Genomic DNA, 72,089 nt, shown 5'->3' on the forward strand with positions numbered 1-72,089 from the left:
CCTAGTAGAGCACCTTTTGTGTTCAAGCAGAGCTACCTTCGACTTCCAATTACGCATGGCTCGAATGATTACAATCTAATTCCTAACAACAGTGACTCGCTATGGAAGTTCTCAAGCCAGCCCACCCACATAAAGCCACAGTCATGCCTCATCGATGGCCAATTTCTGAGTTTCCTCATCGCTGATTGTTCTGGTCCAGAGCTCGGGTCGGTTGGGGCCAGTCCCACTTGGTAGGTAATAAGTCAAATTGATGTTGTGGTAGTGCTTGGTTTGACCCCCTGAAGCCGGTGCTCACGTCGGTTTGTCCAGGGCACTCGTCGACAGCGTGATGACGCGTCGTGTCTACCTTAGGGCGCCACCGCCGGGCTCGGGCACACATGGCTAGGCCGTCTCGATCATCCCCTACATCAACCCTTCACATAACGCGCACCAAGGTGAGCCTCTAGTCCTTCTCCGTCATCGCTTCCTGATCGTTAGGGCATAGCCTCGCTAGAGCACGCACGCCGGTGTGCGGATCCTCCGTCGATGTGGATAGGTGGAACTAAAGCATCGCTGCATGTGTCGCTGCCATCTGCGGGTGTGCGTAGGGCCCCAGGTCCCGGTCGGTCTTTCCTATGTTGTGTTGTGGGCCGCTGCTGGCCGGCGTGACCAGGTGTTGCCGTCCTGTGCCACGTCGTCGCGCATGGTCATGGCCAGGGGGTTGCCATTGTGAAGGTAGTAGGTTTGCATGCATCCCCATGCAAAGCTTAGGTCTATAGAAATAGTGCTTCACTGTGCTGTGAGATTTCTAGAGAACGCGGAGACTCTTTTACATAAACATAGGCACACACGCGGGCTTCTACTGTGGGCCGATGCTGGGCCAGCCGCTGCGCACGTAGCTGCTTCCGCGTGGGCCGTGGGGCTGCTGGGCCAGTTTAGTTGCCGCCGGCCCTTTTTCATTTTTGAGGTATTTTCTAATTTAATGCTGAAGCAAACTTGTAAAATCAATATAAATTTCTGTAGTTGTCCAAAAATTGTGAAACTAATTTTGGTAAGTTTATAAAATCATGATTTACCTGATAGGGTATTTCGTTTGCATAGGTTATGTATATTTTAGGATTGCTCTAACTATTTTAACATACCTAAAATCATTAAGACATGAACTTGTGGGAATTTTTGTGAGAAAATGGTGATAGTGTTGACTCTAAAAATTTTACAGTAAATTACTAATATTATTAGCTGCTCACTGTAATTTTTGTAGCTCCAGAATAATTAGTTTGCTAGATAGATAATGATGCCCTATTTCGAATAATGATTAAATCGACAGAATAAAATAAAGAAACACCTCGAAATTATATAACTAAAACACTTGTTGAGAAATGACACCTTTCTCAATGATGTTGATACGTAGATTAGTACGTTAGTCCTTAGAGCTAGCTTGTTAGTTCGTAGTATGTACTCAGTTTAAGAGTTGTTGTTGCTTGGTTAATTAACTGTTGCATCATCTCTGCATCGCATTGCATACCATAATAGGGACGATGATGGATTGTGGAGTCATCTGGAGTATAAAAAAGATGGTGTCTCAATGATCGTGTCACCAAGATAGAATGCTAACTTTTGATTAAATTTTACACAGGCAAGCCCTGGTGCATAACCCCTAGTTTCTACACTTTAAATTATATTTGTACATTAAGTTTTAAGGAGTTGAATGAAACCCACTTGCATATATATATATATATATATATATATATATTTATCCTATGAGTCTTACTAGTATGGCAAAATCGTGTAGATTGCTATGCTACAGGACTCCGATAGAAGTCGAGTGATTGCCTGTCACTCGCGAGAGATAGGAAATATATTACTGTATTATTATCACTGGGAATATAGAAAATGGTGGAAAAAATGGTGACCGGGCAGGGATATGGTTTGGGTATTGGTGGGTGTAAGAGGTTGTGTCATGCGGCCAACGGGACATAGCTTGGTTACACTGTTTTCCCTGTCTATGTTGGTTAAGGACCGGCCGTTGCATTGGGTTCTAGGCAGGTCACAGACTTATTAACCCGAGCATATACTTAGGTATGGGCGCAGAAAAGACTTGTTACTCTCTTGTCATGGGTTCTGGCTCTTTCCGAACCAACTGTCAGGGTGATTTTTGGGTGGAGGTCCTTGCATCGCACTGAGTCCGAGACTCAGGGGCGGGGGCTTGGAGTCTCAGTTTGGACGGGGTCCTAGACCCCTTGACAGGAGGATAGTGGGTTGGTCCTACTTGTGCTGGGGGTACAAACGGGGCGTGTGTTTTCAGGGTACCCAGCTGGGCAGATTTATTCGTGAATCGTTGGACAAATCCGATACGGCTTGTCTATAGTCTAGCAACGTAGTAAGAACTGGAAGATGAAAGATAGTAAAAGAAAATCTAATTGCTTACCACCTGCTTGAAAGTAGCATAGGTGCTTAAATAGAATGGTTATTAATGAACTAATGCGACTGCTAATAAAAATTGAATATAAGAACGCATGCTTAGTAATGCTTCCTATAGATGCAATAAACCCACAAGCCAGACAACCTTGCATATCCTTGAAGTCTTTTTTCTCCTATCAGGTAAGTCTCGCTGAGTATAATTGAGTACTCAGTGTTTTATTTCCCCTGTTGCAGGTGACAGGCGGATGCTAGAGCTGACTCTTGTGTGTGGATTCCTCCTGGTGGGCTCAGATGGGATTCCTTTACGCTGCGATCATAGTTTTTATTTATAACTCTCACTAAATATTTTTATAAATGGAAGTTTATAACCTGTTGTTATAGTTTATGTATCAATGCTTCATCATTTCATATAGATATTTATTTCCGCTGTAATTCTGATCACGTGTTTATATTTCGCTGTTAACTTAAAGTGTTCATAACTCTGATAACACGTTCATATTCTGCTATTATAAATAATAAATAATATACTATGATGTTACATGGAATGTGATGTAAGAAATGACAATAATGATGTAAGCTTTATTCTCTCATTTGTGATCCTGATGGAAAATGTGGATTTTTGGGTTCTTCCATGGGGTGTGCCCGATGGAACAACGTCATTTGGTATTCTCCTTGGGTACTTAGTGTCTAATGAAGATACTCCTATTAGACATTAGATTAGGTGGTTCTACACATAGTAGCGCGCTGCATTGGGTCGAGCGAGTTCTGGATTGGGGGTGGGGAGATGAATCGTCAAAACAGAAAAGTAAGGGGCTCCCTCCAAACCTCCGTGGAACGAGGGCTCGAGAGGGAGATTTAAGGGCCTTTTACTATTGAGGGCCGGAGTTAGGGTCTTGTTGGAGTGAGTTTTTTAACCTCAAGCCCTTAAAAGTAGGACATGAGCTTGCGTAGAGACCTTCCTGGTGTTGCTCTTACAACTTGTACAATCCGGTGAGGAACTAAAACTTTCTCTCACTACCCCATAAGAGGATAATCTTAGCAAAAGCTGATGTATTGGAATAACGCCTCTACCCAACTATCCCCACATATTGGACCACTGTCAAATAAAATGCAGAGAAATATGCACTCGTTGTGGTTTGAGTTAGGATCAATGGAAAGAGAAGCACAATATGACAACCATTTTGTCGTTCTAGTACCTAATCTATCTAAACCCTTAGACTTGCTCTCATCCTAGAATCCTTTTTAAGGTCCAATACCTAGAGGTCTATTTGGAATGCAGGAAATTTTTCTTATTCTGCGTTTTTCCTGTGAAATTAAACTGATTCTTTGTGAAATTCCTGCATTATTCTTTTGAAATTCCTACATTCCGAACACAGCCCTTAGGACTATTTTGTTGACTATCGCAGTTTACCACACCATGCCACACTTCCTGTGCCTAACTTGTTGTGGCAGTTTTGCCGCATTTATGGTACAAGTACTCTCATAGTTTAATAAGAACAAAATACTTAAGGCTCTTTGGATGTAGATATTCAGACTGAGGAATTGAATTGGCCCAGAATACCAAAGCTGAGGGGAATTAGAAATGGCCTCGAATACCAATGCTATTGTTTGATGTGCAAGTAGTTAATAGCTGGAATCAACCAATTCCAATTCCTGTTTGGATGTATAAATGTTGAATTGTAGTATGGGTTGTCTACACTGATGTAAATGCATTGTAATATGTATTTCACAACTTGCATATTTATTGGATAATCATTATCACTTTACACAAAAAACATGAAAATATTCAGAAAATAGTAGAAACTGAAATAATATCATTAAAAACATGAAAAATAATCGATGACAACAGCACATAAAATGTTGATCACAAGCATCTATTATAGAGTCAATACTTATGATCAATAATCCAACTCTCTTGCAAGTGCCACAACATTTCACAACACCTAATTTCAAAGGGGCAAACAACAAGCGTACATAGGCAATTCCATATTACATAACAGCAAGCGTACATTACATCTCTTAATCAGCCACCATTGCTCTAATTCAACGTAAGGAGTTATTCTTTCTGAATTCCATAGGCAGTTCCATAAGCGCTTGGAATAAACGCTCATTAAGGATAAGCTTCCATAAGCCCGCAAAAGGTCACATCTAGCTAAATCTGGTATTTGTTCAAGTGCAGCAAGTATTTTAGCAGGAGAAGTGACCTGAGGCAATGGTAATGGCTCGGATTTTAGAGCATCTCGAAATGAAGTCTTCATATCTTCAAGCATGCAAAGAATTGTTTACCAGTTCGCTGCTTTTTTTTGGTAAATCTGGGGATGCTTCGCTATATTCTTCATGTGAATCTTGAGCACTCTCAGCAGCTGTCTTGGCACCATCACCATTGGCATGATCTGTAGAATAAATAGTGCGGATTGCATCCCAATTCTTCACCACCTTGTTCTTGTAACAAGGTGCAGCCTTATTATTCTACAAAACAAAGACACAGTACAAGTGACTTGTCTTATTATAAAAGTAAAACAGTGAGAAACCAAATATCCATGTACTTACCGCCACATATCTAGACCAGACATCCTCACTATCAATTGATAACTTATTATTTTTCCAATCCTAACCAAAACCACTCTGTGACAGTATCTTACTAATGAACCTTATAGTGCTTTGTCAAAAGTTTTGCACCTAGATGATAGTTTTTCTTTTGTGATGTCCATATGGCATCTGGCACATATATTCTTGATAGCAGCACTGTAGACATGTAGCTTCCATCCATTTTGGGAGGTGGTCACCATTGTTGTGATGCTCAACAAGTACAACCAACAAGGTAGCGTCCATCTCATCTGTCCCAAGTGAGGTAAACTCTCTTTGCCTTTGCTACAACCAACAATGCAACATGATTGCACATGTCATGAAAGTTTCTTTAGTTAAACGTAGCTCATCATAGCATGTAACTTCAGAACTATCATACATTTCCTTAGCAAATACTTCCTAAGAGTATGCCTGCGCTCATCATCATTAAAGCACCCTAAATCCCTTGCCCCGCTTGTGAACTAAGAATTGCAAGCCCAAGAACAACTGCAATCAAAGTATAGTTTCTGTGAATATAATCCTCCTCCTCTTTCTCCTTTTGTTTTCTTCATTAATGAATGAAACCAACTCAAGATCTGACATAATGCAGCTACAATGCACACAGGCAGGCACACACATGATTTTCAAAGAGCACGACATGAAAAAAAATCATTTAGGAACACCAACAACATATCAATTTTAGGCACTACATACCTTCAATTGGAATGAGGAAACAACGAACACTTGACAGATGTAACCTGCTAAATCGAGAGAAAAGGGGTTAGGGTTTTGAAAAGAGTGAATCGATGGAGGGAGAAGAAAAGAAACCTCAATCGATCTGGATTGCCGACAGGTGATTGGGAAAGAGAAACAAGGATGAATCCGCGAGGGAGGCGCAGATTAAAGATGGAGGATTCAGCAGGAAAGGGGAAGTAGATGAGAGTAGCAAGAAGACGTACCTGTAGAGAGGAAGAACGACGGAGGATGGTCGGAGATGCACGGAGAACGAGGACACCAGGGGAGGATGCTGGGAGATAACGCTTTCACCATGGGGGTCAACCTCCCGTCGCCTCCGCCATCGCCGCCACATCTCTCTTGCGAGTCGCTCACTCTTCTTTTTCCCCGAGTGCGCAGAGCCGTGGGTTGTGAAGGGGTACGCGCGGGGGTCGGGGAAGTGAGCGGAAGCGATTTCGGGCCAATATAGAGCGGGAGACCTCAGAATTGTGGGCGAGCTCTTTCCTTTGTGCGGGAAAGGTCCGCGATATTGGGCGCCAATGCCTCGGACCGATTCTAGTATCATCCAAACAATGGAATTTGAGGATACCAAATGCCAAAGCCAAAGCCAAATCCAAGGTCCAAATATCTACTTCCAAACATGACCTAAAATAGGATAGAGAAACCTTTAGCACAATCTATTAAGACCTCTTTGGTAGGTAGAAAAATTTTCTGTTTCTTGTGTTTTTCTCATATAAAATGATGTTTTTTTTCAAAAATCCAGAAAGCTAGCCAAATAGTTTCATAAAGTAAATCTAATTCAGCTGTTCTACAAAATACTGAATCTAAATATTTGCAGGGGAATCCCGGTCTCTACTAAACGCACACAAACGGATGATGCTCATATGCACTGCAGTAGTTATTTGTGTGCGCGGCGATTGGGCGGCGGATGAGGCGCGTGTGAGCCACACCGCGCCAGGCTGCCCCTCCCTCCGCCGCACAACCTCAGCGACCTCTCCACTCTTAAGCCACCCCTGCCCCTCACCCCCATCATCTCCTCGCGTCCGCCTCCCGCTGGCCCGCCACCTTGCCCTTGCTGTCCTCGCCGTTGGAATGGCAGCGGACACCTCGCCGGCAGCGTGCGCACGAGCGTCTGCATCCGGCCTCCACACGGGCCGCCTCGCCGTCCGCGCCGCCGCCCTCCCGGCGGATGGGCGCGGCGGTGATGGCGCTGCCTCCTATAAGAAACTCGGTACGTCCGCCACTCGCAGCTTTATGCGCATCCCTGGGAGGTTGCGGAAGAAGTCGTTGAAATTAGTGATGCCTAGTGTACAATGCGGGGTCAATTGGACGAACTGAGAAAGGAGAAGGTAGCAAAATAGCTAATTTCATAGGCGGACCGACCTATACGGCGAGGTAGGCGGCCGCTCTGGCCGGAACCCCTTACCTCCGGTGGCATCGCCATGGAGCCCCGACTGGCGAAGTGGCGTTTCCGAGCGGCCGCGCGGAGGTGGAAGATGACTTGCGTGCAGGGGAGACTTCGCGATAGGGAGTTGGGGCGTCTATGGGCCGGAGGCCCACCAATTATGTAGGCCCTTTTGGCAAGCAGAGCACACCACCGTAGCCGGCAGCCAGCAGTCGTGCAGCGCACCTCAGTACCCACACTCGGCGGCGGCGCTCCAAGGCGTGTACGCTCCGGCGCTCGGCGGCCACGGCTCGCCCTCGCCGGTCGCCGTGCCAGCGTACCAGCTCTGACGTCGGCCTCCTGGTGCTTCCCCTCCCGGATCCCTCTGCTGCCCTCCCTCTCCTACGTGGTGGCTGCCTGCGTGGTGCGCGCCGCCAGCGGGCAGCGGCAGCCGGCCAGCAGCGGCTCCCCTCCGACTGCGCCCCACTCCCAGGCCCGCCGCGGTGCAGCGGCTGTGCGCAGTTTAATAATGCTCAAATTTGTGTATGATAACGCAAGGGCAACAAGGAAGAAAGTTTGCTACTGATTGAGCTTGCTGTAACTGTAAGTCGAGCGTATTTAATTTGTTTGGCTTGTTTAGCAGATATCGTGCAGACATGAAGCAGTGTACCTGCAAATCGCAGCTACCTTTTCCCTTATACTTGATGATTTTGATTGAAAGCCCACAATTGCTAGTCCAGCAATCTTTCAAATTCTTGTTCCGAATGTTTTGCTGAATGCCAATTTAGTCGTGAACATGCTATTCTTGATACACATTTGAAGTTATTGTTAGTCCTAATTGCAAATCCAAAACCATTGCTGTGTATCAAACTCCACCTCAGTTTGTCAATATTGGTTTTACGAATACAAGTTTAACTCCTATTGTTGAATTACTGACTAAATTAGAATTGTTATATGATATAGCAATATAAATATGGTATACATTCATGGCTAAACCGAAATATCGGTGACATTTGGTAGATATAAGTGGCAGCCCGCCCTACCTGAATTTTTCGGCTGGGTCCACCACTGGCTAATTTGGTTGGTCAAGAGATTGTCTGACACGGTTCTTGCTTGACCAAAAGTAGCTCTTGGCCACTTAACTCACAGACAATCCAAAAGTTTGATTTCGTGGCACAAAGTTTATTTGTTCATCTTCATCTGATTCCATAATAAATAGCAGTCTGAATATAGAACGCAAAATTGTCTTTTTGCATCAAAGTACAGTGGTTGGGAAACACTGCACTGAGCCAAGCTTAACAAAGTACTGTTCCTTGTATTTAAACCCAAAAGCACAAATTCCTAAATAAACTGTTTGCTTGTTGTTTGAAGGTCTGTACTACTTGAAAAAGAGGATTGAAGATGCAGTTGTGCGGGTTGAAACAACCGCTTCCAGTGCTTTGGAGTTGGAGGAAGCACAGAGAATTAAACAGGAAGAAGTATTGCGGAAGCGTAACTTGTGGGATAATCCAGCTAAGTCACATGAGACGCTCTCTGCTCTGGCAGATGCTATCAGGGTGGTCGACCATCTAAAAGATCTTCGCTTCAAGGTGCTTAGTAATATGAGTTCAACAAACAGTTTTTGTTCTCAGGATTTCCAGAAACAAATATGCTTTTTATAGTGTGATGCTTCATGCATGTGAACAGGCTTCAGAAGATAAGCTAAACCATGTGTACTCTGTCACTTCCCTTCACTAAAATATGCAAATATACAGTTTTGACTTTCTTTTTGTCTTTATTTTGTCCACAGAAACTACAATTTGAATTGGCACTTGTGTTTTCTGGCTGGTGACCATTAGATATACTGTGCAGGCTGAAGAGGCGAAGTTGATTAGTCAACTATCAGAGATGGATGCCATAATGGTGAGCTATTTAAGCAAGCTTACAAATCTTCAGTAGATGCTAGTGAGTATCTAGATCGCTACCAGATGTACAAGCTTCTTAAGGGTCCATATGACAAGGAGGGAGCGTGCATTATTGTTACTGCAGTATCTAACGGTGTTACTTCTGAGGGTAAGTTAACTGTAGTTGCATTCTATATGTGTATGGCTAAAGGTAATGATAATAGAATAATAGTATAAGAAATACTGATGTAGCTTTAGTTACAATTTCACCTTTCTATTTGAATAGATAACCTTACTGCCCTTTTTGCCTTTATGAATTTGTCATTAACTAGTATTCTGCTCAAGTCCATGTAAAAAATAAAGGTACTGAATGGTCAGTTAATTCATGAAATTTCTTTCAAATATGCTAATAGCCTATAGTGGAATCCTAAGCCAGGATAGTAACGGTTGAGATGGTTTGGACATGTCCAACGGAGACCTCCAGAGGCACCGGTGCGTAGTGGAATCCTAAGCCAGGATAATAACGTGAAGAGAGGCAGAGGAAGACCGAAGTTGACTTGGGTAGAGGCAATAACAGGAGACTTGAAAGGATGGAATATACCCAAAGACTTAGCCTTAGATAGGAGTGCTTGGAAAACAGCTATTCATGTGCCTGAACCTTGATCGCTTCTGCTGGGTTTCAACTCTAGCCTACCCCAACTTGTTTGGGACTTAAAGCTTTGTTGTTGTTGTTGTTGTGATGCTAATAGCCTATAGTGATTCATACTCTCATACTGCTAGATGGGAGTTGGTATTTTACTCTGAATGTGGTCATATCAACTTTTTGAAGTTTTGATATATACGGTTGAAATGGCTAACTATGATATTTTTTTACTCACAAAAATGTTGATATTTGTTCGCTGCAGCTGTGGGCAGAGAAGGTCTTTGGCATGTATACAAGTTGGGCACGGAAGCAAGGTTACAAGGTTGGATTGATTGAGAAGATATTTTCAACGAGTGGCCATATCCAATCTGCAGCAATGGAGATTGAATCAGAGTACATGTTTGGCACCCTTTCTGGAGAAAAAGGAATGCATCAAATGATATACTCCTCCCTTGAAAATTCTGACATTGATCAGGTGATTATGCTTTCTGTCGTAATTTGTTAATTTTTATCAGAATTCATCAGGAATTGTTTAGTGCCAAATTTAGATTAATATACATGACAAACTATACATGTAATGTCATACAGCAGTAAGCTGCTGCTGCTCTACAAGATATATTAGCCAATAAAACTCGACCTGCGGGGGGTATGACGGCCCCCGGGTTTTTCCCTTTAAGAAGAAGATCTTCTCACACAGATCGAGAAAACCCCCGAACCCCCGCCCCTAGCCTGACGCAATGGTACCGTAACCCTGTGAGAACCGGGCCGGGGCCAAACTGCGCTTTGGCACCTGGGGACGGGCGAGGGGATTTTTTTAACCTCAGCCTGAAATTCGCTCCGAAGGGGAGTCGAACTCAGGACCTGAGGAGTGCCGCCGAGCCACCTAACCGCTTGGACTAGGCACCCTTTGGCGATATAAATAGATTGCTCAAGTCAAAGAAAGTAATGCTTGAGCCTCACATGTTCAGAGTTTAAGCTCAAAAGTGTTGACTAATATGCATAGACCAACCGCAAATAGAACTACTTTGGATAGAGTAGATTGTGAGGTAATGCTTTCTGATTTAGTATTTCAATGCTAAACCTCATACGTTACTTTTGATTCTATCAATGATCTTTTTCCATATGCTGCTATGTGTATCAGGTTGGCTAACCCGATATGTACCAAAGCTTGCAGGCCTTATCAGCTAGAGTCGACATAATTCCCCTGTTCTTGGATAGACCAGTTGATCTTCACTTGGATGACGGTGATATAGAGAGCTCTCCCTCACCTTCTGTACATAAGAAGCGAGACAGAAGAAACGGAGCTGCTGTTAGGGTTCAACACTTACCAAGTGGAGTCACTGCTGAAAGTTCAGGTACTGAACAAACATTGCTTACGCAAATGTGAACTGGTATGCTACTGTGATTGTGACTGGAATTTAACGAGGCATCCTATCAACAGGTGAGAGAAGCTACTTTGCAAACAAGCTAAAAGCCACAAGTAGGTTGAAAGCAAAGCTCCTTCTAGTAGCTAGAGAATTGAGAGTATCGGACATAAAACTGATCAACAGACAAGCTATAGAGGATAAGTGCAACTCTGAAACACGAAGATACACATTTGGACCTCAGAAATTGGTCCATGATCTCAATACAGGTATCCAGTTATCAGATTTGAACTCAGTCCTGGAAGGCGACATCGAACCATTCATCAGAGGCCGTGTTACTTCCAGACAATTGTGATGCACACAGCTCTCACCAACTGATTGATCTGTTTGCTCATTGTGATTCTGTACATTTATTTCCTTTCTTCTAAAGACCACCACATCATAAGATAACCTCTGTAAATATATCACATTTCAAGCCAAAAAGGTATACAAAACATTAATTTCTTGCACTATCTTCATTCCAGTGGGACTCAAGATCGTTCCTGATGCAAATTAATCAGCCTCTTCCATTGTCAAGCTTGAACCTCTTTTGTTCTTTCACTATCTCCATTGTCAGAGAAACCAAAGAAGAGTTAGTTCATGCAGATACACCATTGGAAAGCCGTAACATTTCATGTTTTTTATGTAACTAGTGGCCATGGTGCTGCATGTGGAGGTCAAAATTACATCTGTTAGGGAAATAACAACTTTTACAGTGATAGAAATAATTTGATGCAGCAACCATGTCAGTACAAGAGACATAAGGTCAAGAAATAGATACTCAGAATGTACGCTATAGTAGCTGAACTACTGCTACTTAACTGTGATCATTCTTATTAGTTTACATTGTCACTAAGCACTTTGAATTACATGTCATCAAACAGGAGACCATGGAGTAGAATTGAAATGGCTGATGGTGGAAATGAACGCATTATTTTATCATGTCTATGTAGCACCACCAAGAAATGAACGCATTATTTTATCATGTCTATGTAGCACCACCAATGACAAACATACAATGAAAGTGACAATTGATTCCTATTTGCAACCTTGATGGTTAGTGTGCTAAACAAACTGACAATTGATTCCTATTTGCATGGTAATTAATCTTTGTTATAATTGTTATAAAAATGAAAGTGCAGAAGGGGACTATATGTGTTATAATAGTAATAGAGATATCCAAACATGCCAAACTGTTATGAACAAAAATAACTCAAACCTTGTTGGAACTGAAGCATACTCACCATGAAAAATTGAGACATGCTAAGATGATGCAGATGTGCTGTTATGTTTTCCTCTACTGAAAAAAATAACCAGGCATTCAGTTTTGGGTTTTAAGACAGTTGTTCAAGTAGTAGTCTCAGACATGTGAGACGCACATGTTAACGCAGAATGCTTAGTCCAATTTCAGCAGATTGGAAATACAAAATGCTGTCCAATTACAGCAAATGGAAATTTTCATACAAAATTTAGGTTGAAATATTTTTTTCACATGAAATACAAGATGGTAGTCCAAGTAGCAGTTTCAGAGTCATGCGATAGAGATGAAAAATAAAGAAACTGCAGCGATTTCAATCCTGTACCTCTGGTAGAGGTGAGGCCTTGACACGATCTACAGAAACTGCAGTCCTGCACCTTCAATCAGGCAGCTGTTGCCGCTTCTAGCTACTGGTGCTCCCAACATCGGCGCGAAAGGGACCCACGCGCCGGGCTGCCTGATCTACAGCCTGGGGACAGCACTATCCTTGAGCAGCAGCGTGAGCGTGAGTCGGACTCCTTCCAAGTGTCCGGACCATTGATCAGTCCCTACATGCAACAAGGTACAACAAAAGAAGAATATTCAGACCAATGCCCACTGAAGCAAAACCACAGGCACTTGGACCACGAGGGCAGAGAGACTCGTTCGTGTATCAGTGACCTTCCAACAACTGTAGAGCACAATGTTGATCCACAAACACATATCAAAGACCAATCTGAGGTGTTCTTCCACTCCATAGGTTAAATTTTGGAACAATGTGTTTGTTGAATGTTGGTTTCAAAATTTTATGAAAGTGGCCACAGAGCATCTCCAAGAGTTCCAACAATTTCTTCTCAAAACTATAGAGTTTTCCAACTCGCCAAAAATTATTGAAAGAAATAAATAAGACTATCTCAAACAGTTTCTAATAATTCAACTTCTAAAATATAGAAGACAATTTTACATCAGGAATCCTATACTATTTGTAAATTATTCTAACCACTTCTATATATTCTTTTTCTCTTATACATTTGAATCAATAACTCTTTCCTACTCTTTATTCTTTCTCACGTCCTTACACCTTTAGATTGGCCGGTGGATATGCGCGTCTGACACGCACGGATATATCCATGCGATCCGTATATTTTTCCAAACACGAAAAGATTGGGAGGTGGGATTGGGAACAGTTAAAAATGGATTTTTTTTTCTATTTTTACTAAAAATCCTTGAGTGGGAAGCTTTATTGGGAACTCTTGGAGATGCTCATACAACAAACTCTTTGAATGAAAGTTTTTTTCTCAAATTTGGTGTAGTTGGATCCAAACCTTCGTCCAAGGAGGAAATGTGGGGGTCAAGGTAAATGACCATTTAGGTCCTTATATTCAAACAAAGAAAGGTCTTAGGCAAGATGATCCACCTTCTCCCATACTATTTAATATAGTTGCAAATATGTTGGCCATTATTATTGCCTAAGTGAAAGAGGATGGACAAATAAAAGGGGTAATACTTAATTTGGTACAGGATGGGTTATCTATCTTGCAATACGCGGATGACATAGTGTTATTTTTAGATCATGATATTGAACAAGCAAAGAACATGAAGATGCTTCTATACTCTTTTAGACAATATAATTATCAGGTCTAAAAATTAACATCCATAAGAGTGAAATCTTTTGCTTCGGAGATGCAAAAAATAGTATATATATATATTTACTCAAATATTTTTGGTTGCAAGCTAGGCTCTTATCCTTTCGTTACCCTTGGCGTTCCAATAATTTATTGCAAGTTAAATAACAAAGATTGGGAAAGAAGGTGGAGGAATGTATAGAAAAAAAGCTTAGCAGTTGGAAGAAGAGGGCGGCCGTGGCGGGCTACCGGGGACGGAGGAAAAAGATTGTGGCGGCGGCTAGGGTACTAGATCTCCTCACCAGCGGGCATTACAAGGGGGTTCGGGGGGGGGGTGGGGGGGGGGGGGGGGGAGGCAGGCCTGGACCAGACAGTGGGGACGACGACGAGAGGCTTAGAGGCCCCTGGCGGCCGATCTATGAAGGGCGGGATCGCCATGGCCAGAGGAAGGTCACCATCGCGAGAGGAGGGCAGGGAAAGAAGGCGGGCACTACGGAGCTCCACCGAACTCCCACCCGCACCATGGCGGGGGGCTGAGGACGACGAGGAGGGTGGGACATAATGGCGAGGGAGGGGTCGGGGGAGGGATAAAGGGGCGGGGGAGGAGTTCGGGCGCGAGCTGAGGTAGATGACGCTTGACACGTCGCGGGTTAACAGCCTCCATTGAACTACGATTCATTAAAAAACATATTATGCCAATAAAATCAGAACCGTTATCACCTTGGTAGTGCATGTTACTAGATATCCTGTATATAATGTTGGAAACAATTCAGAACAATTCAAGAGGGGTTCATTGTTGCTTGCTACAGTCTGAAGGTGAGACCTGGTTCCACACCGTACCCTGCGATGATTGATGACGACGACGGTCTGTCAACAATTCAAGAGGATGCATGATGAACAAAAGAAAGAAAAATCTACCTAATGCAAATTACGTCCGGCACGATAGTATATATATATGCATGCAAGGAGCACGATAGTATATATGCATTGCTAGCCATTCAAGCTAAAAATAGAGAAGAGGGAGAGATGGATTGACTAGAGAGTTCTTGAAATTAGGTTTTTGAATTTTGATATTTAGGTTCAAAGTTTCAGGATGTTATGCACAGCTAGCTGTCAAGCCGTGATCCTCTTGCCGTTGACTGTTAATTCTTGAATGGTAGGCTTTTCTGATTTCCAAATTCAATTTCAATGAAAACACTAAAAAATCGAAGAAAATTATTAATCACACTTCACACGTCGTTGACCATGCGTGGTCTCTCGACGTATAAGAATCTTCATGCATGGCATACTCATCTGAGAGTAGCATTCGGACACCTCCCAGTGGTCGCGAAGCAATCCCTTTGTAGGAGTACAATACATAATCACCTGCTGGGAGCCTGGGACGCATACGGTTAATACTTATTGACGTACGGATATACGATACGGTGGCCGGTCGGTAGAGTACGTGGACGTGGACGAGCTAGCTTCAGTTGAAGCTGAGGGGTAGACGCGTTGCATGTTGGGGTAGAAGAGCCCCCAGTTCTGCTCCACGCCGCTGTCCTTTGAGGTTCTCGTTGAACATGGAGAAGAGGATCGTCTCGATGGCGCCCGGGTGGCGCGGGTGTTCCCCGGCCGACGTGGTTGATGAGATTCTGGTTGTAGATGGCCGAATTCTCGGGCGACGCCGCGACCGCCCGCCGGCGGACGGCCACCCGCTCTCCGACACCACAAAGGGTCACGCCGGAGCCACCGTGGTTGCCCATCGCCACGTAGAAGGAGTGCGACGGTGGGCGTCGAAAGAGGTTCTTGGTACTCGTAGTTGCGCGTCCTTGAGGACGGTGCCCGGGCGCGGTGAAGAGCGCGTAGCTGAGGTCCATGGCCTGACAGGGTTTGGTGGCGTAGGTGAAGTAGGGGTATACGCTCGCACTGAGAGGCGCAGCCGGTGCGCGCCAGGAAGTCCGAGGGACGGGGCCCATGAACCCCCTGCGCCTCGTCGGTGAACTCGGCCGCGGAGGGGGGCGGCTTGTACCCGCCGAGGATGGCCTGCGACCACGGAGTGGTGACCTGATGCCGTCCAGCCCGGCGGCGGCCAGCGCGGCGCGGGACGTTCTCCATGGCCGGGACCAGGTTCTGCGCCGCGCCACCGGCCACCTCGTTGCCCACGCAGACGCAGCGGAAGGAGACTTCGGGTACGCCTGGATGTTTTGCGGACCCACGACGCGGCCGCGGCGGGCTGGCGGGAGGAGGGACAGCACGTCGTTGGGCGCACCGACCACGACGCGGATGCCCGTGCCGCCCAAGGCCTGGAGCGCGCCTGGTCTGGGCGTAGATCCGCATCAGCGGATGATGCCTTGTCCTTGTACATGCCAATGACGCTGCTCGCCGGCGGCAGGTTGTCGGCCGCTCATACCGTAGGACACCCCGATGGACTCCACCACGCTGCACACATACGTACGTACGCACTCCTTCAGTCAAATTATTAATAACCACAGTAAAAATTGTGAAGAAATTAATGGAAAAGGAAACCTGTGCATGAAACAACAGAGGCAGCGAGTATCGCTGTCCGCTGTGTGTAACTGAAATTTAACTTCCCCGGCTATCTCGCAATCTATCTTTCCCATCTCGCTTCTTATCTCTACATCGAGAAGACATTTAACTTCCCTATCTCTCTCTCAATCTATCTATCTATCTATCTATCTATCTATCTATCTATCTATCTATCTATCTATCTGCAATCTTCGCAACAGTCGACGTTACAAGCAACTGATTATATTTTACTGTCAGCTGCTGCACGAGCAGAGAGTGAGAGAGGGGCCACATGCGAGAGGCCCAAACAGAGGAAACGTCCCCGACCGTCGGCTAGTCCATCTATGATCGATATGGATGGCCAAAGCCGTTAGCTAGAGCACGAATAAGGCTAACGGCCAATAGCTAGCTTTTTTCTCATCATAGCTGAAAAACCAATATACCTAGCTAGCTCGCGTGTCTAAGATCCTCTTTAGCATGGTTTTTTTATAGCTTCTTCTTTGATACTATATTACTAACATTACTCTAACATTATACTAAACATTACTCTAACACTATTTAGCATGGTTTTTTATAGCTTCTTCTTTAGCATGACATACTCTAACACCACTAAATAGTACAACCAAAAAGACACTAACATTACTCTAATACTATTGTGGCTCCTTCACCGACTTAATCAAAAGCTTTACTAAACAAGCACATACGAGAACGGCTTTGGAAGCCAAAACCAAGGTAAAATTAGTGAAACCCAAGCCGTTGTGTTTGGCAAGATGTTGAAGCCATAAAAAAATATGATTTCTTCTAGCTTTATTGTTTTTAAGAAGCCAAAACCCTGCCAAAAGGCGCTAACATTACTTTAACATGACATTACTCTAACAGTAATAATCTTATTTTTGTATTAAAGTTACTGTCAAGCTTTTACATTCCCCAAAAATCCGTTTTCGACTTTCTAGCTGCAAGCACAAACATATCCTGAAACACAGTTAATACAGTAAGGAAAGGGGGAAAATATATATACTTGGAGCGATGTTGGCGAAGACCCCGAGAAGCAATGCCGCCGTAGCCAACATGGAGGCTGCACTCTGCCTTGCCATTCTCTCTGTTCTCGAACCCTCCCCGTGCGTGTTCAAGAGGCTACTGTTCCTTGTGGCTATGCTTACACGTCTCTCCAAAAACTCTGCTTGTAATTGCTTCGATGAAACAAACCACTGCCAACAGCCATCTTATATAGAACTATAGATATCAGGGTCCAATATATCACTTGGCCCAACGTCACCAGCACCGACAAGCTTTTCTTTTCGAATATCCAGCACCACCGACATTAGTTTACATCTCTTTCATTTTTTTTCTGAAAATCTTTTTCGTTTTCTTTGTGGGCCTGAAGCCTTTTTAAAAAAAAAGGAAACTACTCTTCATCGGTGCTTCCGGAATCGAATTGAAGCGTAGCTATTAGTTCCCGTTTGGTCGCACGCTTCTGATGGGCTTAAACTTTGTTGCTTTTTAATTCCCTGCTTGCTTTTTTAATTCCCCGCATGTTTTGTGGTTGACGCCTAGCTGTGTATCATCTCCGGATGGTAGAGGCTAAAAATTTGTTTCATTATCTTAAAAAAATCTATCTACCGTGAGGAGCCAATATAGAACCTCTACATTAGGTTAAAACTATTCGAGTGTCGTGCCCATCATTATGATTGTTTAGAGACTCATAAGGGCAGTCACAATGATATATTTACGGTAGTTTCTATCTTCATTAATTACTTGGACAAATCAGCATTTTGCTGATGTGGCATGAAAATTAATGAAGAGAGAGAGAAAAATGAAGAAACCATTTCTTCAGTAGGGAACGACTTCGACGCTAGCAACGATGCACCTAGAAACTACGAAAACCCCGTTGGGAAGAAACGACTAGCGTCGAGCGCCCTGCACCCGGATCCCATGCGCCGCCGCCCCCTCGCGCCGATGGCGCGTGCGCTCGCCCTCCCCTCGCTCCGGCCTTCGATTTCCCGCGCGCGCTCGCCCTTCCCTCCCTTCCCCGCGCTTCTCCCGCCACTGCGTCGCCCTTTCCCCCGCGCGCTCGCCTGGATCTCCCCCGCGCGCTCCCCTGGCCTCAAATAGCCTGGCCTCCAAGACCTAGAATCATCCAGCCCCCAATCTACAAGCATGAATCTTCTCCGGCTGCCATCGTCAAGCTCCAGGCAAGGCAGGGCAGGGGAAGGCAGGACAGGGCAGGGCAGGGGTGCTCCTGCCGCCCTCGCTACCCGATCTGATTCGGTAGTCGGTGCTCCCGTCGCCCCTGATGATGGATCCAGTTCGGCCGCCGGTAATCCCTCTCGCGTGACTGCAGCAGCATCTCCACCACTTCCAAGCCTTCAAGCAGCCGGATTTCCAACGTGGTGGACAAATTCCTCTCCGATGGGCTCCAATGAAGGGTATGTGTTCTTATCAGTTTTAGTGTTCCAATTTTGATCGAGGCAATTGTGCTGGTTCATACTGTTACTACAAGTATTTATGGTAGAAAATGCTTTTTCTATATGATCCGATGAATGCTCATTGAACATCTTTTTTATTTTTTAGGATGTACCCACCAGGTGGGTTTACCAATTTTCTCCAGTCAAATGGTAGTCCAGAGAATTTCCATTTAGTTGGAAATACAACAAGTAGAACTACAATTTCTCCAACTGCTCCAAGTTTGAAAAGAACCCTAGAAAGCAATGCACAAGACAAAGAAACAATCAATATTGATGCGAATGAAACCAACGAAGACGAGAGGACTGAGAGGCGATTGAACTGGACGAAACCTGAAGACGTTAGATTGGTAAGCATCCTTTCTTAGTTTGTGAACAACTTGAACAATCTGCTTGGTTATAAACTTTGAGGTGTTGTTTTGTGAATGTAGGCTTCTGCTTGGCTGCGTAACTCAAAGGACCCAGTTGATGTAACCGATAGGAAGGCAGATCAATATTGGGCGGATGTTACTGAAGAATACAATAAAAACATAGAGGTTTGCCGTAGGAGAAACCGGAATCAACTGAAGATCCGCTGGGACCGTGTTAAGAAACCAGTAATGGATTTCCATGGTTGCTGGAATAGAACCACCAAAGTCTACAGAAGTGGTGTGAGCGATGATCAATTGATGGAAATTGCTGAGAAGATGTATGCTGGTGAACATAATGATAAAGATTTTACACTGAAGCACTTTTGGAAGGTTGTGCGGAATGAAAGGAAGTGGTCTGCATATGTGAAAAAGGAACAGGAAAAAGAGAAGAACAAGAGTGCAGCTGATTCGCCGTCTGAAGTGGTGAATTTGGAAGATAATCCTAAGATTCGTCCTATTGGACATAAGAAGGCTAAGGCCGAGCTCTATGGGAAAAAGAAGACACCTGAAGCTTTTTCTGCTATTAGTGACAAGCTACACAAGTTCATTGAAGTAAGCACATTGGCTAGAAAGGACCATGAAAAGATGGCAGAGACGCAGCAAATTATGGCAAAAAGTAAGGTAGAAGCTGCTAGGTTGACTGATAAGGCAGCAAAGAAGCAACTCAAGTGTAAAATGCTAGACACTTACAGAGAGCTTCTGTTAGCACCAACAACTAATATGAATGCTCATGCTTTGGCTGAGAGGGAGAAAGCACTAGAGAGTATGAGGTTGGCCTTATTTGCTACAGATAATTAAGGTATTTGCTAAATGCTTGTAGTGACAATTACTTGAGCATTATTAGTGTGAAAACTGACCATTATTTGTGTGAAACTGAAACCCATCATGCCATGCTGAACGTCCTGCACGTCCAGTACTACCCTCTTGGTGTGAAAGCTGAAAATTATTAGTGTGAACACTGCCCACTGCCTCTTGGTGTGAACACTGCCTGCTTCCCTGCATATATATGTGCATCTAGCGGGTATACATACTCCTCTTTCTGTAGTTCTTCTCTCTTCGTACTCCTAATGTCTAACCAACCACCGAGTGATGCTGAACCTCAAGAAGAGTTGTACACATTTGAAGAATTTGAAGCCGAGCAAGAAGTATTAGAAGACCTGCAAGATGAGATGGTTGTAGAATTGAAGAATGATATTGAAGCACTAGAAGAAGGGAGGAGACGCAGTAGTGGTCCAAGGAGGTATGTGGCAAGGCCTCGAGAAGAAGCCAATCAACGGCTTATGGATGACTATTTCATGGAGAATCCTATCTACAATTCTACTATCTTTTGTAGAAGGTTTAGGATGAGAAGGTTCTTGTTTCTGCGCATTGTCCATGCCCTAGGTGAGTGGTCTCCCTTTTTCACCTTAAGAGTAGATGCTGCTAATCGCCCTGGGCTATCTCCAATTCAAAAGTTCACTGCTGCAATAAGGCAGTTAGCAAATGGAAGCCTAGCAGACCAGCTTGATGAGTATATTAAGATTGGTGAAAGCACTGCAGTAGAGTGTTTGAAGTTATTTGTGGAGGGAGTGATGGCAAAATTTGGGACGGAGTATTTGAGGCGACCAACAGTACAAGATGTTGAGCGCTTAATGGAGATTGGTGAGCGTCGTGGGTTCCCTGGCATGCTAGGGAGTGTTGACTGTATGCATTGGCACTGGGAAAAATGTCCTTATGCACGGAAGGGTATGTATACCCGCGGTGATCACGGTGTTCCTACAATCATTCTAGAGGCAGTTGCTTCGCACGATCGTTGGATATGGCACGCCTTCTTTGGTGTTGCCGGATTGAACAACGATATCAACGTGCTTAACCAATCACATTTGTTTGTCGAGCAGCTGAGAGGAGAAGCTCCTCAGGTGCAGTACTCTATCAATGATAGATAACATAATATTGGTTATTACTTAGTAGACGGCATATATCTAGAGTGGCCTGTTTTCGTGAAGTCTGTACGTAAACCACAATATGATAAACATAAACTTTTTGCTGAGAAGAAGGGGCAATGAAGGATGTTGAATGCGCCTTTGGCATTTTGTAGTCTCGCTTTTGTATTTTGCGTCGACCAGCTCGTCTATATGACCAAGGAGATCTGGAGAATATCATGCTTACTTGTATAATTCTCCACAACATGATAATTGAAGATGAGAAGGATATAGAGCAGGGTCCAATTGATTTGAATGAGGAAGCCATCACATATACTGTTCAAGAAGCTACAATCTCTCATGGAGAAAACCCTGAGATGGAAGATGTACTTAACAGAAATACTACCTTACATGATCGCCAAGCGTATAGACAACTTCAATCTGATTTGATTGATCATATTTGGCAAAACTTTGGGAATACATATAGGCAAAATAATTAGGTACATATCTTCAATCTGATTTGGTTTAGTGTGCAAATATAGCTAAGTCATCCTAGTATGTTTGTTTACAAAGAACAGATTAGTTTTTTTGAAAAACACATGTGCCAGTTCAACCTTTCCAATTGCACTAAGTAATGTTTTTCATCTAATCACTATTTCTTTCTTTGTAGATGATGGTTTCTGAAGATTTGGAGTCCATTGCGACCTGATGGATTTTGGAGTGCATGTGCAACCTACCTGACATGGACGTGGCACCTTATTATTTTATTTTGCATATGATAAACTTCAGTACTTCCGTACGAACTATGTATGTTACATGTTACCTTTATCTCCGGATTGCTATTATTAATTAATGTATGGTTTTCGAGACTGAAATATGGGTTGCTGTATGGTGATATTTGGTTCTAGAAAGTGATGGAATGCAGAAATATGATTTATGTTTGCCGACTGTGTTGATTTGCTGGCAGCTATCGACCAATTTTGTTTCTTTGTCATTGTGTGTCGACGGAACACATGTGGGCTGTAAAAATAGTTGTCACAATTGATCTATCTATTTTTGGTGCTGCATTTAATTTACTCTTTGTATGAATAATGTTATAGAAACCATGGGTTGAAAAGCACTACTTTTTTGGTGCGGTATCCTATGTTATAGAAACTACTAGTTTCTTTTATTGGGACTGCCCTAACAGTGTACCTATATCCTTTACAGGGCAGGGGCAGATCTATGTACACCGTATGGGGTGCGAGCGCACCCATGAAAAACGAAAAATCAGTGATTATGATTAAATTTTCACCATATTTGTACCCTTCGATAAAAGTCTATGCACCCACAAGGTAAAGCGCACCCCCTTGTAAATTACAGCCAACTTTCCCTGATTTATTTCCAGTTTTCACAACACATCTTAATTTTCTTAGTTTCACTTGGAACATCAGTTGCTAAAAATCGAATATCAGTGAGATTATTAAGAGGTTCAACAAATTAAATTTGTCTGAGTCAGCATTGCAAATAGATGAAAATGAAAAACATTCTAGTTTACATGGAGTTAGTTCTTACTATACTAATTTTATCTGAACTCGAAGAAAAAAAAAACTCGGGAGCTAGTTCTATCCTTTGGTAGATCATTCAGACACGGTGAATGGTAGTTAAAAGCTGATGAGCTTTGCACTGCATGCTTCCAGATATTGAACGATATATAATAGAAATATTCCCTTTTGCTAAAATGTGGCCATCTCAGTTAGAAAGGGACACCTGATCGCACTCGATTGAAATGCCATAACTCACTGCTAGCTCAAAACACAGTTGGAGATAAAGGGACAAAGGATCGCATTTGATTGGAATGCCATAGCTCACGGCTAACTTGAAGCACAAGATCGAGCTGAGATGCGACGTAGACTCCGCTGATGGAACCAAGATTTTGTACTATATATATTCCCCGTTCCAATGAGTTCTGCTCTGGTGGTCCGCCCAATCCAGATCCAAAACAAAAATTGATTATAATTAGTCACCCTGGTACTTTAAGATTAGTGTATTTTTTTTTAAAAAAAGAGGATCATCGGAGCAAAACTCAAGAAAAATATACCACTCTCATTTCTTTGGGTATACCATTCTCGTTTTTTGAGGGGTCAATAAAACTCAAGTTTATAATCAGGTAGATAAAAATACTAGTATGATTTACAATATGATTCACTACCGGAATGCCTAGGTTTGCCATGTGTCCACGGCACATGGCGAAGCCTAAAAAACACTCGGCAAAGCCATTGCAGAGTGTTACACTCGGCAAACGGTACTCGACGTACACAGAGTCGGCAAACGTTTCTTTACCGGGTATTTTTTATCGGGCACTCGGCAAAGACTTTGCCAAGTGCTAAAACCAACACTCGGCAAAGACTTATCAAAAAATATAAAAAAACCCCACCGCCACCCGCCTGCGGCTCCTCCCGCCACCGCCGCCACCACCACGCCGCCGCCACCACGCCCGCCGCCACCACCACACCGCCGCCACCAGCTGTGCAAAAAAAAAAGAGGGAGAGGGAGGGAGATGGGGGCGCTGGGACAGGGCCATGGCTGGCCGGCGGCGGCACTCGACCTTGCAGCCAACACTTGGAAGTCCGAGCCGAGCTCGAGCGGGGGTGGCTCTCTACAAACGGCAGCGACGCGGAGGGGTTAGGGACGCAGGGCGGGGCCGGGTCGCGCGCTGGCAGCGCGAGCAAGGCGACGGGTGGCGTTGCTCTGCAACCTGCAGATGGCAGCGGCATGGGCGCACCTGGTGGAGGCGCTGACAGAGCTAGAGCGGGTGCAGGAACACACTGTCGAGCTGCAGCGGTGCCTCGAGCATGCCTACGGCAAGCGCTGCTGCCTCGTCTAGGAAGCCCGCGGCCGGATCCTCGAGATCCACGTGCGCCTCCACAAGAAACAGGATCCTCGAGAGGGAGGGGAGGGGGCGGCGCCGGGAGAGGGATGGGAGGGGGCGGCGCCGGCCGGAGACGAAGGGAGGGCAGGGGGGCGGCGGCGCTCGGGAGGGGGTGGGAGGGGAGGGGGGTGGCGCGGGGAGAGGGATGAGAGGGGGCGGCACCGGGAGAGGGAGGGGAGGGGGCAGCTCCGGTGGGAGAGGGAGGGGGCACCGACGGGAGAAGGAGGGAGGGCAGGGGCGGCGGCACTGGGAGAGGGAGGCAGGGGAGGGTGCGGCGACGCCGGGAGTGGCAGGGGAGGCAGGGGAGGGGGCAGCGGCCGGGCGAGTTTATAAGGTTGCGAGTTTGCCGAGTGTCGGACCAGGACACTCGACAAAGCCACATCTTTGCCGAGTGCCAAATCGGGGGCACTCGGCAAACCCATTTTTTATTTTCCTTATTTTTCTTCTTTTCCATAACGTATTTTTTTTCTTCTAAATTTCTAAACACATTTTGTTTTTTTTTTCATTTTCAAACCCTAAACTACCGTGCGTGTGTGGGGCCGGTAAGGGGGTTTGCCGAGTGTCCCAGGTCTGACACTCAGCAAACGCCAGCTTTGCCGAGTGCCAGATAATTACACTCGGCTAACATATTTCTTTACCGAGTGCCAGACAATTACACTCGTTAAACATATATTTTTGCCGAGTGTCTAGTTTTGCTGAGTGTTTTTTTTTCTAGTTTGCCTAGTGTCGAACTTTGCCTAGTGCAATTATTTTACCGAGTGTTTTTTTGCGACACTCGACAAAGAGCTTGTTTGCCGAGTGCCCAATGGATTGCACTCGGTAAACCCTCTTGCACTCAGCTTACCTGCTGATTCCGGTAGTGATTATTAGATGAGTCATGAAATATGTTTTTTTTATATAAATGTAGATAATATTTTTATGTACCTAATCAAATTTAAAAAGGTTTAATTTAGTCTAAATCTAAATTCTAAAATAACATTATTTTAATAGAGAGTATGTTATATAGACTTGGTTATCTTGCGCCAATTGGTTGGATACCATGTCACCTTAATAAGTAGTACATCTCTGTCTCGCTAAATTATTTGGACACAGTGACATACAACATCTCGACTTGTCACAAGATTGCTATCTGCCCTGTTCGCTTTGGTGAAAAGCCATAGCTAAAAGTACTGTTCACTGATTTATTATGAGAGAAAAATACTGCTCATTCACTGAAATAGTATGGTTTATAAGACAAGCGAATATGGCCTAGTTGGTAGCATTAACGTGCTGGCCTAGTTGGTAGCATTAACGTGCTGGAATTCTCTTGCACAATCTTCAAGTCTTAAGGGGGGTGTTTGGATCCTTCAGAAAGTTTAGTTCGGGTTAAATCGGATGTTTGGATGTCAATTATGAGACTAAATATGAGCTAATTATAAAACTAATTACATAAGCCATGACTAATTCGCGAGATGAATCTATTAAGTCTAATTAATCTATAATTAGCATATGTTTACTGTACATTACCTGGGCAAATCATGGACTAATTAGGCTTAATAAATTCGTCTCATGAATTAGTCTGGATTTATATAATTAGTTTTGCAATTAGTTTGTATTTAATACTCCTAATTAGTCCTGATGATCCAAACTGTAGCTTGGCGCAGCGTGATAAAAACGGTATCATGGAAGCGGTAAAACAACACCTGATGACGCTCTCTGCAGGTAAAGGTAATTAAACAAGATATGCAAGTACACGCACGCGGTCTTGTTATTACAGCACCACTTTTTGAGGCACAATTTGCAGGACAATCAACTGGTCGACAAGTGTCGTATCCACAACAGGAAAATGACTTAGCCGGCAGGTAAGATTGGCGATGGAACCACGCAACACACTGACATGCTGTTCCAACGCGATGAAACGGAGAAGTCGGTAACCGAAACAAATCACCATAGGTGTGGACTATGCCGCGTGGTGCCATCAATAGCCATCCTCTGTTTAGGAGGTGATCTGGCTCCGCACCATCAGACTTTAAATGTTAAATTTTTTCCTCATCTATTATATACAGCATCTCCTATAACTAGTTGACCATCAGAGTTAGACCCTATATATTTTAGTTTTTACTAGTAGCTTAATTGTACTAATAAGGTGTAACAAATTTGAAGCTGAAATAACATGACCCTGATTATTACTAGATTGAAACAATCAACAAATTAACCACGTAATTAAGTATGTCGGATGTGATCTCGGCTAACCGAGTCCAACTTGGCACACAAGTAAGGGTCCATCAATGCCAAACCGTTAAGTTATTTGCTACGATCAGGCAACCAAGGGTTATTTGAAGTCGGACCCGGCCCAATGCGTGTATATAAGAAAGCCAAAAGGTGATTTTTACTACCCAGATCATGACAATATTATAAGTTCAAAACATCTTATCACTGTCGGATTTTAAACCGGCACAACCAAATCGGCAGTGATGAGGGTTAGCTATCACTGTCGGTTCCTACAAACCGACAATGTTCTGCAACTTCACTGTCGGTCCTTTACACAACCCGGCAGAGTTTAGTTCCACCAACACTACTGGTTCATAAGACCACCCGGCGGTGTAACCTCGAACATCACCGTCGGTTTGTGTCTTTTACTGGCAGTGTTGGTTATTTGAAGTCAGACCCGTCCCAATGCGTGTATATAAGAAAGCAAAAAGGTGATTTTCACTACCCAGATCATGACAATATTATAGGTTCAAAACATCTTATCACTGTTGGATTTTAAATCGGCACAACCAAATCGACAGTGATGAGGGTTAGCTATCACTGTCGGTTCCTACAAACCGATAGTGTTCTGCAACTTCACTGTCGGTCCTTTACACAACCCGGCAGAGTTCAGTTCCACCAACACTACTAGTTCATGAGACCACCCGGCGGTGTAACCTCGAACATCACTGTCGGTTTGTGTCTTTAGCTGGCAGTGTTGTCGTAACCAGCACTGCTGGTTTGGGACAAGACCCGACAGTGATGTCTAAGCCAATGCCGTCGGTTTGTGGCTCAAGCCGGCAGTGCCATCTTGGCCATCACTGTCGATTTGTCGCTAACCGACAGTGATGGCCCGTTCGCATTTTATTGTTTTATAATTTATTTTAATTTATATTTTTTCATAGAATCGGGTTTCGCTTTATATACGCTACGTAGATGACTGGTCTATCAATATTAAACATTACAAATGTCACGATTACAGTTCAAATGTTCTTATAAGATCTCGATTCCACAAAATAAAAAAGAAATTATTCGATAAGATGAAACATGCTTCTTGGACTTCTTACAATAATCTAGCGAGCTGCTTTGGGCCATATTGGTCCTTGAACTTCACGGATTGTGCAATGGAAAATACTCTATCTTTTTTCAATACCTCGGCTAAGATAAATTTTGCCAGCTCCGGTTGCAGTGCGACGATCTCCATGTCTAACAGTCTTTCATGGTTATATTTCTTGCGCTGTTGTTCAAAAAAGATGATATCCAAAGAGGAATCAGTAAATCATTTTGTTGAATTATTAATAGACATAAATAAAATGTGGATTGTACACACTAACTTATCTGCCTTTTCTGATTTCTCACCGATGTAGCGAAGCATTACCCGCATTACATAAAACCCGCATTCATTGTTTCCCGCCTGCTGTTTTAGGTACTTTCCCTCCATTTCGACAACCTTGAATGGGACCTACATCCCACCGATATGTCTTCTTCGGACACTGTGTAACATTAAAAGGAGAAACATTAGAAAGCGGTATGTGTGATTAGAAAATAATATGTTATTAGGATTGCTTATTAATTCAGCACTGTCACTAGTGCATCCAGATGATGAAATGATTTTTTCTTCGAGTTCCACACCTCGATTAGATTTTTAGCAAGATTGACACAAATGAAGATGAAATGGTTGCTGCAATCACATAATCCTAATTATGGAATAATCTTAACGAAAAAAGAAGTATAAAATTAAAAGCCGAGAACACATACTCACAGTTGTAGGCTAGAAGTATGTGAGTTTTGTTATTCATCTTGAATTCATCGAAAACAACAATCAATCTCTCTTTCAGGTCTTCCACGTCACATTCATGGAGGCCTAAACATGTCTTCTCATTGACTCGCCCGGGGTCCAAGAAGCCTATGTTATGCCATTTGCTTTTTAGTATGCAAAATTTTGCTATACACCTACATAAAATTATGGGAAGTGCTCAAAAGTTAACAATTTGTGTCTCGAGAGAGTAGTTAATTGTAATATCATGCGTGTAGGGTACTTACATAGTCCACAGCGTCAACATTTATGAATCGAGAGAGCGTTTCTAGTATAGCTGGAACAAGCACTCCTACTCGACATCGAACTTCTCTTCTTTATGATAATGAAAAACAAGTGGCGAACGGATAATAACCTTAAAACCAAAGTTCTCCGTCTCTGTTGCTTGAGCCATGTAATATTCATGCAAATGGCGCATATATGTTGTCAAATTTTTATACTCATCATCGAGAACCAAAAGATTGCCCCTTTCATACTTCATTGCCGGTGTTCCCGTCCCTTGTACATCATAATAGATGTTCGCGGCCTCTTCCATGGTTAATTCGGGGTTGTCTTCGATGTACTTCTATATCTTCCTTAAATCTTCATTGTGTATTTCTTTGGCTCTTATTGTAGCCTACTTATTCTATGTTTGCCTTTCGAATTCGGACTTCAACAAACACTGAGGTAGTGAGGCACAGAGATTGAAGAAACTAACACAATCTTCTTTTGAGATGTGTGCTATAAATTATCTTTCCCAATCCACTTCCTGTACCTAATCGGGATAAAGTCCCTTACAAGTAACCCGAGAATAGTCTTGTATTTGGTCAAAGCTATAGGCGGTGAGAGTGGATCCCCGAATTCATCGAACTCAGTGATGTGCTAGTGTGCATTCCTACCAATAGAAAGCTTTGACACGCCTCTCTTGGATCTAGCCTTCCTGCTACTCGAACCCTCTAGCTCATCGGCCGACGGAGGCTCCTGCTGGAGACACTAAGTAAGCTATGACCCTCTCAATTGATTAGCGTGTGTAGCTACATAGTCACATGGTACCAAAGTTACCTAGCCATCTTGGTCATTTTGACCTAGCTCGAGCAGGCCAGATGGGGTCCATGGCTGCTCGTTCTCACCATCCTGATTGACACCATTACCGTTTGTCGGATCATGCGGCTCTCCCATCCCAGCTATATTAGCCGCTTCTTGTTGCCGATCTGTTCTTCACCGATGGGGTAACAGGCGACGATGAGTCATGGCTGTGACACGATCGTGGTTAGTGTTGGCTGCGGACAACTACTAATAACATATGCAAAAATAAAGAGAATAGAAACTTAGCATCAAACACAAACACTAAAATGATGCAGCAATTTCAAAAATGAGATGGAACCTAGTTGGGGAAGCTACAAAGAAAACTAACTCATTGCAAGTGGTCACCCAAGTCACAAAAAAGGTATAAATCCAATTCCTATCTAGTCTTCTGATGACACCAACTAGGATACAACATCAACAAAACCATCATGAGATAACACACGCTGCTGCAAATTAATACATGTACTGCAATTTTACACCTTCTATATTATACCAAGCGACTTTGATTTAACTACCATACCCAAATTTCGGTGCATGTTATCTAGGCAACAAATTTTAACAAACTATTACTTCCAATTCACACCATAGTATGAAAACACGCACAATTCATTCCACCACAATCTACTCTCATATGCAATTGAAGCTCGTATGCAAGAAGGAAGGGGGGGGGGCAGTGTAACAACCCGGGTTTTTGGAGAAGTCAAAAATACGAACTTTTTAAAAATTTTCCCACAATATGTGAAGCATGTAGATGCTAGGACAAACAAAGAACAATTTATAAATAAATTGTTGCATACATATAGTGATGCTTGTAGGAGCTTGCCAGAGTTCCTTATTTGGTTTAGGGTTTTGTGTTGGAGAGCACAAGTCCGTAGCGAATCCTTTTGACTCCTTCTGGAATCTCTCATGAACCCTTGACCTAATATAATCAACCAACTATCTTTATCAACTCAATGCCTGTGAGTTGCCAACCCTTGACATGGACCCCACTACCCCTAGTTGACCTCTAGTGGACCCCACTAGGAGGTGTACAAGTTGGCGACACCTGTATACAATACACGAGCCATGGTTTATTTAGAAAATAGGAAATAGAAATAGAAGAGGAAGGAGATGGTAGGGGGAAAAAGAAATGGCCAAAACAGCCCAAGGCGCCAGCAGGCCTAGCCAGCCTCTCCCACTCGAAGCCGTGGCCTAGCCTGCCCCGCCAACCCACTCGCCCTTGGCCCAGCTCGCCACTCCTCCCTTCTGGCCCGCTCACGCGCACGTGGCCTGCTTGGCCCAATCGGCGCAGCAGCCCGGCCTACCCCTCTCTCCTCCCTTCGACCCGCCCCGCCAGCGCCTTGGCCCAACTAGGCCGCTGCCACTGCACGGCCCAGCCTGGCCAGCAGCCGAAGCCCCCAGCCTCCTAAACCCTAGGGCAGCGCCCAACTCCTAGACCCCACCGCCGCCGCTCGCAACGCCCGCTCCCGCGCGCGTGTCCCGACAGCTCCCCGGCTTCCGCGCCGCTTGATGCGCGCCACGTGTCCCTGCCTGTGCATGGACGCCGAGGATCATCGGCACCCCTGGAAGCCCTAACCCTCACGCTATAAAAGCCACAGCAGCCGGCTCCTCTCCCGGACTCCCTGTAGCCACCGCTGCCACCTCTCTCTCTCCCTCTTATTTGCTCATCCATGGCAGAGGGCCATGCCACCAGCGACCTCGCCTAGCCGAGCCATGCCACCATCGCTGCCGTCTGTGCCCTTGCCCTCCATGCTGGCCGCTGTGTCCACGCCACCTCGCCACGCTAGAGCCGCTGCTCGCCACCGCGGCACTCGGCCTTGTCATCACCGGGAGCCCACCTCTGCCCACACTGAGCAGCTGCCGCTAGCCGTGACCCCGGGGCACGGCGCTGTGTCCGCGTCGCGATGTCGAGCTGGCCACGCCACCAGCAACCGCGTGCTCTACCCCTGTGCCACGCCACCAGCACGATGACCACGAGCTGCTCCGCCACGACGATGATGACCTCACGCTGTGCCACGACGTCGTCCACGTCCTCACCGCAGGCAGCCACGAGCTCATGCTCCACCTCACGCCGGCCAGCTCTGCCGACCACAGTCACTGCTTCCTCGCCACAACGTCTCGCCTCAGCATCCATGCCTCGTCGCCCTCTGCGCCTTGTCCTCGGCCACAGCCTCGCCCAGCCCGACGGTGAGCACTGGACTCCCAAGCTCCCACCCTTGTTCATGCTTTTGATGCCTGCCTATCCTAGCCTTCGACGCTGGCTTGACCCCGGAGCCTTCCTAGAGTCCGCGACACCTCGCCATGCCAGCAGCCATGACCCCCTCGCCCTGAGCCTGCAGGACTGCCGCGGCCATGCCAATCTGCTCCATCGTCCTCTGCTCTAGGCCAGTCTACGCCCACGAGCCCTCTGCACATGCGTACACGCACTACACATGCACGACCCAAGAAGATGCCTTGTCGAGCCCTGGTGGCTCGGGAACACCGGCGCCACCGCCCTGTGCCCGCCGCGCTCGCCATGGCCAAACCCCACCATGGCGCTACTCCGTTCCGGCCCTACCACGAAGACCTAGGTGTTAGGAACGACCTCTACATCCTCGCCCCAATGTGGGACACACCCCGCTCTAGCCCCTGGCCGAAGAGGAGCCCAAGTACCCCGACTACCCTCCACCTCGCCGGTGTAGACGTGCTCTAGGGCTCCGCCGTGCTGTGCACGTCCCGCTTGTCTCCGGCCGCCTCGCTCGACATGGTCACGCCGATGAACTCCAGCCTGGCCAACCGCACTTAGCCACCTAGCTGGTTGAGTCCTTAGCCTACCCAAACCCCCTTCGTCGCCGTCGACCAGACTGCACCGGAGCTCTGCCGCATCTCTCGCGCCGCAGTGGACTCCTTCGTGAGTCTTGGTCACCGGAGCCGCTACCTATAGGCCCGCCTTTAAACCCCACAGCATGCTCCATGTAGCCCTACGATGCACACCACCTAGCCACAGGACCCCACCAGAACTAACCCTGCACGCCCTACCACCGGGGAGATACCGGAGTAGAAACAGGGGATCCAAGCGCCCTTTTTCCCTGTTACCATGTGCACTGGGTGCATGATGCACCGCACTCAGCTGTGCCCGCGTGGATGTGGTCCACCAAGAACCCTCCTAGCGTTCCACTAGGGCACACCATGTCCACCATGGACCGCCCCCCAACTCAGCCCAAGCCTAGCCCACCTGAGCCCGTTAAGAGCCTAGTCACTGTTGACTGTTGACAAGTCAATGATGACCGTTGATCGGGCCCACATGTCAGTGACTAGTACCAAGGGCACACCTGTCAGCCATAGGTTAGCTCTGACGATGCCATGCTGACGTCATGTTGTAAATGAGACCACGCCGACCACGTTGGCGAGCTCTCCGACCACTTCGGCGACCACCTAGGCGACCACTCCGACCACCTCGGCGACCACTCCGACCACTCTGACCACCTCGGCGACCACTCCGACCACTCCGACCACCTAGGCGACCACTCCAACCACTCCGACCACCTCGGTGACCACTCCGACCACTCCGACCACCTAGGCGACCACTCCGACCACCTCGACGATCACTCCAACCACTCTGACCACCTCGATGACCACTCCAACCACTCCGACCACCTTGGCGACCACTCCGACCTGCCTCTCCTTTAAACCAGCAGGAAGACCCCACCGTCTTGCCGGACGCTTTCATCACTAACCCTTGCTATGTTTGATGGCAGTAGGCACATCTTAGCCAGTCACTGCCATGCCTAGGCTAGCCATAGCCAGCCTTTGGCCAACTATAGCCACGTGTAGCCAGCCGCAGCCAAGCCACAGCGAGCTGTAACAAGCCACAACTAGCCACAACAGGCCGTAGCTAGCCTCAGCTGGCCAGAAGAAGCCACCACCCTCCGAGACAAGTTACAACCACCCCTGGCCATCCACATCTTTGCCGCGAAGTTGAATTCTAGTCGAATGCCATTCCCCACCGACGAAAGCCCCTTCCTACGCAATCTTATACTCGTTCGTACACTTACAATACGTGATCTTGATCTATCTATATCCGTCTGCACCGTGCCCTTATGCAGGTCTACCCATCCCCCTCGCTATGGAATGTGCTACTCCGAAGTCATGTCAAGTTGTTGCGTCTTTCAGTCGTGTTTGGTTCTTATCACTGTGTTGTTGCCTATGTGCTGAGCCTTCGAGCCGGCTGAGGGATCGTACCTCATTCGGACGTTACGATCATGGGATTTTCTCGCCATGGCCGTGATGCCGAGTGTAACTCGACCCCTTGCTTTTTAGTTGACTTCATAGTACCACGAGTGTTAGCTCCTATCTTCGACCCTAGAACATGGTCGTGATGGATTCGATGTCGATACTAACATCGATGCGGATATCACCCACATGCTTTGAACCCTCCATGACCAAGTCCTGTGGGAGATGACCTGGGAGATAACAATCATGGAACGATGGATGCCAACTCGTTGGTGTAGCTTGTGGCTACGAGTTCGCCTCGCCATGACCATGGAGCTACGCCACTCTTTTGCTTTTTACTTGCCTCTTCGTGCTCAAACCCCCATATGCTTGTACCTTCTATGACCATTGCATTTCTTTGATTCCCATGGTGACAACCACACTGCTATGAAATAGAGAGATGCCTTAGTGCTAGTGCACCTAAGTCGGGTACCCTACGAGTGGTTTGCGCACTTGGTGTTTGTCGCTTCCTTCCAATGCCCCATCTTTCATCGTGGCGTGAGTGTTGGAAGGAGTAGACCTCCATTCTCTGCTGTTATTGCCCTATTAGCCACTCTGTTCGATCCTGCCTTGTCCATGGCGATTGGATCAAAGACTGGACTATCTCTTTTTAGTTAGCAAAGCAATGGTTTATGTCGTACCTCGGACCCGTGCATGTCGACCCGATCGGCCGACTAAAACCATCTTTCCCAAAGATGTGTCTGAGAACATGACATGGATGTGCCTAGCTAACCCCTGCTTCTTTGTTTTGCTGAGCAACTCTCCTCTCGGCTCCCGACGTTATTATGTCGTGTGGATCAAGAGAACCCATTGCTGTCCAATCTCTTTGCACTACCGCTTTCTACCATAGCAGACGAGTCAAAGTACATTGGAGCCAAGTCACAATAGTGTTATTCATTCTTGTCTGCTTCTTGTATCCAATAGTGACTTACGGGATAAGACTATAAGAGCCGAACCCCGTCGTTCTTCCTTTGTTGGGTCCGTCCCCCGATTCCCATCCTTTCCATGATGCTCGGATCGAAGGTCATGAGACGTGGTGTTGCTATGGATAAGCTTTGGCTTAAACCATCTATCCTAAAGCCATACTGGCTTGGCCATGACTTAAGCTTGTGCTTAGCAAACCACCACTTGTGATTCTTGGCCCGAGGAAATCGGACAACCGCCGAGAGGGCTAAGCCGTGTATCTCTTATTACTTCACTGGTGTTATTGGATTTTCCTGCGTCTTGTTGTCTTTTCGAGTGTTGAGTGCTCTCTTGCCTTGCGTGTCGCTTCACGGAGTAGCTAACGATTGGACCAAGAAAACGTGGACGACGACAAGGACTGTGGAACGGAGTCAACGCAGGAGGAGGAGACCCTGCTAATGGAACACCAACGAATGGGGAATTGTACCACTACTACCTCTACATCGCAGGTGTCATGGCAGCACCCTCTTTTAGAGAATCCTATTAGACATTGCATAATATCTAGAACTGCTAGTGCTTTATAAATTATTCCTTTGCTAGTACTTTGATGCATGCTACTACCTGAGCCATTATTACCCTGATGCAACCCACTCTACCATGTCACCCAGCCTTGCGCATTCGCTCGCTTATATATGCTTACTTGCCTGCTTGCTTGCATATTACACCACTATACTTATTATTAACTCCATTTCGCATTATGTCAGGAATGTGATGCTGGTGGTGAACCCCCTGGGAATGGTTTGGCTATGGGTGCCGGACTTGGTGGTGTGTGAGCGTGCTGCGTGTGTCTTGTGTGCATGGAGAGTGAGGGTTGTGTCGACTGAGCTAGAATAACGACGAGCCTGGGGTGAGTCTTGCCATGTGGTGCTACCTAGGCACTTGGATATGGAATACCTGTGGTGGGTAAATGGTAATTGGAGGTGTCCTTGGGTGTGAACCTCGGAGAGGTGGAGCCCGGGGTAGAGGTGCTGTGGTGGCACGTAAAATGGAAACCCTGATAAAGACATTCTGGCTTGGTCAATGCCTAAGGACTTACTAGTACTCAGACTCACCAGGAATCCTTTACGTCCCACTCGCCCTATATGGTGCGAGACAGTCGGACTACTTGGTAGAACAATGCCACTACTGCTAGGAGAACGTGTGCAAGGAGGTACGGGGCACGCGGTTTCCCCCACACCCTTCTAAGACTTCAAGAGGCCTTGTGGACCTTGCTCTTGACATTCGGTGGGCCCCGGCTCTATCTATGACTCACAGTATTAGCCATCCCAGACTAGACTTGGGATGTTCTAGGGCTGAGAGGTAGGGTGGCATCGTTCTAGGCTAGCAAGTGACCGGAATTCTGCCTAGGAGATACATGGCTCTAAGGATGGCTAATCTTGTGGGTTTGTGAAACCTCTGTAGAGTGTTTGGTTGATCGATCGATACATATGCTGACTTGTTGGCTATGGACCTTTCCTGGGTTTTGCTTAAACTAGATAGGAGATGAGTCCTTCTTTCCTCCCTCTAGGGTTGGGGTATTTTCCGGTCGTGAGCCTTAGGGCTGTGGGCCGTTGAGACAAGGCCAAGAGGGAGTTGGCCTATTGACCTAAGTGTGTGAGGTGAGATATGGTGTGGTGGTGAATGTGTTAAAAATTGGATAATATTATTATATTACTAATGTTATTTACTTCTCATGCGCTAAGGATGCAAACCACAGCCAAATATTAGGATCGCCGGATCCCTTGTTTATCTTTTCCACTAAAGCTCATCAGTGCTGACCATGGCCTGCACACATCTAGCGGTGTGCAGATTTCCTGCTTCTTAGAGATGCTGACTTTAGAAGGAATTAGAAGGTCTCGTGCCTACGCTCAAGTTTGGTTCAGAGATGGAATCTACGCTGCACTATGCCAACTCTGATGATGCCCGTGAAGGAGGAGCCTTCACTCGATAGTCTTTTGCTAGATTAACTCTGTAATAGGTGTGTTCCTCAGTGATGTAATATCTTGTATTCTTGTATTCTTATGATGTATGACTGTGGCATCGACTGAAATATGATAATATGATGGAATCCGTTCTTGGTTTTATCATATTAAAATTCATTCTGTGGATTTTCCCTTCAAGGAAAATTGAGGATGTTTCAATTGGTATCAGAGCCATACTTGACCTTAGGATGAGACCTTTAGTACCAAACACTAGTATAGAAGCCAAACATTCTATCTGTAGTGGAGTCATAGCTACTAACACTTGATTCCCCATCTCTACCTTGAGTTCTACTACTAACTGACTATCCCCAATCTAAAAAGTTGACCACTAGGAAATGATTCCCTTTGTCACCCATGCAAGATCGATAGATGTGTGAGACTCAAAGGCTTAGGAGTCGCCTTAAGTCAACACTATGCATATAGGAGTTGTAATGCTGCTTGAGTGCTTGGATCTTTTTGCTTCTTATGCTTCTTGTGATTATATTGCTTGAGTGAAGAATAGAAAAGCTATTTTATTTACATGTGACTCCAGGACCCTGGCTAACCTAGCAGGCTATGAACGAAGACTGCCATATGACTAGACAAAACCTTTAGAGATCCTTGGACACCCTGTACAAATTTGGATTGAGTTATCGAAGAAAACCAAAGGACGACAATTCCTTTTGCAAGGTTCTATGGAACAACTACCCCGATCAAGAAGCAACACCCTGCCTCTTCGCCGACCGAGCAACACCTAAATCTCAAGGACAAGATTCCTGTAAGGAGGGTGGACTGTAACAACCCGGGTTTTTGGAGAAGTCAAAAATACGAACTTTTTAAAAATTTTCCCACAATATGTGAAGCATGTAGATGCTAGTACAAACAAAGAACAATTTATAAAGAAATTGTTGCATACATATAGTGATGCTTGTAGGAGCTTGCCAGAGTTCCTTATTTGGTTTAGGGTTTTGTGTTAGAGAGCACAAGTCCATAGCGAATCCTTTTGACTCCTTCTGGAATCTCTCATGAACCCTTGACCTAATTTCTATAATCAACCAACTATCTTTATCAACTCAATGCCCGTGAGTTGCCAACCCTTGACATGGACCCCACTACCCCTAGTTGACCTCTAGTGGACCCCACTAGGAGGTGTACAAGTTGGCGACACCTATATACAATACACAAGCCTTGGTTTATTTAGAAAATAGGAAATAGAAATAGAAGAGGAAGGAGATGGTAGGGGAAAAAGAGCCAAGGCGCCAGTAGGCCCAGCCAGCCTCTCCCACTCAAAGCTGTGGCCCAGCCTGCTCGCCCTCGGCCCAGCTCGCCACTCCTCCCTTCTGGCCCGCTCGCGTGCACGTTGCCTGCTTGGCCCAACCGATGTAGCAGCCCGGCCTACCCCTCTCTCCTCCCTTTGGCTCACCCCGCCAGCACCTTGGCCCAACCAGGCCGCTGCCACTACACGGCCTAGCCTAGCCAGTAGCCAAAGCCCCTAGCCTCCTAAACCCTAGGGCAGCGCCCAACTCCTAGACCCCGCCGCTACCGCTCGCAACGCCCGCTCCCCCGCGCGCGTCCTGACAGCGCCCCGGCTTCCACGCCGCTTGACGCGCGCCGCATGTCCCTACCTGTGTATGGATGCTGAGGATCATCGGCACCCCCTAGAAGCCCTAACCCTTGTGCTATAAAAGCTGCAGCAGCCGGCGCCTCTCCCAGACTCCCTGTAGCCGTCCCCGCCACCTCTCTCTCTCCCTCTTCTCTGCTCATCCATGGTAGAGGGCCACGCCACCAGTGACCCCGCCTAGCCGAGCCGTGCCACCGTCACTGCCATCCGTGCCCTTGCCCTCCATGCTAGCCACCATGTCCATGCCACCTCGCCATGCTGGAGCCGCTGCTCGCCACTGTGGTGCTCGGCCTCGTCATCACCAGGAGCCCGCCCCTACCCACGCCGAGCAGCTACCACTAGCCGTGACCCCGGGGCATGGCGCTGTGTCTGCGTCGTGACATCGAGCTGGCCACGCCGCTAGCGACCGTGTGCTCTGCCTCCATGCTGCGCCACCAACACGATGACCGCGAGCTGCTTCGCCACGATGACGACGACCTCGCGCTGTGCCACACGTCGTCCACGTCCTCGCCGTAGGCTGCCACGAGCTCATGCTCCACCTCGCGCCATCCAGCTCTACCGACCACGGTCACTGCTTCCTCGCCATGACGTCTTGCCTTAGCGTCCTTGCCTCGTCGCCCTCTATGCCTCATCCTCGGCTGCAGCCATGCCGAGCCTGACGGTGAGCACTGGACTCCCAAGCTCCCACCCTTGTTCATGCTTTTGATGCCTACCTATCCCGGCCTTCGACGCTGGCTTGACCCTAGAGCCTTCCTGGAGTCCGTGATGCCTCGCCACACCAGTAGCCATGACCCCCTCGCCCCGAGCCTGCAGGACTGCCGCGGCCATGCCAATCCGCTCCATCATCCTCTGCTCCAAGCCGGTCTGCACCCACGAGCCCTCTGCACACACGTACATGCACTGCACATGCACGGCCCAAGAAGACGCCTTGCCGAGCCCTGGTGGCTCGGCAACACCGGCGCCACCGCCCTATGCCCGCCGCGCTCGCCATGGCCAAACCCCACCATGGCGCTGCTCCATTCTAGCCCTACCATGAAGACCTAGGTGTTAGGAATGGCCTCTATGTCCTCGCCCTGATGTGGGACACACCCCGCTCTAGCCCCTGGCCAAAGAGGAGCCCAAGTACCCCGACTACCCTCCACCTTGTCGGCACAGACACGCTCTAGGGCGCCACCGTGCCATGCATGTCCCACTTGTCTCCGGCCACCTCGCTCGACATGGTCACGCCGATGAACTCCAGCTTGGCCTACTGCACTTAGCCACCTAGCTGGTTGAGTCCTTAGCCTGCCCAAACCCCCTTCGTCGCCGTCGACCAAACTGCACCGGAGCTCCGTCGCGTCTCTCGCGCCGCAGTGGACTCCTCCGTGAGTCTTGGTCACTAGAGCCGCTACCTATAGGCCCACCTTTAAACCCCACAGCATGCTCCATGTGGCCCTATGATGTGCACCACCTAGCCATAGGACCCCACCGGAACTAACCCTGCACGCCCTGCCGCCGGCGAGATACCAGAGTAGAAACAGGGGGATCCAAGCGCCCTTTTTCCCGTTACCATGTGCACTAGGTGCACGATGCACCACACTCAGCTACGCCCACATGGATGTGGTCCACTAAGAACCCTCCCAGCGTTCCACTAGGCCACACCATGTCGTCCACCATGGATCGGCCCCCAACTCGGCCCAAGCCTAGCCCACCTAAGCCCGTTAAGTGCCTAGTCACTGTTGACTGTTGACCAGTCAATGATGACCATTGACCGGGCCCACATGTCAGTGACCAGTACCAAGGGCCCACCTGTCAGCCACGGGTTAGCTCTAACGACACCATGCTAACGTCATGCCATAAATGAGACCACGCCGACCATGTTGGCGAGCTCTCCGACCACTTCGGCGACCACCTAGGTGACCACTCCGACCACCTCGGCAACCACTTCGACCACTCTGACCACCTCGGCGACCACTCCGACCACCTAGGCGACCACTCCGACCACCTCGGTGACCACTTCAACCACCTAGGCGACCACTCCGACCACCTAGGCGACCACTCCGACCACCTCGGCGACCACTCCGACCTGCCTCTCCTTTAGACCAGCAGGAAAACCCCACCGTCTTGCTGGACGCTTTCTTCACTAACCCTTGCTATGTTTGATAGTAGTAGGCACATCTTAGCCAGTCGCTGCCATGCCTAGGCTAGCCATAGCCAGCCTTTGGCCAACTATAGCCACGTGTAGCTAGCCGCAGCCAAGCCACAGCGAGCCGTAGCAAGCCACAGCTAGCCACAGCAGGCCGTAGCTAGCCTCAACTGGCCAGAAGAAGCTACCACCCTCCGGGACAAGTTACAACCGCCCCTGGCCATCCACATCTTTGCCGTGAAGTCGAATTCTAGTCGAACGCCATTCCCCACCGACGAAAGCCCCTTCCTACGCAATCTTATACTCGTCCGTACACTTACAATACGTGATCTTGATCTATCTATATCTGTCTACACTGTGCCCTTGTGCAGGTCTACCCATCCCCCTTGCTATGGAATGTGCTACTCCAAAGTCATGTCAAGTTGTTGCGTCTTTCGGTCGTGTTTGGTTCTTATCGCTGTGTTGTTGCCTATGTGCCGAGCCTTCGAGCCGGCTGAGGGATCGTACCTCATTCGGACGTTATGATCACGGGATTTGTCTCGCCATGGCCGTGATGCCGAGTGTAACTCGACCCCTTGCTTTTTAGTTGACTTCATAGTACCATGAGTGTTAGCTCCTGTCTTCGACCCTAGAACATGGTCGTGATGGATTCGATGTCGATACTAACATCGATGCGGATATCACCCACACGCTTTGAACCCTCCATGACCAAGTCCTGTGGGAGATGACCTGGGAGATAACAATCATGGAATGATGGATGCCAACTTGTTGGTGTAGCTTGTGGCCGCGAGTTTGCCTCGCCATGACCATGGAGCTACGCCACTCTTTTGCTTTTTACTTGCCTCTTCGTGCTCAAACCCCCGTATGCTTGTACCTTGTATGAACATCGCATTTCTTTGATTCCCACGGTGACAACCGCACCGCTATGAAATAGAGAGATGCCTTAGTGCTAGTGCACCTAAGTCGGGTACCCTACGAGTGGTTTGCGCACTTGGTGTTTGTCGCTTCCTTCCAATGCCCCGTCTTTCGTTGTGGTGCGAGTGTTGGAAGGAGTAGACCTCTGTTCTCTGCTGTTATTGCCCTATTAGCCGCTCTGTTCGATCCCACCTTGTCCAAGGCGATTGGATCAAAGACCGGACTATCTCTTTTTAGTTAGCAAAGCAATGGTTTATGTCGTACCTCGGACCTGTGCATGTCGACCCGATCGGCCGACTAAAACCATCTTTCCCGAAGATGTGTCTGAGAACATGACATGGATGTGCCTAGCTAACCCCCGCTTCTTTGTTTTGCTGAGCAACTCTCCTCTCGGCTCCCGACGTTATTATGTCGTGTGGATCGAGAGAACCCATTGCTGTCCAATCTCTTTGCACTACCGCTTTCTACCATAGCGGATGAGTCAAAGTACATTGGAGCCAAGTCACAATAGTGTTATTCATTCTTGTCTACTTCTTGTATCCAATAGTGACTTATGGGATAAGACTATAAGAGCTAAACCCCGTCGTTCTTCCTTCGTTGGGCCCGTCCCTTGATTCCCGTCCTTTCCATGATGCTTGGATCAAAGGTCATGAGCCATGGTGTTGCTATGGATAAGCTTTGGCTTAAACCATCTATCCTAAAGCCATACTGGCTTGGCCATGACTTAAGCTTGTGCTTAGCAAACCACCACTTGTGATTCTTGGCCTGAGGAAATCGGACAACCGCCGAGAGGGCTAAGCCGTGTATCTCTTATTACCTCACTGGTGTTATTGGATTTTCCTACGTCTTGTCGTCTTTTTGAGTGTTGAGTGCTCTCTTGCCTTGCGTGTCGCTTTGCGGAGTAGCTGACGATTGGACCAAGAAAACGTGGACGACGACAAGGACTGCGGAATGGAGTCAACGCAGGAGGAGGAGACCCCGCTAAGGAACACCAACGAATGGGGAATTGTACCACTACTACCTCTACATCGCAGGTGTCATGGCAGCACCCTCTTTTAGAGAATCCTATTAGACATTGCATAATATCTAGAACTGCTAGCGCTTTATAAATTATTCCTTTGCTAGTACTTTGATGCATGCTACTACCTGAGCCATTATTACCCTGATGCAACCCACTCTACCACGTCACCCTACCTTGCGCATTCGCTCGCTTATATATGCTTACTTGCCTGCTTGCTTGCATATTACACCACTATACTTATTATTAACTCCATTTCGCATTATGTCGGGAATGTGATGCTGGTGGTGAACCCCCTAGGAATGGTTTGGCTATGGGTGCCGGACTTGGTGGTGTGTGAGCATGCTGCGTGTGTCTTGTGTGCATGGAGAGTGAGGGTTGTGTCGACCGAGCTGGAATAACGACGAGCCTAGGGCGAGTCTTGCCATGTGGTGCTACCTAGGCACTTGGATATGGAATACCTGTGGTGGGTAAATGGTAATTGGAGGTGTCCTTGGGTGTGAACCTCGGAGAGGTGGAGCCCGGGGTAGAGGTGCTGTGGTGGCACGTAAAATGGAAACCCTGATAAAGACATTCTGGCTTGGTCAATGCCTAAGGACTTACTAGTACTCAGACTCACTAGGAATCCTTTACATCCCACTCGCCCTATATGGTGCGAGACGGTCGGACTACTTGGTAGAACAATGCCACTACTGCTAGGCGAACGTGTGCAAGGAGGTATGGGGCGCGCGGTTTCCCCCACACCCTTCCGAGACTTTAGGAGGCCTTGTGGACCTGGCTCTTGACATCCGATGGGCCCCGGCTCTGTCTACGACTCATAGTATCAGCCATCCCAGACTAGACTTAGGATGTTCTAGGGCTGAGAGGTAGGGTGGCATCGTTCTAGGCTAGCAAGCGACCGGAATTCTGCCTAGGAGATACATGGCTCCGAGGATGGCTAATCTTGTGGGTATGTGAAACCTCTATAGAGTGTTTGGTTGATTGATCGATACATATGCCGACTTGTCAGCTATGGACCTTTCCTGGGTTTTGCTTAAACTAGATAGGAGATGAGTCCTTCTTTCCTCCCTCCAGGGTTGTGGTATTTTCTGGTCGTGAGCCTTGGGGCTGTGGGCCGTTGAGACAAGGCCGAGAGGGAGTTGGCCTGTCGACCTGAGTGTGTGAGATGAGATATGGTGTGGTGGTGTGGAGATAGTTTGGGATGGATGGTTGACGGATGGATATGGATGGTGTGGTGGTGAATGTGTTAAAAATTGGATAATATTATTATATTACTAATGTTATTTACTTCTTATGCGCTAAGGATGCAAACCACAGCCAAATATTAGGATCGCCAGATCCCTTGTTTATCTTTTCCACTAAAGCTCATCGGTGCTGACCATGGCCTGCACACATCTGGCGGTGTGCAAATTTCCTGCTTCTTAGAGATGCTGACTTTAGAACGAATTAGAAGGTCTCATGCCTATGCTCAAGTTTGGTTCGGAGATGGAATCTACGCTGCACTACGCCAACTCTGATGATGCCCGTGAAGGAGGAGCCTTCACTCGATAGTCTTCCGCTAGATTAACTCTGTAATAGGTGTGTTCCCCAGTGATGTAATATCTTGTATTCTTGTATTCTTATGATGTATGACTGTGTCATCGACTGAAATATGATAATATGATGGAATCAGTTCTTGGTTTTATCATATTAAAATTCATTTTGTGGATTTTCCCTTCAGGGCTCGTTCGTTTTGAGCAAAATGACACCCGGAATCATTCCGGCTAACAAAAACTTATACAAATTGACTAATGATTCCGGCCGGGAATTCTTCCTAGGGGTGGTTCCCGGGAAAACGAACGGGCCCTCAAGGAAAATTGAGGATGTTTCAGGCAGAGCCTAGGTTGGCCTCAACTAACCTAATGGGCCTTTCATCAAACACATAGCGGGTAGTGAGCCACGCACTCACTATAGGGGGTGGGGAAGCAGCTGTCCACGCGCTCCTGAAGGCCTCGGCAGTGGGAGTGTAGGTGTGGAGGAGGAGGGGTACGGCTAGCAATGTGGACGAGGAATGAGGGCATGAACGGCGTGGTGCTCTAGCGTGGGGCGATGGATGACGTCACGGGCACTGGCGCTGGACTAACGGGGATGCATCGAGGGGACGCATGGGTGTCGGCGTTGAAGAAGAGGAGCGCATGGCTAGGAACGGCGACGTGCACGGGGGGGGGGGGGGGGGGGGGGGCGGGGGGGGTGGTGCCTGTCGATGTGGGGGTGGTGCTCCAGTGGCGCGGAGGGAGGGGTTGGTGCAGTGTTGAAATGACATTAGAAAATTTCACCCTGCGCTTTGCTTTTATCCCAATAGCTCATCACTGCCGGTTGCAAGGTCTAAACCGATAGTGATGAGGCAACATCACTGCCGGGCCATGCCTGTTCCCGATAGTGATGGGGGTGCAGTGGTTATGGGTTAAAGTAGCATATCTTTTCCCTTTCTTTCAAAATCCTCCGACTGGCGCAACGGTTAAGACCGCACAATATAGCCCTCGAGACCCGTTTTTGAGTCCCAGGCGGCCTAATTTTTTGGTTTAATTTTATAAACTATTAAGTGCTCTAAAAGGTCAAAAAGAAAAAAGAAAATAAGCCTTGACACACCTCCTACACTATTGCTGCGGTTAAGACTTAGAACTCTGGTCCCCGAGACCCGAACTTGAATCCCAGGCTGGCACATTTTTTTTAATTTTTTTATAAATCACTGTCGGTTTTCAAAATGAACCGACAGTCATAACCAGCATCACTGTCGGTTTCGTCTCATCACTGCCAATTTTTTTAATCCGATAGTGTTGTTTATATATATAAAAAAATTCCTTTTATATACTGAATAAATAGAAACATGTGTATTCCAATGTTGAAATGACTTAATTTTTTTTTGCAAGAATGTACACCCAAAGTAAGACCCTACACAGGATCTTAGGTTTTTTGGATCAGTTTTTTATTTATTATATTTTTCTGTGTGCTGAATGTGACAAAAGAGGGTGAATTTCATCTTGGATTCAATAGATTTTTTCATCGACCTCCACAAAATTCTTATCCCTAGAGCACATGAGAGCCTATGTAAAAGTTTGACACCATTCTAGATCTTTTCGTGGGTAGACTCCGTTCAACCTATAATTAATTGGTGACGTCGCACGAAAATTCAATTAAACCTCAGAAAGTAGCATACCATCTCCAAAAAATCCCAGACTTGGTGTTTCCTTCACCCGTGGCACATGCAAGCCTGAGAATAATTTTGAGACCAATGCGATACCGAAATGTAGATTTCTAGTCGCCCAACAAATGTTACACGAATTACATGCATGACAATAATTAAACACACAAGTCGTACAAATTAAAATTAGAACCCAATTAAACTACAACCTTGCAAACCTAGCTAAATAAACATTAATTACTATCGGAATTACTGCCAGGATGGAAAAACTGAGTTCACATGTCCATAGCCGACCACTTGCATTAGATGTCGTGTTCTCGATGATGTCCGAGATAAAGAACCAGCTTAGTGTTGTTCGCAGCTAATCTATTGGGGATATAGTCTGCTATATATATATATACAACATTGATATTAAACTAATTACACTTATTTGTTAGCATAAAAAACAAAAGATGTTGAAAAATATTTCATACAATAGCTGGAACAGGGAATTGCGGAATGACTACATTAGGAGCGAATGGCTCATCGCCAGGGTGAAAACCTGGTTCTTGTGGTGGGGGATGTCTGTTGTTCATACCACCTAATCGATAAAATGCAAAAAAATATGAACATAAAATATATGTACAAAAAATTCTTTCAAGTAAAATGTGGTAACATAATTAAATATAGATCAAATGCAAGGAATAAGAATTTATATAAATGTAGAATACAAAGAAACATGAATATAAATATAGATCAAATAAATATAGATAGAATATTGGAGAAGACGACATATTAATACCAATGAAAAATGCAGGAGCCATGATCAAATCACGTAGAGAGAGAGAGTGGATTTCTTGAGAAGTGAGAGTTAAACATGAGAAATAAGACTGTGAGAGTTCGTGGATGAGTGGGATCGATGTATGCGGCCGGCAGTTTGTTTTATATAGGGGGCATGGACATCACTGTCTGTTTTAGTTACAACCGACAGTGAAAGTGAATATCAATGTTGGTTTTTAAATAGATCCGACAGTGAAGGTGCATATATGTAAAAGGCCGTGGGAAAGTTTTAACAACAATGATATATTTATTTAGATAGAGTATAGAAATATATCAAAAAATAACAAAAATATTAGAAATAAATTACATATACGATAGGCCTGGCAAAGCAGTTGCCGCTGCTGCATGCACTCAGCTTTTATTTTTTAAAATCAGAGCCATTGCCGCGTGCTCTAGATAAAAAAAAATAATTTTTTTGTCCCACCTAGGTTTCGAACCGAGGGAGAGAGAAAGAGGGATTAGTGGCTTAACCGCTGTGTTAAAGGAGAATTTATGGTAGTAAACGTTTTGTTATCATTTTTATAGTTTAAGTTGAGGTTCATTTAATTATGTAAAAATATAAAAAAAAGTTTGCCGGACCTAGGATTCAAACCAAGGGCGTGGGATTCACAGTAGTTGGCTTTTACCGCTGCGCTATGATAGGGAGTACGTCAAGGTTGGTTTTCTTTTTTGTTTTATCCTCTGGACGAGAGTTAATTAATTCGAGGTCCAGATTATAGGGCCTTAACCGCTGTGCTAGTATTAGAGATTACGTTAGTTTAGGTTATCTTTTTTCTTTTGTCCGTTTAGTGCATGTAAATACATATAATTTATTATAAAATAATACAAATATTTGTGTCTCGATTATTTAATTCCATGATAATTAATTAATGGTCTATAATTATCAAATAATAGTGTTTCTGAACATCATCTCAATATTTGATTACATAGTCAATTATTTAATTTTGGAGAAGCGCACAAAATAGAAATTAGATTACATAGTTGGTGAATAACGTCCGAATTATGATTACATAGTTAACAATAGTCTAACTATCTTTAGGCGCATAAAAAATGAGGGCCTCAATGTGATCAAGCCTTATGTAAGCAGGTTGGTATCCTCTTGAAGGATAGGTAGGGGTACGTTCACCCCGAATAGAGGCATTTCCTGATAGCCCCTGTAGTCTTTTTTGTCCGTCACTCTATCGACACCGACAATCTTCCTTTTCCCTTCTAAGACTACTTTTAGCCTTCCTTTTATCTTGTTGTCCCTTGCATAGAAGACTTGCATAACATCTCTTGCAAAGACGAAGAGGTCGTCTCTGTATGCGGTCTTAGTGAGATCAATGGTAGTGAACCCTTCGCTATCAGTGTTGATTTCCTTGAGCCGGACCCACTGGTAGCAAAAAAGAGCTGCCTTCAATGGACCATAGGCTAGCTCCCATATCTCCTCTATGAATCCATAGTATGTCGCCTGCACGTTGCCGTTTTCATCGTGAGCATCAAAACGAACACCATAATTTTGGTATGTGCTCTTTCCGTCTTACTTTTTTCTATAAAATATGAATCTATTGATCTCATACACTTGGTACTTAAGATATATACTCAAAGGTCCCTTGGCTAAGGCATCCAAGCAAGCGACATCATAACTAGTTGACAAATTCCTCATGTTTTTTATCCAGCCAAGCCTGTGACCTACTCGGATATAGAGTTTGCAGCGATTGCCTGTGCTCGTCAATATATGGCATCACACCCTCGACTTGCTAGAGAATAATGAACTATGCCTATCTAAAAGAAACAGGGTCATCTACTATAACAGATTTCTCCCCGATCGTTCCTTTGCCACGTAGTCTTCCCTCATGATGAGATTCTAGAACTCTGACCCTTTTGATGTCCAGATAATATATGCAAAACTCAATGGCCTCCTCCATTGACCATCCTTCAACCATGTCCCCTTCTGGCCTGAATCTGTTCTTAACATACCTCCTGAAAACTTTCATCAATCTTTTGAAAGGGAACATCTGATGCAGGTACATTAGGCCAAGGGCTCTAATTTAGTCAACAAGATGAATGAGCAGATGCAATGAGATATCAAAGTAAGTCGGTAGGAAATGCATCTCAAGCCTAACAAGAGTTTTAGCTATGTCCCACTGCAGCTGCTCTAGCGTGGACACATCAATGACCCTTTTTGAGATCACGTCGAAGAACGAGCACATCTTTATGATTGGGGCGCGGACCTTTGGGGGGAGGATACCACGCAGGGCAACATGGAGCAGCTGATTCATAATGACATGACAGTCATGGGCCTTCATAGGGCCATAGTTGAACTTGAGTTCTCTCATATTCACTAGCCTCTTTGGGTTCGCACAGTAGCCCGTCGGGACTTTGAGTTCATTGAAGAAAGAAATAAGCGCATGCTTTTCTTCCGTCTTCAATGTCCATGAAGCAACCGGAAGTTCGAACTAGCCATTCTCTACTCCACGGGATGCAGCTCCTTCCTGATTCCCAAGTGTTGCATGTCTAGGCGTGTGGCTTCGATGTCCCCCCGGTGTCCATCAAGGTGTTAAGCATGTTAGCGCACACGTTTTTAGTGATGTGCAGGATGGGATCAAGATAGTGGCGTACACTTAGAAATACCCAGTAAGGTAGTTTCTAGAAAACTGATTTTTTTCTTCCAAATGCTCCCATCAGGCGCTGCTACTGCATTGTCTCCTTCCCAAGGACAACCTCCAGTTTGTTGAGTTCTCGAAGTATCGCAGGTCTGTCTCAATATTTTTGAGCTAAGCGTTTCTCAATAGTACCATTGAAATCTTTTTTGTTCCTACGCTAAGGGTGATCCTTAGGTAGGAACCTATGGTGTTCCATATAAACTATATTTGAGTTATTTGGCAGATTTACCATATCGGTGTCGTCCAAGCACTCGACACATCTAGATAGCCTTTTGTCGACAACGAACCTCGACTTGGTAGGTCGGTGATTGTAGCGATAAGTACTCCCTTGATCATGACATGTTCCTTTTTGTACTCATCCCAAACATCCGACACACCCTTTTTAAACATCTCCACTAGTTCATCGGTCACTGGTTCTAGAAACATATTGATGTCATTCCCAGGTTGTCTTGGCCCTTGGATCAGTAATGGCATCTGGATGTACGACCACTTCATACAGACCCAAGGTGAAAGGTTGTATATACAGAGAGTCACTAGTCAGGTGCTATCATTGCTTCTAACCTAGTCGAAAGGATTCATCCCATCTGTGCTCAAAGCAAACCAAAGGTGTCTTATCTCTCCACCGATGTCCTTATACAACATAGTATTAACAGTCCTCTAGTCATGCCTATCAGCAGGGTGCCTCATCATTATATCTTTCTTACGCTCTTCGTCATGTCAGCGCAATAGCTTGGCTGACTTTGCACATACAAACAGCCTATGCACCCAGGGAGCTATAGGGAAATACCAAACGACCTTTACGGGACCTCCTCTGATCTTGGTACCCTCATCTAACGGCCCTTCCTTGTACCGTGGAGCTTCACTATAGGGGCACTTGTCCAAGTCTTTATATTTTTCTCCATGGTATAATATATAATCATTGGAACACGCGTGGATTTTTTCCACCTCGAGGCCGATGGGGCAGATCATTTGCTTAGCCAAGTATGTCTTTTTTGGCAACTCATTTTTTTCTGGGAGCATTTTCCTTATTATACCTAACAACTGATCGAAACCTTTATTGCTCAATCGGTTCGTCGATTTGAACTCTAACAGCATGATGTCAACTTCCAGTTTGCTCATTGGACAATTCTTATACAATGATGTTTTGCCATCTTGTCTCATTTTCTCTAGCTTTCTCAGCTATCTTTCACTAAGACATCTGGTCTCTACATTATGTAGCAGCTAAGAAATGCCATCGTTATCCTCGGTGTCGTCAGTTAGCGTGTTCCTAAACACATTATTAACTATGGCCATAGGTTCCATGTTGACACCGGGTTTCTCGTTAGCATCGTGGATGGCTACGTTAGGCATGTCCATATCATCATCGTTTTCCTACAGAACATTCGCACCAACCTCGCCATGCATAGTCCATATCGTATAGTTTGGCATTAACCCCTGATAATCAAGTGCGATCATATAGACTCAATTTAACAAAAGTTCCTTTGATTCTTGCAATCTTTGCATGGGCAGAAGGCAGGGTTTCCATTTCTAGCATAAGCTTTGGCATCGGTGATAAACTGGCCGACGCCATGCATGTACCGCTTGTCCATTCAAGAAAGATGCATCCACTCTCGATCCATCTCTGCACAAAAAATATTGAGACATTAATTACAAAGAATTAATAAGAAATCGAGCTTCATGAACAACAATTGTAGCTCGAAAGTACCATTTTTGGAAAATATTATTGTACACTAATTATTGGAAAATTAAAATTGGTAGCCCCGTCCCTGTAAATTAAAAATCATAGTAAAAAACAATTATTGCACAATAATGAAGAACAACTATTCTACTCCATGCCACATAAAAATTGAGACATTTATTTTAAAAAAGACTAAAATTGGAGATATGATCATGAACAACAATGTAGCTCCAAACAATGGCCATATAAATTGAAAAATGTAGCCCCATAAAAAATTGTTGCACAATAATGAAGAACAATTATTCTACTCCATGCCACATAAAAATGGAGACACTAATTTAAAAAAGTCTAAAATTGGAGACATGATGATGAACAACAATGTTGCTCCAAACAATGCGTTGTTATATGACACATAGATTATTTTTTTCAACAAATTGTAAAATAATCTACTCTACTTCTAAGAACTAATTATAGCATCACATACTAACAATGATGATCTTGACCACCATGAAATAATTAGCTAGGAATTTAAATGTGTTCATAGACACCAACCTTTTGGATGATGGATTCACCACAATTTGAGCCTTGCACAAATGTCCAATTGGAAAAGTGCTCTCTAGAATGGAGAAAGAACTAGAATGAGAATCAAGCAATGTAGCCATCAAAACAAAGCTAATAAAGCAACAAAATCAAAGGAGTGGATGTTTGTTACTAACCTTAAAGCAAAAAGATCAAGTCATTCTTCAAAATCCAAGTGCTAGCTTCATGGTGAAGAGCAGCCGCAACAATGGAGGGAAGGGCCCAAACACGCGCCTCTATTCTCAGGATGGAAGAGAGGAGGAAGGAGAGGACGGCTGCTGCCTTTTTGTGCTGTAGGCTTATCACCGTCGGTTCTTGGCTAGAACCGACAGTGATAGAGCCCAATCACTATTGACTCTTGGCTTGAACCGACAGTGATATGTGGCCGTCAAGCCACTGCTAGTTAGAGACACAAACCAACAGTGATAGTTGTCATCACTGCCGGTTCGGTCACATCCCAAATCAATTTCTAGTTTTTAGAGCTAAGAACCGACAGTGAAGGGTCAACACTACCGGTTCTCCTAATTCCGGCAGTGATGAGGCCGACAGTGAAGTGCTATTCTGTAGTAGTGTTTGGGATTAAGGCTAATTCATCTACACCTAAATACATCTAACCAATCAATTAGGTGTTGTGATCGAGGGGTTTGGAAGCACGACTACATGTTCCAGGAGTCTAGGAGGTTGCAGATCGGATCTACATAAAGTTCTTCATCATGAGAGAATGCTAGTTCTTAGATTAGTGAAGATAAGTTCGTTTACATCAACTCCTACATCAAGTACAAGGGCACTCGGATGGCATCTATGGGCTCTAGTTAGTTATTAAGATTAATTTCCATATAAGATTAAGTAAGTGATCATGTTTAGACTACGATTAAGATCCTATTGTGCTAAGATCTATTTGCACAATCGGTCTCAAGAGCCTACTTAGATCCTATGATCCTAAGCTAGAGCACATTAGTTTCATTCCTCTATTTTAGCCTAATCAGATCTACTCATCACGAAGGACAATAAATATTTAGATTAAATCTATTGTTGAGTTGTCTCTTCAAAGACATCCGATAAAATCTATTGTTGAGTTTAAGTACAAATCAGTGCTAAGTGAGATTGTGTTAAAACACATGCAAAAATTAATTCTCTATTAGACATATTTTGGATCACGCACACCTTTTGCTAATTAGATGCCTCATTGAGATCTAAAGATGCCATATTAGATTAGATTTCAGTAACTGTTGGTATTTTTGAAGGCAAACAGATAAATCCGCAGGCGCACGGATATCACTGTAGCTTTCACCCAGGAGTATTCCATGGTATCGATTTCCACGGGGAACACGAAGTGTGCTAATCTATGGAAGTTGTCCAAGAGTAAAGATACATAAGTGTTTTGTGGGTAGAGAGGATTTTCCTAAGGTAGCTGATCTAAGAATCAAGGTCATTTCAAGGTTTACTTACTTCAAGACATCAGAACACTAGCCTCAGACTAAGATGAGAAAGGAGCTAGGAAGTTCTAACTACGGTCCTACAAACACCAACCAGAACATGGTGGACTACGTCGGCCGTTAGGGTTGTCACCACCTGGAGCTACCACAATGATCCGTAGGGCTGGGTGCAATTCCAGGTAATCGCAAGACTAAGCACCACACCTATTCTATTGATTACTACTCTAGTTTTGAAAGACTAGAGCACTTGATGCAAGCGAGAACTCAATAAATGAACTTAAAATAAATACTATAAAAATATGCCAGAAATATCAAAGTAATATTCTAGATGTAGTTAGAAGACCAGCTACACCCGTCGAGATACAAAGTCGAGGAAGATCCAACAGATCCGGCTTCTCCTTAGCTCTCTCCTCTTCTCTCTCCCTATTTTCTATATTACAACTAGATGTGAATCATCTAGAGGGACACTACTATAAGGTGTATGAAAATATGAAGCTCTGGAATGTTGGGTGTGTAGATGTGTGCCTCCTGGAGGGGGTCTGGGCGTCCTTATATAAGGGGGAGATGGAGTAGCAACCAAGAAATCGACAAGTCATCCATCTGCGCCACTTTTTATGGTCACCATTGGATCAAATCGACCTTGCATGAGCGGTGGAGATCATAACTTCATCGCCAAGGAACCTCCCTACCAACCTATGAAGAAAACCAAACTCTAGGTGCTCGACCCAGAGCTATACCAATGGAAATATGCGGCTGCAGTGTTTCTGCGAAGGAAACCGGACTTTGGGCTCCTATCCTGCGTCGACACGCATCCCGGTCCTTCACATGCGCGCACATAGGCACAGACGCCTACGACACGACTGACCAACCCGCCATGTGGTCGCCTGCCATTGGCGGGCGCGGTCGCCTGCTTCCCCGCCAGGCCTGCGCATGGGGCCCGCCAGGCCAGCGTATGCCCTCCTGCTGCGCCGTAGCACCTGCCTTGTGGGGCCCGCCTAGCAAGTGCCTATTCCTAGTGCTCCTGCGTTGATGCCCACGGCGTGGCCACAGCCCGCCACATCGTAGCCTGCAGTTGGGCTGCATGGCACTATGTGGAGGTGGGTCCCGCTGTTGCCACTGATACTTTGACTTCTTCTTTGTTTGGAAAATTGATAAATTTTTGTTCCGAGCTCCAAATATAGCAAGTAATATATCCATTTAGATTGTCTCGACGAGCTCTTCGCAATGGTGTACTCCAATTCAACATTTGAGATACTTTTATTTGGTGAAAATTAAATATCCTGCAAAACAAGTGAGAGCACCAAAACTCATGGAATTTGTTAGTTTAAACCACTATGCCTACATAGATGATGGAAATTAAGAATATATGTACGACAAAATGTTGGTTTATGATTGACGTTAACCACTGTCAACAGTAACATGCTCTAGTATGCATCTAACGAATGACAGAACCTTTTCTGAGGTTGCCTTCATTGCTATTTATGGTAGAATCACCCCAATTATATGGCCCATGTGCATCTATCATTGTTCTAAGACCTCTGACTACTGCACATGAGAGCCAAATAATTTAGGTAGTCTGTTGGGTGTCCTCAGGAACCCAGAATCATCCACTTTTTACAACTCATACAAGATCAACAATGGAGTTACCACAACATTACATCATTTGATACAAAAATAACTTACATTGGAGTGCAGAAGACTTAAAATATTAGTAAAAAACGTGTTCAAGTAAAAACTTTAACTTAGTTCCAAAAGGTGGGTAGAATAGCGGAAGCGACTTAGGTAAAGCATCTAAGGTAGAAGAGATGACCAGATCATGTCAAGTCCACTAACATGACCTCGATTAGCAGCACAAGCCAGAATCTGCAACAGAAAGCTTGAGTACTTGAGGGTACTCAACAAGTCTTACCTGACTAAAAGAAAAGACTCCAAGGGTATGTAGGCTTAAAGGAAAGTTTGAAGCAAGAATAACTTTTACAGAAAAGCTTACTATAAGTGGATCATTACTTTCAATGTTTTAGCTTCATATTAAGTTACTAGTAGTATCCAGTTTGCACCTAGTCTAAATCAATCACTTCTTTAATCATCTCATCTCATCTTATATCATCTTGTATCCATCAGTACCGTTATTTCATTATTAACTATAATGCAGATCAGGGATTTGAGTCTCCTTCTTTGAGAAGCAACGATGATTTGAATCAATGAGGCCCAGCTTGGGGATTCCATACCACATGATATATACAGGTCCTAGACCTACATATATCAATCTTCACTCAGATCCTCCAAAACGTGAATGGGTTCACGCCACCCAAGTGCATAGTACTACACCGCCCTACGCCGTCCCTGATGGTATCGCAGGGTGGCACGCTACTCCCGCCATCTCTCCACTACCAGTGCATGCTTGCCCTTTCTCATAATGGAATATCCGAGGTATCAGGCTTACCGAAGTATGTGGCCGGTACTACAAAGTCTCAACTCACATAGGTCTACAACGGACGGTCCTCAATCGACACAGGCGAGACAAGCACAACCAGGCGAACCTGTCTAGCCAAGAACACTTACCATAACATCAAGTCCCGCCTGGTCTCCATTTAACATTATCATCATTATGGTACTCTCACGACCCATAAGCACAGTCGAGAAGAGCAAGGTAAACCTGTTTCTCACGAACGATGAAACCATCATTCAACTTCTATCGAAGTCTAAGCATTACTAAGCATTAGGGGAGTCGACCTACACATGCTAGTGAGTTACAAATAAGTATACCTAATTTCAAGGTAATCATGCAGCAATGGTTATTCGATCAACTCCTAGTTACTTAATGCACATCTCACAAGACTAAAAAAATAATAAAGATTTGTATATACTAGAGAAGGGTGATATGCTCTAGGGCTTGCCTGCATTGTAGAGAAGGTTAGGTTCCACAGAAGGATCCAGAAGTCAAACTTGGCACCAACACCACGGTGGATGGACCTTCACCGAAACTTGATCAACACAGACCTTCTCACTCTTGTAAGCACTACATGTAATAAATGATGTATGCTTAACATGATGGAATGCATGCCATGATGCATGATGAAAGATAAACAAGTGCATAACAGAAGTTAACAAACTTAAGAAAGTTGAATACAACTTTCCTTCGCGGTACAACTAGGGTTACACTTCACAAAGTATTTTAATTACTTGATTATCAAGTTGATTAAGTGTTCATCAAGAAAGCAACACATATCACATTACAATAGTCAAGAAAGACCAAACATGCTATTGAACTAAACATTACCCAAACCTATCATGCTAAGATAGCAAAGTATATCTAGCTTAACCTTTTTCGAACTAGGGATTCACCCCATTTCCATTTCATATGCACGGAAATACAATAGAGTTTTAGGACTGTTTTAGAGTTCTAGACGAGCATACAGAAGAACGATGAAAAATAGGCTATAAAGTTTGAACTACATTGCCAGAAAAACAACCCAGCTAACAATAGCAGTTTGCTAACAAAAACATCTCAACAGAGTTGAGGCGGGCAACTTCCCAAGTATTGCCATCGATTTGAGCCTTGTTCTGCATCATCATCACCATCGCCATCTTACAGCATGCTGGGCTGACTGATGGCTCGATGCTTCTTGGACAGCAGCTGCACCGCAATCTTGAACATCATGTCCATGCCTTGGACTAGTGTTTCCTTGTCCATCTCTTACTAAAGACCTGCCCAGAATGTCATGAGCGCACAGGCATGGCAAACAATTTCAATAGGATTGTGGAATTTCTTCCCTTCAAAACATATCTTATTTCTCATCTTCCAGATCGACCAACAAACAGCTGCAGTACCAACAACATAAAATTGTTTCCCATTGGGAATCCAGTTCTCACACCACTTCCAACATTACTGAAAAGAGGTAGGAATTTTATCAGCTCCAAGACAAGTGGCAATTGTAGCCCATACTACCTTATCCACTGAACAAGCAAAAAGAAGATGAGTCACAGTCTCAGGTTGGTGACAAAAATAATAGGATGGATCTCCATTCCAGTTCCTTCTAATCATGTTGTCTTTTGTTAAAATAGCCTCATTTGCCACTAACCACAGAAGGATCTTGATTTTAGCTAGAATTTTCCCCTTCTAGATATTCTTGAAAGATTGCCCCCCATCAGAGCTAGCTAATGCATTATATGTCGATTTAACAGAGAATTTACCTCTATTCTCCAATTTCTAGGAAACTATATCATGATCAGCACCATGCTAGAGTTTAGAGGCATCACTAACAATTCTACCCTAGTCACATCTAAGCTCATTAGTCAGCCATTGAAAGGTCCTTGTTTGGTTTTGGTAATTGAGTGACAACCTAGGTGGACTAATGTGTTTAAATGTGAGATACACATGTGATTAGTCCATAGGTACACTTGTGTGAGCAACTCATGACATGATAGTGAAGATGGCTTGGATTTGTTGCAAGACTCACACATGTGATGAAGGAGCTCATTGCATATGAGACATGACATTGAGTCATGTGACTAAGGTGGAGAAGATCAAGACAAGACTTGGCTTGATGAATCGGTTGCAAGTGTGAAGGGCAAGTTGGAGGCTTTGGAGCGATGGACCATGTGGTGGTGAAGCTTGAGCAAGACTTGGCGCCGATGGACGAAGGCAACGGTGAAAAGCAAGTGAGGTCAAGATCGATGAACCAATAAGGTCATGTGATGATATCAAGTGGATCATATCATTTGTGATATGGTTGGTGCATGTGTTGCATCAACATGGGAGGAGATGGAATGGAATGCACAAGGCGAAGGTATAACCTATAGGGTATTTTATTTCATCGGTCATAGAGGTGTAGAGAAGTTTATAACCGAGTTTAGGATAGATGGCTGTAATATCAAGAGGAGCAAACTTGTTTACATATCGGTCATCTAGTGCCACTCGAGTGATCTAACTTTGCATCGTTACTTGGGTCGAGTGGCATGGTGAATGGAGTGACTAATCCTTTGGGAAATGTTTGTGAAAAGCTAACACACATGCACAACATGGTGGTCACTTGGTGGTGTTGGCACATTTGCAAAGGAGGAGTTGTTGCAGTTGATTTGGATCAAGTTGGAGAAGAAAAGGAGAAGAAAACAGAAAGTTCGGGTTGTCCGAGGGTCAGAAAACGCAACCAAACTTATAGCCAATGTGCAGCCCAGCCTGGGGGTGGCACCACCCTTTCTGGTGCGCACCGGACACCCTACGGCGGTGGCACCACCACCCCTGGGGTGGTGCACCGCCACCCCCTGCAATGTGCCCATTTCAGTAGCACCACACTTTCGTATTTTGGGCCTAACTCTTAAATTCAAACTTCGATTTCGATGATCTAGGACTTTTCGGAAAGCTAATGAAATGTTCTACAAGCTTGAGTTGGTGGAAATCAAGTTTGAGCTGAAGATGGCACCACAATGGTCACCAGACTGTCTAGTGCCTGTCACCTCCATATTTTTCTAGAGGGGCAAAAACGCGTTTTGGGTGCCGCGAGGGCACCACCACCCCTAGGGTGGTGCACCGCCCTCCTTTGTCTGGTGACAAGTTTGCCAACGGCTAGTTCAAATTAGCCATTGCAATTCGACCATTGGGGCACTGTCACCCCTTGTCTGGTGCCCGCACGTTGCTGTCTGGTGACCGCACAGAAATGTGATCCAACACTCCAACAACTCTATTTGGCTTGGGGGTTATAAATAGAGGTGGAGCTCTGCCTTGGTCTATTTTCTGAGCACCCTAAAGACTTGGTGGCTTGTGTAGGTGTTCTTGGAAGCCCTCTAACTCACATACACTTGAATGTGATCATTCGATTGAGTGTGAGTGCGATTGCATCATGAGGTTGCATCGAGTGGCACTAGTTGTTCGAGTTGCAAGCTGGTGGTGCTTGTTACTCTTGGAGGTTGCCACCTCCTAGATGTCTTGGTGGTGGTCTCCGTCAAAGCACGCAAGGAAGATTGTGCGGTGCTCCGGAGAAGGTATTGTGAGGGGTATTGTGCTCACCCCGTGGGAGCCGCGAAGAGCAACTCTAGTTGAGCGTGTCATTGAGTGTTGGCGGTCCTTAACTCACACTTTTAACTGCCAACACTCACATAAATCCACTAAAATAAACACTAAACTTAGTGATAGGGTTTATAACTAACGAATTCCATGAGTTTTGGTGATTTACCATTTGCAGGAGGGCATTTGTGGAAATACACATAAAAGGGCTAAAGAACAAAGGATAAATATCATTCTACTCAAGGCCAAAGGAAAAAGGCCCAGTCACCAGGCAAATCAAGGCCCGATATGAGGAGAATAAGGCCAAAACACAATGCAAACCATCTCAACTTCACGCAAAACCCACACAGGCCCACTCTAGAAGAACAGAGAATACCTCCGAACAAAATTGGAGTCAAGATGGCCCACTTAGGGTGCGGCCGAACCCATGGTACGGGCGCACCCCAGGTGTCTCACCTCGGGCACAACTTTGTCAGGGCTATGAGTTATGGGCCAGGGAAGTCGTTCAGGTGGGGATGGCGGTAACATAAATGCTAAAGGCGTTTGCTCCTTCTATTTGAGGGGATCCAAGGAATATTCCAAGGAATACACCCCTCCTCTCCACCTATAAAAAGAGGACCTCTCCCCCCTCAATCCAACAACACACAAGAGAGCACAAGAGCATCAAAGGGCAAGAGTAAGAGCATTACTCCATGGGCTTAGGCCCTAGCTAGCTCTAGAAGAGAAATAGGAAGAGATGTGAGGGAAGAGTATGGGGAAATGTCGGGCTTGTCGGTGTCTCCCCGCCTTGTGCCTCGATGAATACATGTAGTTAAGCTATACTCTTACTTGTTTGTGGGTTCGTCATCCATCCCCATGGCGGGTGCTCTAGTAGAGGACTCCTGATAAAGACGGATGTTCCTAGCTGACGCTAGAGTAGTAGTCGATAGCATAGACATGGTGTATAGGCTCGAGGCTACCTTTGTTTGTCTTGTACTCTCTGGTTGAGGGGTAGGCGGTAGGTGGTGATAACCCTGTCTATCCCTTGTAATCCCCCATGTTCGAGTATGGGGTATAGCTAGAGGCTGGCATCGCCTGGTAGACCAGGTGCAACCCAGTGCCCAAAGTAAGCAAGTATAAGTAGAGTTTATCTATCCTTAGACCCTAAGCCTTAGGAATCCTTCTCTACCCTTATCAGCTATCCTTGTGTTGTCCTTGGATGAATTAGTTAGAAGAAATACCTCCATTCTCTGTGGAAATACAATACCCTGAATACTTCCAGGTGAAAGCTACAACGGTAATTCCGTATACTTACGGATTAACTTGTATAGATGTTAAGAAATACCAACAAGCTTTCTGGTGCTAAATGTTTATTTTTGCAAACTTTACCTTAGCCTTGTTTATACTAAATGATAAAAAGTTGGGTGAACACATAAAATAAATTAAAATAAAAATTTATAATAATAATAGTAATAATAAATAACAAAAAAGAGCAATAATAATAATAAATAAGTTTAAGGCTCCCAAGTGTTCCAACTGGAAGAGCCCTTGTTTGTTTCCACTTTGTTTCTTTTTGTTTGAATAAACAGGTACAAGAATAAGTGTGGGGGAGACAATCCACACAAACCTTCAAAGCCTCCCCCACAAATGATGCACAACAGATCAAAAGTTCAAAACTTGGTTTGTGCATCCTCTCTCCCTACAATTTTGAGTTTGAACAAACATAAAACTTGATCACTTAAACTCAATTTATCCCTTCTATCTTCTCCTAATGAACAATGCCCCTATGCACCACACTACATTTAAAATTTTCAAAAGTGATAGGTCCATAGCATCTTAAGATAGAAGCTTGCATAAAGTTTGTTCCATATACCTACACTTATGCTTGTGGGAAAATATTCTAATAGGACAATCATGTTAACCAAGTTGTTGTGAGGTGTGATATAGTTCTGACTTAGAAATCCTATCATTTCTATTCAAAGTACTTGAAGAATTTGTTTTGATAAAAATGATATAAAACCATAGTATCACATATTTCTCAATTGGTGAGCAATTCCTACCAAAGCCAAATATAACATCTTGCAAGTTTCAAGCCTTCTACATAAGCTGCTTGTTATTACATTGAGTTTGCTCAAGTCTTGTTGACCCTTGTTGAGAGATTTATCATGCCCCTCATATTAAGATCACGTACACTCTACATACACTTGCTGCTTCTACACTGGGAGTATGCAAAAACATGCTTCCATCCACCAAAAATTCTGCTCCTACACTGAGAGTAGATGAAAACAATATTTGTTAGGTAAATACTCCATATTCTAAAAGATAGTGATCTCTCTCTAAATAAGTGGTTAAGAAGAAACATGGGCTATGCAAAAAGCTTAAAAGAAAAAAAATATGGACACATGAAGGTCCAAGTACAAAAAGAAAAAATGATGAGCACATGAAGGCTCATGTATTGAAAAAAAGAAAGAGAAAGATAGCCATGTTTCAAAACACTAAGTTATAGAGAGAGAGATCATATCTACAAAAGGAGTATAGTTTTAGTTCACCTTTTTCCACACACATGCACATCTTGATCTAAGAGTATGTCACTTCTCTCCTTGGATCCTCGATTTGAGTTTACAACATATGCAATGCAAGTATGCTATTTTGTTTATCCCAACCAAAAGCTCCACATAAACCTTTTAGAAGTAGAAGAAAACAAAAGAAGGCAAAACTTTACTATGCCTTGGTGAGGAAATATACACCATTGAGTGATTTGAGAGTGCCATTTGAGGAGTATAAAGTGAACTATGCTTTTCTTGAGAAAACTTTCAAAACTCCAAGTGCTAAGATGTGAAATTGGGAAGATGGCATTGTTTCAAGAACTGTTCCACTTTTCAACAAACCAAGGAAACATGTTAGCTAACGCCATATATCCCACTTGTGTAAAGAATGTGTTGGAATAAACTTTCATGTATAGCCATATATCTTGGGATGTTATGCTCATAATTACTTTTATCTCTAACTTTGCTCGAGGACGAGCAAAGGGCTAAGTGTGGGGGAGTTTGTTGGCAGTCTTTAACTCACACTTTTAACCGCCAACACTCACATAAAATCCACTGAAATAAACATAAAACTTAGTGATAGGGTTTATAACTAACGAATTCCACGGATTTTGGCGATTTACCATCTGCAGGAGGGCATTTGTGGAAATACACATAAAAGGGCTAAAGAACAAAGGTTAAATATCATTCTACTCAAGCCCAAAGGAAAGAGGCCCAGTCACCTGGCAAATCATGGCTCGATATGAGGAGAATAAGGCAAAAACCCAACGCAAACCATCTCAACTTCGCACAAAACCCACGCAAACCCACTCTAGAAGAACAGAGAATATCTCCCAACAAAATTGGAGTCAAGATGGACCACTTAGGGTGCGGCCGCACCCATGGTGTGCGCACACCCCTAGTGGCTCGCCTCGAGCACAACCTTGTCAGGGCTGTGAGTTGTGGGCCAGGGAAGTCGGTTCAGGTGGGGATGGCGGAAACATAAATGCTGAGGGCGGTTTGCTCCTACCATTTGAGGGGATCCAGGAAATATTCCAAGGAATACACCCCTCCTCTCTAGCTTTAAAAGGAGGACCTCTCCCCCCCCCTCAATCCAACAACACACAAGAGAGCACAAGAGCATCAAAGAGCAAGAGCAAGAGCATCACTCCTTGGGCTTAGACCCTAGCTAGCTCTAGAAGAGACATAGGGAGAGATGTGAGGGAAGAGTACGGGGAAGAGCCGGGCTTGTCAGTGTCTCCTCGCCTTGTGCCTCGACGAATACATGTGCCTCAACGTGATTTCCCGCTAAGTGAGTATTCGTGATTCTTTTGGTATAAAGTCTTTGAGTAGTTAAGCTATACTCTTACTTGTTTGTAGGTTCGCCGTTCATCCCTATGGTGGATGCTCTAGTAGAGGACTCCTGATAAAGATGGATGTTCCTAGCTAATGCTAGAGTAGTAGTCGATAGCGTATATGTGGTGTCTAGGCTAGAGGCTACCTTCGTTTGCCTCGTACTCTCCTGTTGAGGGGTAGGTGGCAGGTGGTGATAGCCATGTCCATCCCTTGTAATCCCCCATGTTTGGGTACGGCATAGAGCTGAAGGCCGGCATCGCCTAACGGACCAGGTACAACCCAGTGCCCGAAGTAAGCAAGTATAAGTAGAGTTTATCTATTCTTAGACCTTAAGCCTTAGGAATCCTTCTCTACCCTTATTAGCTATCCTTGTGTTGTCCTTGGACGAAATAGTTAGAAGAAATAACTTCGTTCCCTGTGGAAATACGATACCCTGAATACTTCCGGGTTAAAGCTACAACGGTAATTCCGTATGCTTGCGGATTAACTTCTGTAGATGTTAAGAAATACCAACATTGAGCTACCCTCACTTGGTCCGTGGGGTTCTTGCGGCGCCCAACGTGTGGTGCCAATTAGCCGCCAACCCACCAAGTGAACGGTCAACACAACAGGGACTAGCGTGCTGGCAAGCACGTGAACCTTGGGTTAAAAATCACCGTGTCATCCTTGTCTTCCCGTTGGTTAGCATCCCGTTTACATGAGCTTGTATTTACTTTCATATACACTGTGCTTGTGTAGTTGCTCTTGTAATTAGTTAGCTTGTGTAGCTTGCAAGTTACCTTTTTGCTTGTGTAGCGTAGAAGTAGCTCCCTTGCGTGACTAATTTGGTTTGAGTAACCTTGTTAGTCACATTGCTGAGTTTGTGTAGCTAAGTAATTTGCGCTCTCTAATTTGACATTAGTTGCCTTGTTATTGAGCATTGCTAGTGAACTTTGGCTTTGTGCTTTTGCATACTAGTTGTGTAGGAGCTTCCCCGTGTCTGAAGTACTAGCGACATAGGTTTGTGTGACCTTGCTCCTAGAATTGGTTAGGTGAGCTCTATCTAGCCTGGCATCTTTGTTGTCTAATTAGGATCTTTATAAGATGCTTGTGAACTTAGATAGAGGGGGTGTAGTCTTGGCTAGACCAATAGTTTTAATTCCGCATTTGTTTTGGTTAGCTAGCATGATTAAATTGAGAAAGGCCTACTGCCATCTCAAAAAGGTGATGGAAGTCAAATCACCAAGCATCTGATGAACTGATATGCTCTACTGCTCACATAGTTTAAAGAGGTCAGGAAAGAGTGTACAAAGAGGATCATCATAGAGCCAATTATCTCTCCAGACAGATGTTGATTTGCCATTTCTATCAACCATCTTCCTACCTTGAAGGTATATGTGTTTGATTTTAAGAAGATCTGCTCAAATGGGAGAATCAGTTTGTTTGTGTTTCACAGAACACACATTACCCTTCCTCAGATATTTGTACTTTACTAATTCCTGGCAAAGACCATAATCTTGCTCAAGCTTCCACCACCACTTACAAAGTAGGCTTAGATTCATTTTCCTGATATCCTTAATCCCTAAACCCCTTTTTCTTGCTTTTACAGATTTTGGTCCACCTTACTAAGTGATATTTTCTCCTGGAGTGGCCTCCCTGCCAGAAGAAAGTTCTTCTCACTTTGTCCATTTCCTTTATCACAGTTTTGGGCAGAAGGTAGATAGACATGATATATCTGGGCACTATTCAAACTGGAGGATATCAGAGTTGATCTACCAGCAATAGACATAGAGGAGCCCTTCCAAATATCATCTTAGCATTTTTCTCCAAAAGAGGCAGCCAATCGGCCACATGAAGCCTGCTGGGACTCACTGGTACCCCAAGGTACTTGATAGGAAAGTAGCCAATTTGGCAGTTGAATGTCTCAGCACAAGAAAGAACCACATTGTCATAATGATTAATCATAACAATCTCACTTTTACTAAAGTTAATTTTTAGACTAGCCATCATCTCATACAAGTATAGCAGCAGTTTCATGTTTCTTGCTTTAGCTAGATCATTTTTTAGGCAGATTATTGTATCATCGACATACTGGAGTATAGCAACCCCATGGGGTATGATATGTCCCACCAGGCCTACAATCAAGTTATTGTTTTGAGCCTGAATTATCATTCTTGTTAGGCAGTCAGCTACAAAGTTGAAAAGGATGGGTGATAGGGGGTCTCCTTGTCTTACTAATATAGGGGCCAATCAGATTATTCACTTTAACACTGATAGTGCCACCAGCCACAACTTGTTGGATCCATTTACACCATGTCTCACTAAAACCCTAGCTTTAAGGCAGGTGAAGAGCAGAGTCCAATTCACCTTGTCGTAGGCTTTTTCAAAATCTAGTTTCAGCACAACTCCACATTCTTTTCGTTGCTTGGTCTCATGTAAAATTTCATGCAGGGAAAGAACCCCAGACATAATGTTTCTGCCTTTCATGAAAGCAGACTGAGCAGGATGTATTAATTTATCAGCATAAGGCTCAATTCTTGAAGTCAAAGTTTTGGTTATCAATTTGTACAAGCAATTAAGAAGACAAATAGGCCTGTATTGCTGAATCTTAGCTGCATCAGAGACTTTGGGCAGTAGGGTAATAATACCATAGTTAATCCTACTAATGTCAACCTTACCCTGATGAAAATAAAAAAAGAGTTAGATAATGTCCTTTTTTATTATTTGCCAACAGGATTGGTAGAACTCAACAGGGATGCTATCTGGACCAGCAGCTTTATTCTTCTCCATCTAGAACAAAGCATTCCAAATCTCTGCTTCAGAGAATGGTTTGCAGAGTTGCTCATTATCTGATTCAGATAAATGAGCAGACCCATCCCAAATGCCTTGATTGATTTGAATATTAAACTCAGGAGCTGGACCAAACATGTCAGTGTAATATGTAGTGGCATGAGCCAGAAGATTATCATCACCCTCAATTATGACCCCATCATGCTCAAGGCTTAGGATTGTGTTTTTCCTTTTTCTACTACTAGTCCCTCTATGAAAGTACTTAGTATTCAAATCTCCATTTAATAGCCACATCTCATGTGATCTATTGTACTAGTAAAGCTCTTCTTGTTCCAGGAGTCTCATATTCTCACTTATGATCCAAGATTTCCTCTGCCACTGTTCAGAGGAGAGCATATTGGATTCTTCAAGATCCTCAAGTATGATCAACTCTTCTTGTAGCTCTTTTCTAAGCTTTCTGAGCTCTCCTTGCAGATTCAACCCCCATCCTTTGAAGTATTGTTTCAAGAGTTTAAGTTTTTGTATCTTTTCAACTTGGGTAAAGAACTCTGAGTTTTTCAGCCAGCTAAGCTCAAATCTAAACTGAATTGACTTAATGGGAGCTTTAGAATAAGTAAGCAGAACAAGAGAGTTGTGATCAGACACTTCTCTAGGCAACTTCTTAATCATGGCAAGAGGAAACATATCCTCCCACTCCTTATTCGACCTGCGGGGGGTTATGACGCCTCCCACTCCTTATTCATCAAGAGAGTCTATCTAATTTCTCAAGTATAGGAAATTCCTGGTTATTAGACCATGTAAACATCCCCCCAGACATCATTAGTTCTCTTAATTCATGGGTATGAATGAGTGTGTTAAACAGTCCAGAATATCTATGGACCCCCACATTCTTGTTTCTTTCATTAGCATATCTTATGAGATTGAAATCGCCACCAATCAAAATTGGCTCTAGGTTGGAGGAACAAAATTGAGATAACTCAGCTAAGAATTTGAGTTTGTTCTCCTCCTAAGCAGCTCCATAAACAATCAGAAGATTCCATTTAGTTTTGTTTTGTTTATCCCACAAATTAACTTGAAGCATAAAGTCACCTTGTTTAAAAGATCCCACATCATAGAATTCTCTCCTCACCCCAACTAAAATGCCACCAGATTTACCTTTGGAGGGATTCCATAACCAAAGGTAATCTTGGTTAGCATCAAATCTCCTAAGAAGACTATCTTCACACTCCTCAACCATAGTCTCTTTGTCAAGGGCGTCGGGCCCTAGGGTAGCAGGACCTCGGCTACGGAGTTCGTAGCCGTCGGCCGTCTTCTCCGGCGAGGGTGAGTCCCCTGCCGCAGGCTTGAGAGAATTTCGGGAGAGAGATGTATTTGGGAAATCTGATATTGCTTCCCCTTTTCTGAGTTCACGTACATGCATAAATAGCCTTGGAGGCTAACCGACTAGAAGCTAAATTCCCTAACCGACTTGGACTCTTCCTATCTTTATCCAAAACCGACTCAATCTATCTACGCGTGCTCAGCCAGAGGCCGCAGCCTGGGCACCTGTGTCGCCCGGCCGGACTCCCGCGCGCAGCACGCTCTGCCGCGCGACGGACGTCGCGGGCCCTATGGCGCCTCACGTACTGGTGCCCGTACATGACATCTCTCCCCCCCTCGAGAGGCAGCTCGTCCTCGAGCTGGAATGTCGGAAACTTGGTGAGGAACGCATCAACATCTTCCCATGTCGCGGAGGCAGCCGTCTCGCCTTTCCACTGGATCAAGACTTGGCGTACACCACGGGCCAAGCGGGTCCGGACAGCACGCGCAGGCTCTGGAGTCACGGCACCATGGTGGAGGGCTGGTAGTGGTGGAGGAGCCGTTGGTGGAGGCCCGTGAAACTTCTTGAGGACACCGACATGGAACACATCGTGAATGCGAGCTCCCGCGGGCAAGTCAAGGCGAACGGCGACGTTGTTGATGAGCTCGGTGATGCGATACGGCCCGTAGTATCTGGGCTTCAGCTTGCCGGTGCTAGAGGCGGGCAGGGAGGCGACCGGCCGGTGTCGGAGGCGAAGAAGGACCCAATCGCCCACCGCGTAGGAGACGTCGCGGTGCGTCCAGTCGTAGTGGTGCTTCTGGACCTGCTGCGCCTGTTCGAGGCGATGACGCACATCCGCCAAGAACTCGTCACGGTCGGTGATGGTGCGGGCCACAGTCGCCACCCTGGTGTCCCCCGGCTCATAAGACCGGATCGACGGAGGGTCACGCCCATAGACAACCCGGAACGGGGTGTCCTGGAGAGAGCTTTGGTAGGCGGTGTTGAAGACGTACTCCGCCCACGGAAGCCACTAAAGCCATTGGCACAGCCGGTCGCCCGTGAGGCAGCGCAGGTACATGGTGATGATGCGGTTGGCCGCCTTGGACTGCCCGTCGGACTGTGGGTGGAACGCCGATGTCATGTGCAGCTTGGTGCCGATCAACCGCATCAGCTCACGCCAGAACTTGGAGGTGAAGACTGGGTCGCGGTCGGACACCATGGACTGCGGCACCCCATGGAGATGGACGATGTCGGCGAAGAAGGCCTGTGCCACGGACTCAGCTGAGTAGGGGTGGGACAGCGCGATGAAGTGGCCGTATTTGCTGAATCGATCCACCACGGTCAGGATGACCGACTTGCCGCGAACTCGAGGAAGTGCTTCAATGAAATCAAGCGCCACATCCGTCCAGTCCCCCTGCGGCACAGGCAGAGGAAGTAGCAGCCCCGCCGGGTGCAAATGCTCGGACTTATAGCGCTGACAAGTGGTGCACCCCCTGACAAAATCCTGCACAACTTGTTTCATATTAGGAAAATGGAAATCCCGGCGTAGTCGATGCAGCGTGCGCTGTACTCCCTCATGGCCCTCAGCATGGACGGCCTCCAAAATCTCAGGTAGCAACGGGGAGGCCGGCGGAATGTACAAGCGGCCCGTGTACTGCAGCATGCCGTCGACAATAGCCCAAGGGCTGTGCGTATGCCCGCTAGCACGTCATCCCGGATGGCGACGATGGCCGGTTCCGCTAGCTGGCCGTGGCGAAGACGGTCGACGAAGTCGAACCGGGGCGCTGAGAGAGCCAGAATGGCGCCCTCCTCCAGAGTGTCGCGGCGGGATAGAGCGTCCGCCACCACGTTCGTCGTCCCAGGCTTATATTCGATGGTAAAGTCGAAGCCCAAGAGCTTGCCCACCCAATGGTGATGCGGAATCGTCGCCAACCGTTGATCAAGCAGATACTTGAGGCTGTAGTGGTCCGTCTTGACGAGGAAGGAGCGCCCCCACAGGTACGGTCGCTAGTGCCGGACCGCATGGACAAGGCCGATGAGCTCACGCTCGTAGGCGGCCAGTGCACGGTGGCGAGGAGCGATGGCGCGGCTGAAGAATGCGATTGGGTGGCCGGCCTGGACCAGCACTGCCCCAAAGCCATGGGACGAGGCATCGCACTCGACGACGAACAACTTGGAGAAGTCCGGCATGGCAAGGACGGGAGCCGAGGTGACCGCGGCTTTGAGAGCTGCGAATGCCGCGGTAGCTGCCTCGGTCCAGGCGAAGCTGTCCTTTTTGAGGAGGGCGGTGAGCGGGGCGGCCACCGTGCCGTAGTTGTGGATGAACTTGCGGTAATAACCCGCCAAGCCGAGGAACCCACGCACCGCACGCACTGAGCGCGGAGTGGGCCAGTCGCTGATGGCCTGCACCTTGGCCGTATCCATGGCGACGCCGTCCTTGGAGATGATGTGGCCGAGGTAGGAGACTGACGCCGCGCCGAACGCACACTTTTTGCGGTTGAGGAAGAGCTGGTGGCGATGAAGCTCAGAGAGAACGGCGCGGAGGTGCCGAAGGTGGTCTGCCCATGTCGCACTGTAGATCAAAATGTCGTCAAAAAAACACAAGGACGAAACGGTGAAGAAACGGCCGCAGGACGTCATTCATCAATGCCTGAAACGTCGTCGGGGCGTTGCAAAGCCCAAATGGCATCACCAGGAACTCGTACAGCCCATCATGGGTGCGGAACGCCATCATGTGCACGTCTCCGGGACGCATCCGCACCTGATGGTACCCCGACCGCAAGTCGAGCTTGGAGAAGAAGTGGGCGCCATGTAGCTCGTCGAGGAGCTCGTCGACGACGGGGATCGGGAACGCGTCCTTGATGGTGAGCGCGTTCAAGGCCCGGTAGTCGACGCAGAAACGCCACGATCCATTCGGCTTCTTGACGAGGACCGGTGAGGAGAACACCGAATCGCTATGGCGGACGATGCCCTGCTCCAGCATCAACGCACATTGACACTCCAACTCGTCTTTGTGCGCCGCAGGGTACCGATACGGCCGGACTGCCACCGGTGTCGCACCCGGCTTGAGGGTGATGCGGTGGTCGTGGGCGCGCCTCGGAGGAAGGCCCTGGGGCTCGACGAAGACGACCGCAAAAGCCCCCAGGAGCGCGTCCAGCAGGGGCTCCCCAGCGGCCGTGGCGTCGTTGGGATCGTGGGACTCGCCGTCGTGGCGCCTAAGGACGGAGGTGCGGGCGCCGGGACGCCAGACCAGCAGATGGAACGCCCCTGTTGCTAGAACTGCAGGGTGCGTGCTGCGACGTCCCAAACGACGGGGCCCAAGGTGGCGAGCCACTATGTCCCGAGGATGAGGTCGAAGCCCACCAACGGCATGACGTAAAGGTCGACGTGGAACGTCACGCCGTTAATGGTGATGGAGGCGTCGCGGATGACCCCTGGGCAGGCGATCCGCTCGCCGTTAGCCACCCGAGCCGTGAGCCGGGGCTGTGACCGAACGGGCAGCCTAGAGCGGCGTGCTGCATCTTCGCCGATGAAGTTGTGGGTGGAGCCTGTGTCGAGCAGCGCGACGAGAGTAGTGGCGTCTACCGCGGCATGGACTTGCATTGTGTCGCAGCCCGGTAAGCCTGCCACTGCATGCAGGGAGAAAACCAGGGCCTCCAGTGCCTGGTCGGCGTCCTCCTTGTCAGCGTCGGAGAGCTCGACTCCCCCGATGAAGAAGAGGCACCGGCAGACGCGGTTGTGACCCCAGAAATACTTCTCGTCGCAGTTGAAACATAGCCCAAGGCGGCGTCGTTCATCCTGTTCTGCCACCGTGAGGCGTTTCACTGGAGCCCCTTCTGCGGGCCGGTGGTTGTGCAGTTTTGTCAGCAGGGACAGGCAAGATCGGCTGTGGGGCTGGTGCTGGCAACAGCCCGCGCTGAGCAGACCGGGCAGGGGCCGGTGCCGGCCTGTCGAGCTTCATCAACTCCAGTTGGCGTGCCAGGCTCATGGCGGCCGCGAGCGACTGCGGGTTATGAATCCGCACCGCGTGGCTCAGCGGCGGCAGGAGTCCTCCAGTGAAGAGCTGTACACGCTGGGCTTCATCCAGTGGACCGGCGCGTGGAAGAAGGGCCTGGAAGCGATTCTGGTACTCTTCGACGGAGCTCGTGCGCCTGCACTCAGAGAGCTCGAATAGCGGCGCTGAGCGCAGGGGCGGCCCAAAACGTAGGTGGAGGAGGTCCTTGAAGCGGCTCCACCGGGGAGTGCCCTCGTCCGCCTGGACTTGGATGTACCACAATTGGGCGATGTCCTCCAGATTATACGAAGCCATCCAGACTTTCTCCTCCTCCATGATGCGTTGCTGATGGAAGTACGACTCGCATCGATTGACGAAGATCAGCGGATCGGTCTTGCCATCGTAGCGTGGAAAATCCAGCTTTTGAAATCGCGGCGGCCGGTCGTTGTGGTGCTGTCCATCACCGCCCGGTCCTGGACCCGACGACGAAGAGGACTTCTCCTTATCCTTCTTCAGCGTTGCGACGTCATCCTGCAGGGAGGTGATCGTGCTGGAGAGGCCCGCGATCAGCTTGGCGAGGTCGGCATTGGAAGGTTCCGCCATGAGGGTTGGCGGCGCAGCGGCTGGAGGTGACGGTGCGGTTGCAGATGGCGCAGGCGCAGCGGCTAGGGCTGGTGCGGCTGTAGGTGGATCAGCGGAGCGGAAAGAGGAGGATCGTGACCGTGATACCAGGTTGTCAAGGGCGTCGGGCCCTAGGGTAGCAGGACCTCGCCTACGGAGTTCGTAGCCGTCGGCCGTCTTCTCCGGCGAGGGTGAGTCCCCTGCCGCAGGCTTGAGAGAATTTCGGGAGAGAGATGTATTTGGGAAATCTGATATTGCTTCCCCTTTTCTGAGTTCATGTACATGCATAAATAGCCTTGGAGGCTAACCGACTAGAAGCTAAATTCCCTAACCGACTTGGACTCTTCCTATCTTTATCCAAAACCGACTCAATCTATCTACGCGTGCTCAGCCAGAGGCCGCAGCCTGGGCACCTGTGTCGCCCGGCCGAACTCCCGCGCGCACAGCGCGCTCTGCCGCGCGACGGACGTCGCAGGCCCTATGGCGCCTCACGTACTGGTGCCCGTACATGACACTCTTGGAGGCCAATAAAATGTAGATTGTACAGAAAAATAAGAGATTTCAAGAAAGTAGCAACCCCTTTTTTCCTGAGGCCCCTACAGTTCCATATTAAGCCTTGTAATGCCATTTTTTCCTAACTTTGGTTTTTTTTGGAACAGGGATGTTGGTAGTCTTCCTACTCCTCCCTGTTTACAGACAAGGATTTTCCTGTATCTGAGGTTTCTTATCTGAGCTAGAAGAAATTTTGGATTTCTTCTTCTCCCTAGCTTTTTTTTTTTCACAGAACAAGGATAAAGTCCTCTGTATCTGAAGTTTCTTCTTGAATCCATTTAGTGGGTAGAGGTGAGTGAACAGAATCAGAAGTCTCAACTGTTTTAGTTTGAGAGTTTTGATTATTTTCCTTTTGTTTAGTGAAAAGGTCATACCTAGCACATTCTAGGTCTTTTAACAGGTCAAAAGTTCCAAAGTCATTTTTATCTATATCAACACCCATACTAGTGGTTAACTCAACAATGTCTTCAATAGGAAGAACAGAAAACATGTTTTGACTAGAGCAATTACCTTCCAGGTTCCTCTTCTTAGCCATCCTCTCATTCTTTTCCTTAATGGTGAGGGTGGTGTCTTTCTTCAATCTCTCACTTCTCCTCCTGCCTTGAGCTGGCTGCACTTGGACCCTCTCAGCACTAGCATCAGTT

General features: G+C 46.1%; 1 protein-coding gene and 4 pseudogenes across 1 annotated transcript; 3 read left to right on the plus strand and 2 right to left on the minus strand.

The window, feature by feature from the left end:
- Positions 1 to 4,443: 4,443 nt before the first annotated feature.
- Positions 4,444 to 5,248, minus strand: LOC136510805 (uncharacterized; annotated as a pseudogene).
- A 1,538-nt stretch (positions 5,249 to 6,786) lies between these two features.
- On the plus strand, positions 6,787 to 11,484 carry LOC136513119 (peptide chain release factor PrfB3, chloroplastic-like; annotated as a pseudogene).
- A 3,789-nt stretch (positions 11,485 to 15,273) lies between these two features.
- On the minus strand, positions 15,274 to 16,475 carry LOC136510806 (lichenase-2-like; annotated as a pseudogene).
- A 2,062-nt stretch (positions 16,476 to 18,537) lies between these two features.
- LOC136510807 (glutathione S-transferase T3-like) lies at positions 18,538 to 20,202 on the plus strand. Its single transcript, XM_066505139.1, has 4 exons — positions 18,538 to 18,806; positions 18,952 to 19,192; positions 19,274 to 20,022; positions 20,073 to 20,202. Exons 1-4 carry the CDS (start codon positions 18,538 to 18,540, stop codon positions 20,200 to 20,202), a joined length of 1,389 nt encoding a protein of 462 aa, XP_066361236.1.
- Positions 20,203 to 20,319: 117 nt separating this feature from the next.
- Positions 20,320 to 21,862, plus strand: LOC136510808 (uncharacterized; annotated as a pseudogene).
- Positions 21,863 to 72,089: the final 50,227 nt, after the last annotated feature.

This window comes from Miscanthus floridulus, chromosome 16 (genome assembly GCF_019320115.1).
Source record: "Miscanthus floridulus cultivar M001 chromosome 16, ASM1932011v1, whole genome shotgun sequence".
In the NCBI taxonomy this organism is placed as follows: Eukaryota; Viridiplantae; Streptophyta; class Magnoliopsida; order Poales; family Poaceae; genus Miscanthus; species Miscanthus floridulus.

What these genes read in the sequence shown, in the direction of transcription:
- LOC136510807 (XM_066505139.1), top strand. Translation starts at nt 18,538, where the DNA reads ATGAATCTTCTCCGGCTGCCATCGTCAAGCTCCAGGCAAGGCAGGGCA. An exon ending in CCGATGGGCTCCAATGAAGG is followed by an intron (nt 18,807 to 18,951) that starts GTATGTGTTCTT and finishes TTTATTTTTTAG; the next exon opens with GATGTACCCACCAGGTGGGT. An exon ending in AACCTGAAGACGTTAGATTG is followed by an intron (nt 19,193 to 19,273) that starts GTAAGCATCCTT and finishes TTGTGAATGTAG; the next exon opens with GCTTCTGCTTGGCTGCGTAA.